The sequence below is a fragment of the Pseudorasbora parva genome, chromosome 20 (genome assembly GCF_024679245.1).
Source record: "Pseudorasbora parva isolate DD20220531a chromosome 20, ASM2467924v1, whole genome shotgun sequence".
NCBI lineage: Eukaryota > Metazoa > Chordata > Actinopteri > Cypriniformes > Gobionidae > Pseudorasbora > Pseudorasbora parva.
Genome location: NC_090191.1, coordinates 14998389 through 15070477, shown reverse-complemented (window position 1 = coordinate 15070477; position 72089 = coordinate 14998389). Strand labels below are relative to the sequence as shown.

Sequence of the window (72089 nt, the reverse complement as noted above, 5' to 3'; positions counted from 1 at the left end):
CTAAGTGCAAATAGCGATAGATGCTATTTACACTCATATTATCATGTTTCTCATAACTGCTATTTATCTTGTAACTATTATTATTATTATTATTATTATTATTATTAATAGTCATGCATGAATTCACGCCGTTTCATTTCAGCTTATTAGAGTAAGAAGATGTTGTATCATGTCAATAACTTCTGTACTGTTTTCAAATGATTATTAATTTGGGTATGGGTTGTAAGAATAAACTGAACAACTGTGTCTTCAATAATATTGCACTGCATTTGTTATTTATTTTTATGTTATATATAATAATAAATAATAATAATTTGTTACATTTATATAGCGCTTTTCTAGGCACTCAAAGCGCTTTACATAGAAGGGGGGAATCTCCTCAACCACCACCAATGTGCAGCATCTACCTGGATGATGCGACGGCAGCCATATTGTGCCAGAACGCTCACCGCACACCAGCTGATTGGTGGAGAGAAAACAGAGTGATTAAGCCAATCATTATTATTAGGAGGCCATGATGGACAGACAGGGGCCAATGGGCAAATTTGGCCAGGATGCCGGGGTTACACCCCTACTCTTTCTCGAACGACATCCATGGGATTTTTAACAACCACAGGGAGCCGGGACCTCGGTTTAATATCTCATCCGAAAGACAGTGCTCTTTGTCAGTACAGTGTCCCCATCACTATACTGGGGTGTTAGGACCCACACAGACCACAGAGCGAGTGCCCCAGTACAATGTCCCCATCACTATACTGGGGTGTTAGGACCCACACAGACCACAGAGCGAGTGCCCCAGTACAATGTCCCCATCACTATACTGGGGTGTTAGGACCCACACAGACCACAGAGCGAGTGCCCCAGTACAATGTCCCCATCACTATACTGGGGTGTTAGGACCCACACAGACCACAGAGCGAGTGCCCCAGTACAATGTCCCCATCACTATACTGGGGTGTTAGGACCCACACAGACCACAGAGCGAGTGCCCCAGTACAATGTCCCCATCACTATACTGGGGTGTTAGGACCCACACAGACCACAGAGCGAGTGCCCCAGTACAATGTCCCCATCACTATACTGGGGTGTTAGGACCCACACAGACCACAGAGCGAGTGCCCCAGTACAGTGTCCCCATCACTATACTGGGGTGTTAGGACCCACACAGACCACAGAGCGAGTGCCCCAGTACAGTGTCCCCATCACTATACTGGGGTGTTAGGACCCACACAGACCACAGAGCGAGTGCCCCAGTACAGTGTCCCCATCACTATACTGGGGTGTTAGGACCCACACAAAACATAGGGTGAGCGCCCCAGTACAGTGTCCCCATCACTATACTGGGGTGTTATGCTGCGTTCACACCACACGCGAATGACGCGATTCGCGCCAGTGATTTACATGTTAAGTCAATGCAGAGGCGCGAATAGGCATTCTGCGGCGCGATTCACGCAAATGGCGCGATTCCCGATAATGACGCGGCAATGATCATGCGAATTGAGAGTGTGATTCGCGCGAATCGCTCAAGTTGAAAAATCTGAACTTTGGCGGATATTCGCGCCGCGTTAACCAATGAGGAGCCTGCTTACTGCTGTCACGTGGTGAAGTGACGGATGGGAAACCCATAGGGGAAAGCCCGAGGCCAGAGTAATTAAAAAATACTACTGTATTGTGTCACAAAATGTAGTTTTAATAGTTTTTCAGGCAAGAATGTAGTTGTTTAAAGCTCAAATATGTGACTTATTTATTAAGAGAGCTCCTATTTGAAAATTTGATCTGGTGTTTTCGGAGGTGTGAGAACCAGGCGATCACTGGAGCTCAGCGCTCATCAACCCAGGTGAGAGCAGCCTTAACTTGGATAGTCCTTCTGCTGACTGCCGCTGCCTGGCAGAACCCGCTCCCATGACGCGAATTCGCGTCTGTTGTGTAGTGAATGTCACACGCGAATGAAGCGAATGGATTCAAATTGTTCACGCGTCCAACTTCGCACGATTTATTCACGTGCGGTGTGAACGCAGCATTAGGATCCACACAGACCACAGGTTGAGTGCCCCCTGCTGGCCTCACTAACACCTCTACCAGCAGCTACCTGGTTTTCCCAGTTGGTCTCCCATCCAGGTACTGACCAGGCTCAGCCCTGCTTAGCTTCAGTGGGAAACCAGTCTTGGGCTACAGGGTGATATGGCTGCTATATATAATGGGCATATCATTTTACTTAAGGATAGACTATATATTAGGGTAACTGTGTATAATAATTAACCATTTGAATATAGGCTATAGTCAAGATGTAGTATGAGATTCAGGATGAGCGAAAAACCGGGGAAAACCCAACTTCAATGTCGTGATTGACCAATGAGAATCAAGTATTTCAGAGCGCATGTAAATAAAAAATAAAATGTGGTCAAATAAAATACAAGAAAGCAAACATGAATGTGTAATTAGCCTAGGTTTATTACAAAACCAAAACTGCTCATTTTGTAGATATACTAGGTAAATCATTGTATTTATTTGATAGTTGTTTAAAGGACCCGTTCTTTGCGTTTTTTCGAAGCTTTGATTATGTTTACAGTGTTCAATATAACATGAGTTCATGTTTCCGTGTAAAAAAACAGTATTTTTCACACAATTTACTTATCTGTACAGCGCTGTTTTCTCTGTCCTAAAAACGGCCTGATGATTTCCTTGTTCTAGGACTTCATAGAACACGTAACGAGTTCTGATTGGGCCAGCGCTTCCCGTGTTGTGATTGGACAGCAGCTTAGCGCACTTTGCCCGGAAAGGTCCCGCCTCTTACCATAACGGGGAGATGCAAGCGCTGAATGCGCGCTCTTCTCCACGTGGGAGAGCAACAAGACCACGCCCCTTATTTTGCGTGTTCTTGTGGGTGGAGGGTTAGTCAACAAACGGTTCTAGTGACGTCATTCCTGCAGAAAGTGCAGGGATGTAGTCCAAACCGGCCGTTCGCTGTAGGCTTTGAAAGGGAACTTCTGTTAAATAAAATATCTCGCTTGGCATTGAACTTTGAGCTTTGTAATTTTACAGATATTATTTATGCTCTAACAGCAACATTTCACACTAACTAAAGTTTGAAAGATGGAATCGGGTACTGGTTTCTTTGGTACTGTGTGCAGGTGCCAAATCCTGTTGGAAAATAAAATCTGCATCTCTATAAAGTTGGTCAGCAGCAGGAAGCATGGAAACCGCGGAGGCACTCTTCACCCAAGTCTTCGGAAGCATTTGGCGTGCCTATGCTACGCTGTTTTTCGCGTGCATATGACACGCATTTTATGGCGTTTTATACATACAAACCCCCCACCCCACCACCCTAATCCTACCCAAGAGCGTGTCATATATACACCATAAAATGCGTATCATATGCATGCAAAAAAACAGCGTATCATATGCACGCCAAAATGAGTTTGGGCATATACATTTCACGACATTGCACACTAGTACTATTTATACGCATTTACATGTGATCGGGTTGCTAAAACTGCCTGGAATAGGACTGTGTTGACCTTGGACCTCAGAAAACACAGTGGACCAACACCAGCAGATGACATGGCACCCCAAACCATCACTGACTGTGGAAACTTTACACTGGACCTCAAGCAATGTTGTGTGCATCTCCTTCTCTTCCTCCAGACTCTGTGACCCTGATATCCAAAGGAAATGCAAATTTACTTTCATCAGAGAACATAACTTTGGAAGACCTTTTGTACTTTTTTTTTTTGTCTTTAGCCCAGGCGAGACGCTTCTGACGCTGTCTGTTGTTCCAGAGTGGCTTGACACAAGGAATGCGACAGCTGAAACCCATGTCTTGCATACGTCTGTGCGTAGTGGTTCTTGAAGCACTGTCTCCAGCTGCACTCCACTCTTTGTGAATCTCCCCCACATTTTTTTATGGGATTTGTTTCACAATTCTCTTCAGGGCACGGTTATCTCTGTTGTTTGTTTGTACACTTTTTTTCTACCACATCTTTTACTTCCCTTCGCCTCTCTATTAATTTTATTGGACACAGAGCTCTGTGAACAGCCAGCCTCTTTAGCAATGACCTTTTGTGTCTTGCCCTCCTTGTGCAGGGTGTCAACAGTCATATTTTGGACAACTGTCAAGTCAGCAGTCTTCCCCATGATTATGTAGCCTACAGAACTAGACTGAGAGATCATTTAAAGGCATTTGTGTTTTGAGTTAATCAGCTGATTGGAGTGTGGCACCAGGTGTCTTCAGTATTAAACCTTTTCACAATATTCCAATTTTCTAAGATACTGAATTTGGGATTTTCCTTAGTTGTCGGTTATAATCATCATAATTAAAATAAATACGCATTTGAAATATCAGTCTGTGTGTAATGAATAAATATAATAAGTTTCACTTTTTGAATGGAAATAGTGAAATAAATAAACTTTTTAATGATATTCTAATTATATGACCAGCACCTGTTCAATGCCTTATTCATTTGATCAAAAGTAATGTTCAGCATTTACCTTTTCATGTCAGACAAATGTTTTACCCTTGTGATTACAGATGCACAAATGTCATGCCTTGGGGAAATATCCTCTGCTTCTCCATGAGTGATGTGTCGGGGTGTTTTACAACTGATGCTATTTCAAACCATTCCTTTTCATCCCCACAGGAGAAGGTGTCCATAGACACAATCAAAAATATTTTTTCAAGTGTTCTGAAAGGTAACTGTACAGCTACAGATTTCCATGTTGCAGTTTTAACCATATCTTAGTGAAACCAATTTAATGGCAGTCAATGTAAAGAAGTGTTATTTTATTTAGGTTTGACATTTGGAGCAATGGTTCTTTTCTTACAGTGCATCCTTTCAGGTCATGTCAATATCAGGCTCATTTTAATGTAAACACTTGACCAGCTGTTTCCACCAGTATCTAAGGTCCTTGCTGCTTCTGGAATTGATTTGCACCTTGTGCACAAAACTGCATTCATCTCTTAGAGAGTTCATATGCATTACGATGGCTGTGTGATCCCATTTTTGTGATCCCTAAAGCATACCATTGTTTATAAAGATGAACATGGTAATTCTAGTGGTTTATTTTAAGTGGTTAAAACTTGCTTTAATGAATTAAACCTTATTGAATATAAACATCTGAAGTTTGATAACAGGGAAAGCAAATGTATCAAGGCAAATTACAGTTTAAAGTGCCTTAAATAGCAATATTAAATATGACTACTTATGATGGGGCTGTGGTGTGAAGCTTAGCCTTAAAGATATTGTCAGGATTCCGGTGTGATTTGCTCTAATTGTTTGTCTACCCCTTGTTTTCCACATGTACACTCTCTGTCTCCTCCCTCCTCGTTATCTCTGATTGCTTTCCACCGTTGTCTCGTGTTCATCTCTCTATTTAATGTCCTGATGTTTTGTTCTCATTGCGCGTTCGTTGTTTCCTCCTGTGTGATCGCTGCCGTGTGTCGTCCGGTTCGTGTTTATTTTTTGTTCGTTTCTTTTTGTTTTTGCATTCACCTTTTGTTTTGCCTCCAGGACTCAGCTGAGACTGTGTTTGCCCGGGCCGTTCTCCTTTCACCTGTTTGTTGGATCTCTGTGAGTCTCTCTCTCTCTCTCTCTCGTCCTCCCCTGTGGATTCCTCCTTGGATCTTTGGATTTCCGCTGTCTAGCGTATCTCACCACTAGACTGAGCTGCCTTCTTCGCTTCCCTTCGGTACTGTGTATCCTGTGAACTTTCGTTTGTCTTTCAACGTTGCTCATCGGTGTGTCTTGCCTTTAGACTGGATCCGGTTGAGCGTGTATTGAGTTCCAGGGAACGCCGCATTACTGAGTTTTCTCCAGCTGCTGAGACTCGAGGAGGACTGTTCAGTATCGATTGGGAGCATCACACTACCGAGTTTTCTACTGCTGCCCTGAGACCCGAGGAGGACTGTTCAGTATTCAGTGACACTTTAACCTGAGATCCGTTGTGGAGATTTCCTTCACTTTCTGCTCTCATCTTTCTAATAAACTTGTTAACTTGCATCAGATTCCAAAGTCTCGTCCCTCACAGAACGAACGCGCCACAGAATGGAGTCTGCAAGCGGAGAGTCTGTTCAGGCGGCCTTGGCCCAGCAGGGGGCGAGATTGGACCAGCATTCCTCCTTACTCACAGAGGCTTCCCATGATTTCCAACTACTATCTGGTCGAATAACTGAGATCCAGAACAGGTTGGAGCAGGTGGCACAGGTTGTTGGGAGAGGAGAGGGTTCTTCTTCTGCAGCTGAGAGTCAGAGCAGATCTGAACGTGAGCCTCAGGCAGTTAATCCTCCCAATTATGATGGCGACGCCAAGACCTGCAGAGCTTTTCTATCACAGTGCTCCCTAGTTTTCGCGCTCCAACCTCGGAGGTATGCTGCTGAGGTATCGAAGGTAGCATATCTCCTTACTCTTCTAACTGGCAGAGCGCGAGACTGGGGAATGGCAGTCTGGGAGGCACAGGACCCTTGTTGTTCATCATTTGAGTCTCTTCGTTCTGAGATGATCAAACTTTTCGACCGGACGGTACAAGGTGATTTAGCTGCGGCTGAATTGACCCATCTCACGCAGGATGGATCTTCTGTCACAGATTACGCTATTGAGTTTCGGACCTTTGCTGTGTCCAGCGGGTGGAACGATGCTGCCCAGAAAGCCCAATTTTTGAGAGGTCTCAACGAGAACATACAAGATGAGATCGCGTCTCATGATCTTCCCGTCTCTTTGGAAGCAGCTATCGATCTGGCTCTTCGAGTCGAGGCCCGTCACAGGCAGCGGAGGGTTCGTCGCTCATTTCAACATCTTCTCTTCGACCCTTCGTTGCGTGCAAGTGACAACACCTCTACATCATCTTCCTCCTCAGGAGAGCCTATGCAACTGGGCCGGCTCCGGCTTACTGCTGAGGAGAGACAACACCGACTCGTTAACAGCCTTTGTCTTTATTGTGGTAAACCGGGGCATAGGGCTCTAAACTGTCCGGTAAAAGGGACCGCTCGCCGTTAGCTCCGGGAGTATCGGTGGGCGTTTCTCAGATCAGCTCTTCTCTCGGATCCCATACCTTGCTGGCTGTCTCCATCTACTTTGATAATCATGTGTTTCACTCACAGGCCCTGCTGGACTCCGGTGCCGAGGCGAGTTTCATGGACGCGTCTTTAGCCGAGTCTTGGGGCATTCCTGCTGTGCCTCTTACGGATAAATTATCTGCTTTTACATTAAAGGGTCAACACATGGCAGAGATCAGTCACCGCACTCCCTCTGTAAGTCTTTTTGTCTCTGGCAATCATCGTGAGGATGTAAATTTTTTTTTGTTACATTCTTCCCAGTCACCCATTATTTTAGGGCACGACTGGTTGATTAGACATAACCCTCACGTTGATTGGCAGAATAGTGTTGTCTTGTCATGGTCACCGTCTTGTCATGTTTCTTGTCTTGGTCCTGCTCCTTCTGGTCCTATTTGTCCTGTTTTACAGGTTCCTGCGGTTGATATATCGGGGGTTCCGACGGAGTATTCCGATCTACATCGGGTGTTCAGTAAGGCCCGAGCTACGTCCCTGCCTCCTCACCGGTCGTATGATTGTGCTATCGATCTCCTCTCAGGTACTTCTCCGCCTAAGGGTCGCGTTTTTTCCCTTTCTGGTCCTGAAAGAGAGGCCATGGATAAATACATTAACGAAGCTCTAGTCGCCGGTCTCATTCGCCGCTCCACCTCCCCCGCTGGGGCAGGTTTTTTCTTTGTTAAAAAGAAGGACGGCTCCCTTCGTCCATGTATTGATTACAGAGGGTTAAACGACATTACTGTTAAAAATAAGTACCCCTTACCATTAATGTCGACTGCCTTTGAATTATTACAGGGAGCTCGTGTCTTCACCAAGTTAGATCTGCGCAACGCTTATCACTTGGTTCGCATAAGGGAGGGCGATGAGTGGAAGACAGCGTTTAATACCCCTTCGGGACACTGGGAATATTCCGTTTTACCGTTCGGCCTTGCGAACGCACCAGCTGTCTTCCAGACTATGGTAAATGAAGTGTTGGGAGACATGATTAACAAGTTTGTCTTTGTGTATCTAGATGACATTCTCATCTTCTCCCCTTCTATGCAGATACACACCCAGCATGTTCGCCTAGTCTTACAACGGTTATTGGAGAATCAGTTATTTGTCAAGGCGGAGAAGTGTGAATTCCACAAGGAGTCGGTTTCGTTCTTGGGTTTTGTTATCGCCGCTGGGGAGATTCGTCCCGATCCCGCTAAGATCAAGGCAGTCGCTGATTGGCCAGTACCCGACACACGTAAGGAGTTACAGCGTTTTCTGGGTTTCGCCAATTTTTACCGGCGTTTCATCAGAAATTTCGGTCAGATCGCTAGACCCCTTACTACTCTTACCTCTACTAAAGTAGGTTTCCGTTGGAATAACGAAGCTCAGAAGGCCTTTGATGAATTAAAGTCCCGTTTCATCTCTGCTCCTGTTCTTTCTTTTCCTGATCCGGCTTACCAATTTATAGTGGAGGTAGATGCCTCTGATGTCGGGGTAGGCGCTGTTTTGTCTCAGCGGTCACCTATTGACGGGAAAGTGCATCCGTGCGCTTTTTTTTCTCACCGGTTAAACCCAGCAGAGCGTAATTACGACATAGGTAACCGGGAGCTGCTGGCGGTTAGACTCGCCTTGGGTGAGTGGCGCCACTGGTTAGAAGGAGCTTCGGAGCCCTTTCTGGTCTGGACGGACCACAAGAATTTAGAATACATCCGTTCAGCCAGGAGGCTAACATCCAGACAGGCTCGCTGGGCACTTTTCTTTGATCGTTTTAACTTCACCCTCTCGTACCGGCCAGGCTCTAAGAACGTTAAACCTGACGCTCTCTCCCGTCTGTTCGGTGGCACAGAATCTGAGCGGTCCGAGACCATCATCCCGGAGGGGAGGGTGCTTGGGGCTCTCGTCTGGGGCATCGAACAGCGGGTGAGAGAGGCCGGTCGAGGGGTGGAGGTTCCTGAGGGGTGCCCGGTGGGTCGTCTGTGGGTTCCCGAGGCGGTGCGCTCCGATGTTGTCCGGTGGTGTCATGAGTCCAGGTTTGTCGGCCATCCTGGGGTTCGGAGAACGTTGGCTACCGTCCGTCAACGTTTTTGGTGGCCTTATATGGGCCCGGACGTCAGACAGTTTGTGTTAGCCTGTCAGGTTTGTGCTCGTAATAAAGCCTCTCATCTATCATCCGTTGGTCTGCTTAAACCTTTGCCCGTGCCCTCCCGCCCCTGGTCTCACATAGCCCTTGATTTTGTCACTGGCTTACCGGCGTCTGATGGTAACACTGTTATTTTGACTGTGGTGGATCGCTTTTCCAAAGCAGTTCATTTCATTCCCCTGCCCAAACTTCCTTCTGCAAAGGAGATGGCTCAGGTTCTGATTAACCATGTTTTTCGTTTACACGGTCTTCCGACTGACGTGGTTTCAGATAGGGGTCCTCAGTTCATCTCGCGTTTTTGGCAGGAGTTTTGTAGACAGATCGGTGCTACTGCCAGCTTGTCTTCTGGGTATCACCCGCAGACCAATGGACAATGTGAACGGGCTAATCAGGATCTAGGTCGTACGCTCCGCTGTCTGTCGTTCCGTTATCCGAATTCCTGGTGCCAACAGCTACCCTGGGTCGAGTATTCTCACAACTCGCTTCCCGTTTCCTCGACCAATTTGTCCCCGTTTGAGTCATCTATTGGTTTTCAACCGCCTCTGTTCCCATCACAAGAACCTGATGCAGCGGTACCGTCTGCTCTAGCTTTTGTCCGAAGGTGCAAACGCACCTGGAGAAGAGCTAGAACACTCTTATTACAAAGTTCCAGACGAACCAAAGCTGCGGCTGACCGCCACCGACGACCTCCTCCCCGTTACATTTGTGGACAAAAGGTTTGGCTTTCTTCCAAGGATCTGCCTCTCCGCGAGTCATCTCGTAAGCTGGCTCCGCGATTCATTGGGCCATTCAGTATTGTCAAGGTTGTCAGTCCAGTGGCAGTTAAGCTTAAGTTATCTCCTTCTCTTGGTCGGGTTCACCCTGTTTTTCATGTATCCAGGGTTAAACCAGTGATTTTTGCCCCCATTAATTCCCCCGTCTCTACCCCTAAGCCCCCTGCCCCGCTACTAGTGGATGGTGCTCCTGCCTATTCGGTCAGGAGGTTACTAGATGTTCGCCGTAGGGGTAGAGGTTATCAGTATCTCGTGGACTGGGAGGGATACGGTCCGGAGGAGAGGTGTTGGGTACCGGCTCGGGACATTCTGGACCCCGGGTTGATCGAGGATCTCCGTCGTCGCCAAGGTGAGCCCCTCCCGGGTCCGTCCAGTGCCGGACCTGGGGGGGGAGGTACTGTCAGGATTCCGGTGTGATTTGCTCTAATTGTTTGTCTACCCCTTGTTTTCCACATGTACACTCTCTGTCTCCTCCCTCCTCGTTATCTCTGATTGCTTTCCACCGTTGTCTCGTGTTCATCTCTCTATTTAATGTCCTGATGTTTTGTTCTCATTGCGCGTTCGTTGTTTCCTCCTGTGTGATCGCTGCCGTGTGTCGTCCGGTTCGTGTTTATTTTTTGTTCGTTTCTTTTTGTTTTTGCATTCACCTTTTGTTTTGCCTCCAGGACTCAGCTGAGACTGTGTTTGCCCGGGCCGTTCTCCTTTCACCTGTTTGTTGGATCTCTGTGAGTCTCTCTCTCTCTCTCTCGTCCTCCCCTGTGGATTCCTCCTTGGATCTTTGGATTTCCGCTGTCTAGCGTATCTCACCACTAGACTGAGCTGCCTTCTTCGCTTCCCTTCGGTACTGTGTATCCTGTGAACTTTCGTTTGTCTTTCAACGTTGCTCATCGGTGTGTCTTGCCTTTAGACTGGATCCGGTTGAGCGTGTATTGAGTTCCAGGGAACGCCGCATTACTGAGTTTTCTCCAGCTGCTGAGACTCGAGGAGGACTGTTCAGTATCGATTGGGAGCATCACACTACCGAGTTTTCTACTGCTGCCCTGAGACCCGAGGAGGACTGTTCAGTATTCAGTGACACTTTAACCTGAGATCCGTTGTGGAGATTTCCTTCACTTTCTGCTCTCATCTTTCTAATAAACTTGTTAACTTGCATCAGATTCCAAAGTCTCGTCCCTCACAGATATGAAATTGAAATTGTTATTTGCACTGCTAATTTTATAGTGAAATATTCTGCCCATGGCATCCAGCAGGGAAGATAATTGTGGCATCAACACTGAAGTAGACGCCACAATGGTTCCTGAAGTGGATGGTCCCAGTGACAGAACTGGCGGAGAGGATCTTATTATGTTGATCCTTACACCAGTGGATCTCCAGTCTCAACCCTCTAACACCCTCCAGCCACCAATAAAAAAGAGGATCCTTGAGATGTCTAAAAGTAATTATGTAAAACTATTTAGCTGATAAAAAACTGGTATTTTTTCTAACTATATATCAAGCATACAATTATTAAAGGGGGGGGGGCACTCAGTTTCAGTCAATCTCATTTCAATCTTGAGTACCTATAGAGTAGTATTGCATCCTTCATATCTCCCGAAAAGTCTTTAGTTTTATTATATTTATTAAAGAAATATGGGCTGTACCGAGTCTTTCCGAAAAAAAAAAAAAAAAAAAAGTTTTATTATTTAACCGGCGTATCGTGTGGGCGGAGCTAAAGAGTGACGAATGCGCAAAGCAGTGACGTCCTCAAGCGTGGAGAAACCCTTGCTATCGATCTCAGCTAATAGATATGATCCAGAATCTAATTCGGAGGCTGAAATAGAAACAGCAACATCAGGACATCCGTCTCTGTGGTATGTAGTGTATTAAGTGGCTTGTCAACATTTGTGTGCAGTTTATGAGGACATGATTCGGTTTATGGACTATTGTATGTGACCAAACCTTAGCAGTAGCAAGCAAAACGGTTTTGCACGTCAGACTAGTGTAACGTTATACATAGAACAGCAATGAAGTCCGTTAGCGCATTTGAATGACGAAGCACGCGATCGTGTCGTTTACTGATGTTTACTCACGCGAAGATAAGCAACAGCACAGACATTTGAAGCAGTTTTACACACCGGCTGCTTCCAAAGCAGGACCAAACCTTTATCGCTGGGACCGCTCCATTAAAATTACACTTCTTGGAGTGTGGAGATCCACTTTACGATGCGACTGAAGCGATGTTGTGAAGCTTCCCGTCAGTTCTGCATTCAAATCGGTTCAAATGCAGCGCTGCCTTCCCGGAATGCTGTGCTGAAGCGTTGAAGTCGCTTAATGTCAAAGTGGAGGAATGAAGTGGAGCGTGGCGCGGACTATAACCAACATAAGTGTTCACGGACGACTGGATCTGCAGCTTGAGAGCAGTGTTTATGGGCGTGCATTTCTTCTCTCGCTTTAGTCACGCGCACGCGCACCCTACCGGGAGAAGAGCCCGTACAGCCCATACAAGGACCTTCCGGTCTATTAACGTCAAGCTGAGCCATACTCGAAAAAAACTCTCCGAAACTTGTGAGAAACCGGAAGGAGAATTTTTTAACACAGAAATACTCCATCAAACGTTTTTGTCTAAACGTTTATGTCTTAAACTTTGTCTATGTTTAGGATGGGAATCCAAGTCTTTAACAGTGTAAAAAGCTCAGTATGCATGAAACAGCATTTCACCCCCCCCCCCCCCCCCCTTTAGGTACTACACTTTGTGCCTGCAATTCAGTCACATACACTCACTATGTAGGTCGAGAAGACTCCAGTGCTGCTATACAAGCCTCTGTTCCAGCAGCCAGTGTAGTTCAATGGTCTCTCCCTAAATCAATTCAAGGTAACACTGTACTGACTTACATTAACAACTGCATCTGTGTATTTATCTGTCTGTCTGTCTGTCTGTCTGTCTGATCTATCCACATACACTCACTCTGTAGGTCAAGAAGACTCCAGTGCTGCTGTACAAGCCTCTGCTCCAGCAGCCAGTGTAGTTCAACTGTCTGTCCCTAAATCAATTCAAGGTAACACTGTACTGACTTAGATTAACAACTGTATCGTTTTGTTTTTCTGTCTATCTGTCTAATCTATCCACATACACTCACTCTGTAGGTCCAGAAGACTCCAGTGCTGCTGTACAAGCCTCTGCTCCAGCAGCCAGTGTAGTTCAACTGTCTGTCCAAATGTGTACATAGATTCCTCATTCGACCGAGCCATGCATGCACTAATGAGGCATCTATATATATATATATATATATATATATATATATATATATATATATATATATATATATATATATATATATATATATATATATGATTTGTTTTAACAATGATTCGATTCGACTGAAATAACTGTCACACTGATTTAAATTTTTGCCTTTTTACAAGTTACTGAATCGTTTTCAAGTCACTGAATCGCTTCGGATCATATCGTTCTAAATGAACCTATATTGTTCTTAAATCGTATCGACAACATGTTCTGATGACATGGCCTTGGTAGGACTTCTCACAGAAAATAATGCAGAACACGAGGAAGCTTATTTTAGCCAAGTCACTTTTAAATTGGAAATCAACGTGACTAAAACTAAAGAACTTATAATACAAACAAAACTAAGAGGGGCCAGTAACATCAACCCTGTTGTACTTAATAGCCAGCCTGTGGAAGTAGTTGAAAATTTTAAGTACCTGGGTACAATCATTGATCGCACTTTAAGTTTTAATGTTAACTCAGAGAGTATTTTCAGGAGAGCTAATCAGCGATTGTTTTTAATTAGAAAACTGAGGAGTTTTAAGGTCAGTCAGCATATTCTTGAGATGGCATATAGGGGCCTTGTAGAAAGTATTTTACAGTTTAATATAATAGCTTGTTATGGTAACCTGAATGTGAAAGATAAAAACAAGCTTTCTAAAATTGTTAATATGGCAGGGAAGGTGATTGGCAAGTCACAGAAGCAGCTTGGGGATGTATTTGACAAGGCGGTGCTCAGGAAGGCCCGACAGATATCAACAGACATCCTACACCCACTACACTCAGAGTTTGAATTGCTTCCATCTGGCCGTAGATTCAGGGTCCTAAGGGCCGGAACATCTATAAGAAATCTTTTATTCCCCATGCCATACAGGAACTTAATCTAAACTGAAATTGTTTTAAAAATGTGTTTATTGTAGATTGACATCTATTATTTTAATCAGCTGCGCCGTTTTCCATTTTCTGTTTTTGTATGTTGATGGTGGTAATATTGTACTCCTAACTGTGTGTATTTTAATGTAAGTTTAAATGTGGTGTCATTGATGTATTTCTGTTCGGAGAAGTCAAAATTCAGAAGAAGACAAATTTCCACTAAGGTGGATAATAAAGTCGAATGAATGAATGAATGAATGAACCTCAAATCATGATACGAATCGAATCATTGTTAAAACGAATTGTTACACCCCTACTACTGTACCATCACTGGTTCTGACTGGCGGTCTTTCGAATCAGCTTTGACCGCGACGCTGGAAGACTTTTCTCTGAGAAAAGAACAAAGAACAACAGTGAAGTCATTCTTAAAAAAGTGAAGATGTGTTCGGAGTTATGCCGACCGGATAGGGCGAAAGTTTAATCTGTCAACTATCTCCGCTTTACCTTCGTTGCTCTGGTTGGTTGTAGCACTATCCAATTGAGTGCAGAGGACATTTGAAAGACAACCGTTTATTCCGCCCCTCAGATTGAGCCCTGTCAATGGTGAGTTTCCAGACCAAACATCTTGATGTGGGTCTGGCTTGTCAGGCTAACACAATATAACATCGCGGCTACAATGAAAAGAGGTTTTACTGTAAGATACAGATTTGTGAGCATTATTGGCAAATGTTCTGACCATGTTCCCAGTTTGGACATTCTTTTGGGAACTATTCCACCAATGTTCTTAGTAAGTTTTTATAAGTTTTTTATGTTTAGGCCAGCCATGGGCCAGAGGCCAGCCAGGACGAGGTCCCAGAGTGGAGTCGAAGGCGGGAGGAGCCATGGTGTGTAGAACACACTCTGGGGATGGAGAAGCAGCTACCAATGATGGAGACCCAGACGATGAGCCGTTGATAGACGATGAGCCATTGAGACCATGTGAAACCAGACTTAGTGACATTTAGCCATTTCATGGGATTTGCCATAAGAATATAGCATTTTACACCTTTTTAACAGTTATTGCCCCACCTATCGGTCCGACCTGACACAAAGACCGGCTTCAGACTGTCTTGAGAGGCCATATGTTGCTTTGGCTCCTTAGCACTAAATAGAGGCAAGACTGGAATCCTGTAGTTGAAGTGCTTGTGTTTCTTTTGGGAATGGGACTTCTTATAGGGTTATGTCTCGTGTGTTCTCCATTCCAAAGACCAGCGACTTTTGTATTATCCATTATTTTGTATTATTGCTTTCAAAGTGCATTCCCTTTTCTAAGCCTCAGGACTTGGACAATGTTGGAGAAGGATTTGCCAAACAGGGCTAGAGCCAATTATCCATTGATGGGTATCCAAACTGTAACGTTACTGTACTGCCAGTTGAGTTTGTGATTCAAAGTTAAGAAGCTATCATTGTAAAATCATTGCCATGACGGATGGTATAGATGTGTTAGCTGTCATTGAGCCATGAAGTGAAACAGCCAATCAGAGCAGAGCTCAGCATTAATATTCACAACCCTTCCAAATAAGGCAAAAACAGAGCATTACATCCTAGGGACAATTTCTAGAGTTGTAAATGTACCTGTAAAACCGTATCTGGACAATTTTTGACCTTAAATAAGCCACATACCCTCTATTTAGATATCAGAGAACAATTTAAAATATTTTTTCAAATCATTCTAGGGCACCTTTAAGTTAGTGGGTACGATGAAGCCTTCCCAAAACCATGTGGATATTTTGCCGACGTCTCTGTTCATGAAATCCATTACATCAATTAGTTCATGTTTGGTGTATACAGTCACTGAGCTTTAGGAAGCCTAGCATGGATCTGGTAACGTTTGTTTCTGACTTGCGCTGTAAGCGGTAGACTAATCACAACAGACTGAAACATCTGACCAATCAGAGCAGAGTAGCACGAGGAAAGTGGGATTTAGAGAGATTGATTCATCCATCGAGTCGTTTGAGAATCATTGAAAGTTGTTGTGAGATGCAATATCTATTATGAGAAAATAAAAGGATTTTTTGACCTGTTGTTGGAGACCTCTAAACAAAATCAGGAGCCTTTAAAACAGTATAACAGGGCCAGTTTAATACATAATGCATGAATCCATTGAGTCACCCAACAGACCCAATGCCTGTGGAGTGTTTAGTGCTTTTGTAGCTCTAGGAAGAGTAGAAGTCAGAAAATGTAGTCTCAGAATTAATATAATACTAATAGAAAGTTTAAACAACATTTTAATATAAGCATCAAAATACACATTTGCAGTTCTGCTTTACATGACATATATAAAAAAGAAGAAGGAAAAAACAAACAAACAGCAAATTGACATCATTCAGCTGCTCACTCTTTTTAAAAAGTCTGATCGATTAGACAAATCTGCCAAGGGTTAGAGAGCGATCTATTTTTATCTCTCTCTAAAATGTTGCTGCAAGGAATCAAGTATGCTTGAGGAATGTAAAACTATCCTACACTGTAAAAAAATGCTGTAAAAAAACGGCCACATTTTGACAGTAAAATGCTGTTTTCCATTAAAACAGTAATATACTGTAGAAAACAATGCATTTTGGGAAATATTTGTCATTTTCGAGAAAATAGCCAACAGTAATATACTGTGAATTAACACGCTTAAAGTCGACACTCAGAGGCTGTGTTCAAAATCACTCCCTATCCCCTTATTCACTATTCCCTACACTAGTTCACTGATATAGACCACTCGACAGAGAGAGACGAAAGAAGAGAGTAAATTCAGACACTGATGAACACCTGCTGTTATCACTGAAGGAAAGAGAAACATGATTTCATCAACTGAAGATAAAAGAAGACATTAAATCTCTGAAGATCTCAGCAGAGGATTGAACAACTCCACAAACAGCATTACCAGCGTCACACATTACTAACCAGACTGACTTTATTTCTGTCAGACGTCTACAGAAGCTCTTATTGAGAATTAACAGATGATGTTTTATTGTTTCTTCTGACGTTACCATTATGGTGATCAGTGTTTGCTTTAGTTGGGCTCTTGAACATTGACACAATAACATTAGTTTTTCTCTCGCTGCTGTAATAGTGTGTTTTCAATACATGTGTTATAGCAAGCAAAGCTGAGAAAAAAACATGAGTTGGTTATGTTGACTATTTAATAATAGTTTAATTCACTAATAATTTACTAGTCTTATCTATAAACATGTAGTTGACGCTTAATTTTTTGCAAAACTTGAACCCTACAATTTTATAACATCAGTATTGCAACAACCAGATAATTTGAAAAGCATGGGAACGCTTGTGGTCAAAACATCTGAATTAATCGGACTCACATAGACATCAAGAATCGACGTATGAATCTCAGCCGTGGTGACACTCAAAACTCCCAGCATGCATTGCGGCACGAATAAATTATGCTGCTGAATAGCCTGGTTATTTTCTTTAATTCTTATTATTTGCGTTTATTTTTGCTGCTGTTGTTGTGTTGACTTTGAGTAGTGTTTTGTGATGTTCAGAGTTGATCTGTTCGTTTTTTTTATTGATTGTCACCATTGATGAGATTCATACGTTGATTCTTCATGTCTATGTGAGTCTAAATGACAGCAGAGAGCAAACTAATTTTTGAACTCATGACTTTATAAATTATAACTAATTCCTAATCAGTGGTTGATAATTTCAGAAGGGTCCCAGTTTAATAATATAAAATAAGAGTAAATGTATGTGTTTTTAAAAGAATGGGCTTGTTTGGGGAAGAAACACTGGACAAGATTAACAAGCTAAACATCCTATTACAATTACAGCAAAACATAGTCAATAACTTCTGACCATATTTTTTTTCTTGGCTTTTTGGCTACAATAAATGTGTTTAAGAAACACACAGTTATAGCAGACTGACTATCATTACAAAGTCAAGGGCCAAGATCCCAACTGAAGCAAACACTGATCACGATAATGGTGACCAAATATTTTCAGTTAAACATCAACACCCAAAGATCTGATAATTCCCAATAAGAGCTTCTGTCGACGTCTGACAGGAATAAAGTCAGTCTGGTTAGTAATGTGTGACGCTGGTAATGCTGTTTGTGGAGTTGTTTAATCCTCTGCTGAGATCTTCAGAGATTTAATGTCTTCTTTTATCTTCAGTTGATTTCATCTAAAGCTGTGGCTGAAGTCAGTTGTAGTTCTTGTGTTTCTCTGTCCTTCAGTGATTCTTGTTAACAGGTGTTCTCAGTTATCACTTAATTCATCTCTTAATTATCTCAGGAAATTCATCAATGCTTCAATTACTCTAACACTCTGTAGTGTGTACACTTTTCAGTGTTCATTTAAAACTGAAGATTTTGCTGTGGGGTTAAAAGGGTTAAAGGGGTTAGATGAAAAAACACACAGAGGGAACCGTAAATTAACAGTAAGAAACTGTAAATTAATTTACAGAAAAGTTCTGTAAAAAAACGGCACTTTACTGGCAACCAGAGCTGCCAGTAGATTACCGTTAAATCAAGGATAAACAGTAATATACTGTAAAACGTAACAGTCTAATTTACCAGATGATTTAAGATATTTGCACTGAAATATTAGTGCAAGTTAAAAAAAAATTGTGCAAAGTCATTAACTGATAAGGAGAGTAAATATTAAAATGACCTGTGTTTATGTGTTGTTGCACAAGATGATATATAGAAGAGATCTTTTAGTTGAATTCATTAGTTTTGTGGGTTACCGTTGTGCTGAAGAGTAGAGCCTGTGCTTCAGTCCAGGATGAGCAGAGAAACATTGATGATATGCTGCCTGATGCTTTATTTAACGGCAGTGACTGTGTTTGCTGATGCAGTTATGAGCTGTTTGTTGAGTAATTTATCACATATGTGTGTGCTATTGCTCACAATGAACCGCAAAAAGTGAAGTTAAAGTCATGTTTCTAAATTATTTCACTACTACACCTTACAAGTGTGAAAGGACTCAAATGAAGTTTTACGATACAAACACCTATAAATACTAGTTTTAAAATGAGAACTGTTTGAAGCAATCAGTTTTCCAAATGAAAAGTTACACTGTAAAAAATTGTGTCGTAAAATAACGGTAATCTACTGGCAGCTGTGGTTCCAGCAATGTACTGTTAATTTACAGCCCTCTACTGTTTATATACAGCTCTCATTTTTTTACAGTATTTTACCGTAATACCATGAAGGGTAACTTTTAATTTGGAAAACTGATCGCTTCAAACAGTTCTCATTTTAAAACTAGTATTTATAGGTGTTTGTATCGTAAAACTTCATTTGAGTCATTTCACATGTGTAAGGTGTAGTAGTAAAATAATTTAGAAACATGACTTTAACTTCAATCTTTGCGGTTCGTTGTGAGCAATAGCACACACATATGTGATAAATTACTCAACAAACGGCTCATAACTGCATCAGCAAACACAGTCACTGCCGTTAAATAAAGCATCAGGCAGCATATCATCAATGTTTCTCTGCTCATCCTGGACTGAAGCACAGGCTCTACTCTTCACAGCAATGGTAACCCACAAAACTAATGAATTCAACTAAAAAATCTCTTCTATATCATCTTGTGCAACAACACATAAACACAGGTCATTTTAATATTTACTCTCCTTATCAGTTACCTACTTTGCACAACTTTTTTCTATTAACTTTCACTAATATTTCAGTGAAAATATCTTGATTCATCTGGTAAATCTGACTGTTACGTTTTACAGTATATTACTGTTTTTCCTTGATTTAACGGTAATCTACTGGCAGCTCTGGTTCCAGTAAAGTACCGTTTTTTTACAGTACTTTTCCGTAAATGAATTTACAGTTTCTTACTGTTAATTTACGGTTCCCGCTGTGGGATTTTTCATCTAACCCCTTTAACCCTTTTAACCCCACAGCAAAATCTTCAGTTTTAAATGAACACTGAAGAGTGTACACACTACAGAGTGTTAGAGTAATTGAAGCATTGATGAAGTTAATGAGATAATTAAGAGATTAATTAAGTGATAATTGAGAACACCTTTTAACAAGAATCACTGAAGGACAGAGAAACACAAGAACTACAACTGACTTCAGCCACAGCTTTAGATGAAATCAACTGAAGATAAAAGAAGACATTAAATCTCTGAAGATCTCATCAGAGGATTAAACAACTCCACAAACAGCATTACCAGCTTCACACATTACTAACCAGACTGACTTTATTTCTGTCAGACGTCTACAGAAGCTCTTATTGAGAATTATCAGATCTTTAGGTGTTGATGTTTAATAGAAAATATTTGGTCACCCTTATCGTGATCAGTGTTGGCTTCAGTTGGGCTCTTGGCCCTTGACTTTGTAATAATAGTCTTTCTTTGTCTGCTATAACTGTGTGTTTCTTAAACACATTTATTGTAGCAAAAAAGCCAAGAAAAAAAAATGGTCAAAAATGATTGATTATGTTTTGCTATAATTGTAATAGGACGTTTAGTTTGTTAATCTTGTCCAGTGTTTTTCCCTAAACAAACCCATTCTTTTAAAAACACATATCGACTCTTATTTTACGTTATTAAACTGGGACCCTTCTGAATTTATCAACCACTGATTAGGAATTAGTTATGAATGATTTATAAAGTCATGATTTTAACAAATTGTTTGCTCTCTGCTGTCATTTAGACTCGCATAGACTTGAAGAATCAGCGTATGAATCTCAACAATGGTGACAATCAATAAAAAAAATGAACAGATCAACTCTGAACATCACAAAACACTACTTAAAGTCAACACAACAGCAGCAGCAAAATAAAGGCAAATAATAAGAATTAAAGACAATAACCAGGCTATTCAGCAGCATAATTTATTCATGCCGCAATGCATGCTGGGAGTTTTGAGTGTCACCACGGCTGAGATTCATAATCCGATTCTTGATGTCTATGTGAGTCAGATTGATTCAGATGTTTTGACCACAAGCTGTTTCCATGCTCTTCAAATTATCTGGTTGTTGCAATACTGATGTTCTAAAATTATAGGGTTCAAGTTTTACAAAAAATTAAGCATCAGCTATATGTTTATAGATAAGACTAGTAAATTATTAGTGAATTAAACCATTATTAAATAGTCAACATAAGCAACTCATGTTTTTTTCTCAGCTTTGCTTGCTAAATCAAATGTATTGAAAACACACCGTTACAGCAGCGAGAGGAAAAACTAATGTTATTGTGTCAATGTTCAAGAGCCCAACTAAAGCAAACACTGATCACCATAATGGTAACGTCAGAAGAAACAATAAAACATCATCTGATAATTCTCAATAAGAGCTTCTGTAGTCATCTGACAGAAATAAAGTCAGTCTGGTTAGTAATGTGTGAAGCTGGTAATGCTGTTTGTGGAGTTGTTTAATCCTCTGATGAGATCTTCACAGATTTAATGTCTTCTCTTTATCTTCAGTTGATGAAATCAACTTTCTTCTGTTGATGTTTCTCTTTCCTTCAGTGATAACAGCAGGTGTTCATCAGTGTCTGAATTCACTCTCTTCTTTCCTCTCTCTCTGTCGAGTGGTTTATATCAGTGAACTAGTGTAGGGAATAGTGAATAAGGGGATAGGGAGTGATTTTGAGCACAGCCTCTGAGTGTCGACTTTAAGCGTGTTAATTCACAGTATATTACTGTTGGCTATTTTCTCGAAAATGACAAATATTGGCCAGAATGCATTGTTTTCTACAGTATATTACTGTTTTAATGGAAAACAGCATTTTACTGTCAAAATGTGGCCGTTTTTTTACAGCATTTTTTTACAGTGTACCTTTCATGGTATTATTACGGTAAAATACTGTAAAAAATGAGAGCTGTATATAAACAGTAGAGGGCTGTAAATTAACAGTACATTGCTGGCAACCACAGCTGCCAGTAGATTACCGTTATTTTACGACAATTTTTTACAGTGTAGCTGCTGTATGTGCAAAGAGAAAAATAGTGTATGAATGTAAGATTATAGACTTCTCTATATTCATGTCAGCAGTCATGAAATTAAAGACCTGTTCACACCAAGGAAATTAGCTATAAACATAAGAATAAAGATAATCACATGATTACGAGAATATTAGCATCCACACCAACATATAATGCTATGTTTATTTTAAGCGGCAGCTGCAGTTTAAACGTCCAAGCTCTTAATTTTTTTTAAATCATTCTTCAGCTGAAAAAGTTATTTTGAAAGTGATTCTAACGATAAAGTTCCTCTTTTGTTACTGTTGTGGTGTACTTCCCTATTCTTTTAAAATTAGAAGAATTATTAAAACCAGTTAATATTATAGATGCTGGAAGTTAGCTAACCTTCAGCCAAAAAACCCCATAAAGCACTGGTTTGACACAACAGTTTAAGTAGCCCAATGTGGAAGTAATTGTTAAAGCTATACTCAATGTGGTGCTTTCACAGGACATTTGGTTACTGAGATTAATGATATGGTTGTTTTTTATGGTGTCAATGATGAGGGCGATGTTGTAGGGTGTCCAAAAGATTGAGAAGGACAGTAAGAGGGCTACAATTACACGGAATGGCTTCTTCTTTTGCATCCCCTGGCAGCCACGTCGCAGCCGCAAAAGGATACAAGAGTAACAGAACAGCATTATTAGGGCTGGAAGAGCAAAGGCCAAAATATGGTAGAGCAGACGACAGTACCAATGCCAATTTAGAAGCCAATAATTAGAGGGGTAAAACAAAACACATTCTGTTTTATCCTGACGTCTGCTGTTTTTCATGGTCACAAGGTATATCCATTCAGGAATTGAGAGCAGAATGCAGAAGACCCAGACCATCAGGCAGCAACAGTGAATGACCATGGGCTTTTTACGAGAATACATCTCCACTGCGCGGACGATGGACAGGTAGTGGTCAAGACTGATGCAGAAAAGCATGGAAATACCACAGAAGAAGTTGATCTGATGGAGAAATGAGAGATTGAAAAATTGCACACCTGAAGTTGGTTATTAATGCAATATTCCTGGTTCAGTACAAGATCATCTCAGGTCCTATTTATACATGGTATTAAGATGTGTTTTGGTCCAATGGATCACAAGTAGAAGTAGGGAGACGTATACACGTTTACACCTGGTGTTTTAAAGGGATAGTGCACCCTAAAATGAAAATTATGTCATTAATTACTCGCCCTCATGTTGTTCCAAACCCGTAAGACCTTTGTTCATCTTTGGAACACAAATTAAGATGAAATTTTGATGAAATCTGAAAGCTGTCTGACCCTACCATAGACAGCTATTAATTGAACACTGTCAAGGTCCAGAAAGGTGGTAAAGACATTGTTAAAATTGTCCATGTACCTCCAGTGGTTCAAACCTAATGTTATGAAATAGGGATGGCAACAGTGACAATTGATCATGAAAACGATGATCACCCTGATTTAAAAAAATATATTTGTCTATTTTTCGGATTGGTTATTGCAGCATTTTGGCGGTAACTGAGGTCTGATTGGTTAGCGTTAGACAGCACGCCTTCCAGACTGCGGAATAAAGTGAAACTGAAGCATGCAGAGATAGCTGGAAGGACTGTGAATGATCATGAAATACAGTATTATACAGCATTATAATGAGAAAAGGATTGAAATAGAATGTTGTATTCTCTGTGCTTTAGTTACCTGTGTATCGGCGCACTGTTAAAGGAAATCCACAACGAGAGTTACATCAGAGTGCGGTCAAGTTCATGTGCGCATACGCGTCCTCATGTTTGTGTCAACATACATTTTCAAAACAGTGTCATATCTTCATGGCGGAGACGTCCCGCCCCGCCCACAGTTAATCGAGTACTCGTTTATGGCTTTTAAGTTCTACGGCAGCAGATTCTGTTCACATGGGCACCACGAGACATGCTTGTGATTATTGACGCGTGAACTGCACTGTATTCACAGCGTAAACATGTAGAAGGCTAACCCTTCTGAAGGGCATCAATGGGTTTGTGGAAGAAAAATATTCAAATTTAAAACTAAGTAAAATATTAAGCTTGAATACACCTTCCGTATTCAACTTACGAAAAAAGTATAATGCCTCTTGAAGATCCACGCTTATGCTATGTCTGACGTCATTGTCACACTAGTTATATTGTTCAGTAAGTTAAATATGGTCTGCAAAAAGGTAGATATTTTACTTTATAATGTGTCAAATGTGGATATTTTTCTTACAAAAACCCATCGATTCGCCTCAACAGCCTTGTGGAGTTTATGATGTATGGATACACTTTTTTTGGGCTTCAAATTTTTAGCTGCCATTCATTGTCATTATAATATATGTAAGAGCCAGGACACTTTATAATATAACTCACATTGTATTTGTTTAGCTGTTCCAAAGATCCACCCCTTCACTGCCTCCACAGCCCAGAAGGGCAGCGTCAGCAAAACCAGAGTGTCTGCTATACTCAGATGAAGGATGAAGATGTCTGTAACATTCAAACTCAGCCTTTTCTTCCACAGTACCATCAGAACCAGCCCATTTCCCACCAACCCCACTACCACCGCCAGAGAGTAAAAGACCGGTATAAAAATGGAATCAAAGTGCAGGGTAAACTCCATATCACAAATAAGACCTCCACAACAGTCGTCTTCATAACTGTAGCTTTCATTGTAATCGGCATTGAAGCTTATGTCTTTCATACTGATGATATTTGTATCATTCATCTTCTGCAACGAAACATACATTAGAATTCATAACAATTTTTTTATAATTCCTTTCAATTCAATATTTATTTATTTAAACTATTTATCATGCTATTTTGTGTGTCTGGCATCATTTTATGTGAATGTGTGGTTTAAAGTCTGAGGATAAAGTTTCAATCTAACCATACATTTATAGCTTGCATATAAACTCAGGAAGCCCTGAACAGCAATGGATCTTCTTTTTTTTCCCGTCTTATCTCGTGATCACAACTTAAATTTATTGTGATCGAGATAACAAAAGTTGTTCCCTTTTGAATGCGGTCACTTCAACACTGTGCAAAATCTCTTTTCTCATAATTTCTTAATCTTATAGGCTAACGGCAGTTAGAAAAACTGGCCAAATGCCGAGCGATATGCAAATGACATGCTAATACTGTAGGGTTAATCTAGCAGTATAAAAAGCAAGGGGAACGGCAATTACCTCAGAATCCCCTTTTCACACTTATAGTCGAAGTTAAACCTTAGGTTTTGTGTTCTTTTTTGCATTCGAAGGCTGTCTGCAGCATCTACGCGGGCCCTGTTGACCCGCCAGATACCCTTCCGTCTAGGTTTGAGGGCCTGTAGGGACATAAAAGGCATAAGCATATACCGCGTTGTGGGGACGGGTAGTTTTTTGCCTTTTACCCCGATTTCGCGCTTCATGTAAACACATTAACCTGCTTTCTGTCGGCATATTGAAGTGCGCATGTGTAATAGGTGACAAAAACGCAAACTTAGAGCAGCTTTAAATGCATCCAGACAGAGCGAGCTAGCATTTTGCATGAAATAAGGACATTATATCACACTCTTTTAAGACCCAGGAAACTGTAAAGATTGTGTTCTCATCTCATGCAGCAGAAGTAGAAGAGGTTCAGTCAAAACGTTGCATCTGTAACTGCATGAGGGGTAAAATGAGCTGTAAATCTCTTGACACGGTGCACGCTTTATTTAACATCACAACTGACATTTGAAAAACTCTAAGAGGAGATAATGAGGGTGAGCTCTTAAGACCCCGAAAATCACAGGCATCTAGTATGGTTTTCCGGCCTTGACCCTTACACACAAATTGTTCCAGATTCTCTGAATGATATTATGCACTGTAGAAATGATGACTATTTTTGGCCGCAGCATTGGGGAATTGGTGATCATGCCCATCTTGAGTTCTGAGAGACACTGCCACTCTGAGAGGCTCTTTTTATACTTGAAAGAATCTAAAATATTCAAAGATATTTGATATTTTTCTTTGAACAAAGACATTTGTTTTACTGTGTTTCACCCCCCTCTCTCTTACCAGTGGGGCCGTTTGGGATTCCTAAAGACAAAGAGATGTTGAGGGCCTGTAGGCCAAATGGTGCCACACCTGTAGTACAGTGGGGGAAGTCTGGTCTGACTGGTCAGTTTGAATGTCTCAGGGTTTCAGTCACATGGTCAAGGGATGTATAAAAGAAGATTGCAACTGTTGCTCGAGGTCTTTCTTTTCTCTGGGTCTTCTTCCTATGAAGGTCTTCTCTTTTTCTCTGGGGGTCTCTTTCCTCTGACGCTGTCTTTTTCTCTGGCTGTCTCTTCTAGGGCCTTCTCTGGCTCTTCTCTTTGCTCTCTCTTTTTATCTCTTTTTCTCTCTTTCTATCACTCTCTATCTCTCAGGTAACATTCTACACATGCTGGGTACGATTAATGGTATAAGTTTTCTCATCTCATTCATCTATTTTGTAACTATTTTAAGTGTAACCATAACCGGATTTTGTCATTAAATTCTTTCAATTATAAATGATTTGCTAACTAGTTTTGGTTTGGTATTGACTTTGAAGTGCTCCCTATTGCAATACAATATAGTCACATTAAAGCAACGCTCTCCCACATATTTTGCTATTGTAACTGCGCTTATTTCCGTCGTTGGTATAAGTTGCAGTGGGTGGTTATAGACAAGAAATGAACAGTTTTCTACCATCACGCTGATAACGTTTCTTTAGTCGTTCGGCAACCCTGCAGTCAGAACCACCGTAGGCGATCCACCCTTACAGATGGTGCCGAAACCCGGGATCCCTTGCAGTGAATTTTCTGAAATTCATCAGAATGAGGACATTTTTCCACAATTGATCTTGTGTTTGGATTAAAGCTGGCCTTCTGACTAAGGATTGGGTAAGTCTGTTTTCATTGTTTATGAATTGCATGAAACAGAACTTCATCCAAGAAGAAGGTTTTAAACAGCTTCAATAGTCCCATTACTGTACAATCCGAGAATATTCAGAATATCACCTCGGGATGGAAGGGAACATTTTTGATAAAAGTGAGATATTGTTTGCTTTATGGAGCGAAAAAGTTGAGCCTATCTTGTCCAAACTTAAGAAAGAGGATATTGGAATCAACAGTTCAGATGATAAAATGCTTAATTGGTGGGACATAATTGGCAAACACCAAAAGAAATCAAAACATGGTGAAATAATTGAGGCTTTAAACTTCATAAGTTGTAAAAGGCTACATAATGTTGTGACACCATTTCTATTATCAAGTCTAGAGGCTAAATGTAAAGCAATTGATTCTAAAAATGCTGAAGCAGAAAAGTCTGAGGCAAAGATTCAATATCTTCAAGCACAGCTAGATAAATTACTAGCTGATCAGTTAGCCCTGACTGAGAAGTGTAAAAATCACAAGGAGACCATTGCAGATCTCAAGGCTAAGCTAATAGCTAAAAAGTCCATCTCCAAAACGCTTAACAGCGATGGGACTAAAACGCATGTTCAATCTAATGAATCTGAAACGTTTAGTTCAGAAAATGCATGTGCAACTCAAGGAAGTGTGACTATTTCAGTTCTTAAGGTGATGCAGCACCGCAATAGCGCAGTCATGTACCAGTACGCTTCGTGTTCAAGCATTAGAGAGTCATAAAAATCCTCAAACTCCAGGAGAACATAGCAGACAAACCTATGGCAAAGAGAACAGGTTTTGCAGTTCCTGTCAGAAAATAGGCCATTCAGAGGTAAAATGCTGGTCACTGGGCCGAGGTCGACCTCCGCCTTACTTTCAGAAAGATAGGAAATTCCTTTCTAAGGGCAAAGATTATCGCTCATTTGCAGGTAAAACTCTCAGTGAGTTAACTGCATTGTTCATGCAAGGCCTTCAACTATTAACCTCACTGGCTAGTGGGCTAGCAGCCTAATAGCAGTGAGTTTAATAGTTAAACATCCAAATTGCAATGATCCTGTTTGTATTTTCAAATTTGTAATTGTATTAACGCATTGTGCGCATTGAACACATATTATAGTTGTTTGTGTTAATAAATACACATAGACTGGTTAAGTTTATTCTTTAAAACACATGATTGCTTTACTGTAAGTGTTGTATGAAACACTTAGGATAAAGGTTGTAGATGCTATGCATTCTAGACCATGTATCTTGTGAAAATTGGAATAACGTTAATACTTGAATTGTAAAGCAATTTTAAGTTTCATGTGTTTCTATGTTGAATTTGTTTGTCTCCTAAGTGGAAAACTCTGCTATTTTCCATATAGCTGAAGTAAAACCATGTACAGGAGCATAGAATTGCCATTTTGGCTACAGTGTAATTTACAATTGCATTAACCATGAAAATGTTTTCATCACAGCAGGATTCAGTCACTCTGACTTTATCATGCCCTCTAACACAAACATTGGTGGGGGGAGATGTTCAGCCAACCACACCTCACTCACATTCTCAGCTGGCTGCCTGTTCAACAAGACCAAATTTACATCACAATTGTAAACCCTCCTCACCATGTTTGGGGCATGATTCACACATAGCCACAGCTAAATGCATTCACATAGATTTGATCTTCACACACAAAGTCAAATCTATATCTGCCTCATAAAAAATTCTTTACATCTAGACTGTATTATAACTGTGAATTTCTTCCAGTTATTGTTTGTTTTGTTTTTCTTTGATTTACTAATTCAGTTAGTTATTATTTGTCTCACCAAGTTAAATATCAAAATTTACGTTAGTATTTCTCATTCTTACCTAAGTGCAAACATTTATTTTATCATTGTATTGTAACAATGAATTTGATTTGAAACATTTCTGAAACTTATTTGATCATTTGAATTTTGTCCATTTGACTTGCAACAATGTTTTTGATTTTGAACTTATCTGATTATTTGAATTTTGTCCTTTTGATTTGGAACAATGTTTTAGGACATCCATTCAACTGAATCTCTGTATTTGGTTACACTGAATACTTTGTTGATACTCTTCATGAAAAAAGGGTTTAAAACCAGCAATGATTGTTGTTTTTTTATAATGCAATTTATTTTTAATGTTTCCAGAAACAATGTAAGAGCTTGTGAGATCTTCTTTTATTCTCAACCTTGACCACTTTATTAAGTATATCGATTTAATGGCTTATTGCCAGAGACCATTTGAATCTGACCATATCAAACTTCTCACCAATGACAAATGCCATGTATGCTTTTGCTCTTTGTGGTGCTATATGTTCTTTTAATCACAGGATACCTGCTGGACAAGATCACATCCTGTGTCCTCAGAAAGAGGGACAAGCGTTTGCTCTAACCGTCAGTGACTGTTCTCTCGAGGTGTGAGGTATTCAATGGACGTTTTGCATATCAAAGAAGGATGCAACACCATTTGATGGAGCCTTCCCTTTGCAGGACTGCAATGAGAACAAAGACCGAACTGGCAAACTGCTTTTGGAACATTTCTGGACGACAAGTCTGAAGATGACATCTACACACAACTGGAAGAATGTCTTTGTGTTCTGTGTCACCTCTGGACACTTTATGAGCGTGGCCAAAGGTGCCATGGGAGGACTGAAAGAATCTAAAATATTCAAAGATATTTGATATTTTTCTTTGAACAAAGACATTTGTTTTACTGTGTTTCACCCCCCTCTCTCTTACCAGTGGGGCCGTTTGGGATTCCTAAAGACAAAGAGATGTTGAGGGCCTGTAGGCCAAATGGTGCCACACCTGTAGTACAGTGGGGGAAGTCTGGTCTGACTGGTCAGTTTGAATGTCTCAGGGTTTCAGTCACATGGTCAAGGGATGTATAAAAGAAGATTGCAAGTGTTGCTCGAGGTCTTTCTTTTCTCTGGGTCTTCTTCCTCTGAAGGTCTTCTCTTTTTCTCTGGGGGTCTCTTTCCTCTGACGCTGTCTTTTTCTCTGGCTGTCTCTTCTAGGGCCTTCTCTGGCTCTTCTCTTTGCTCTCTCTTTTTATCTCTTTTTCTCTCTTTCTATCACTCTCTATCTCTCAGGTAACATTCTACACATGCTGGGTACGATTAATGGTATAAGTTTTCTCATCTCATTCATCTATTTTGTAACTATTTTAAGTGTAACCATAACCGGATTTTGTCATTAAATTCTTTCAATTATAAATGATTTGCTAACTAGTTTTGGTTTGGTATTGACTTTGAAGTGCTCCCTATTGCAATACAATATAGTCACATTAAAGCAACGCTCTCCCACATATTTTGCTATTGTAACTGCGCTTATTTCCGTCGTTGGTATAAGTTGCAGTGGGTGGTTATAGACAAGAAATGAACAGTTTTCTACCATCACGCTGATAACGTTTCTTTAGTCGTTCGGCAACCCTGCAGTCAGAACCACCGTAGGCGATCCACCCTTACATACTCAATCATGTTGCCAACTGACCTAATAAGTTGCAAATTGGTCCTCCAGCTGTTCCTTATATGTACATTTAACTTTTCTGGCCTCTTATTACTACCTGTCCCAACTTTTTTTGGAATATGTAGTAGGGGTGTAACGATTCGTTTTAACAAAGATTCGATTCGACTGAAATAAATCTGTCACACTGATTAAAATTTTTGGCAAAAAAGTTACTGAATCGATTTCAAGTCACTGAATCGTTTCGGATCATATCGTTCTAAATGAACCAGTATTGTCCTTAAATCGCATCGACAACCTTTAATCGCGATAAGAATTGAATCGTTGTTAAAACGAATCGTTACATCCCTAAGAGGCGGTTTCTTGTGGTCATGACTTTATATTTTCTCGTGATCTATAGATAACAGGGGTGTCCCCGACTAAGGATTTAGACATTCAAATCAGAATTGTCGAATCTCTCTATGGACGGCCGATAGTCGAATCATCTGTGTGTGTGTGTGAATGGGTCGGGAGGGGCACAACACTAGTCAGCGGGAGGGTAAAACTATTTTTATTTTCCTTTACACACTGCACACAGCAACAACTTTTAATAAAGCGACCAAAACTGCCTGCCAATTGACAGACGAACTAACAATGGCTTTCTTATTTAGGTTTAAATAAAGGTAATATGGTAGATAAACATTCGTAAACCGTTTTCTCATGACATTTTAAAGCCGCAATCGAAATACAGAACATCACAAATATATAAAAGAACATAAATAAACCTAAAAAAATACCTACCTAGAGAGGAAAAGAAAACTTTGAGTGCGTTCCCTTTCGAGAGAGGTTCCTCGTATTACGTATGGGAAAAACTCCTTTTCTCGAGAATGTGAAGCAAAACTTTTAATAAAGGTATCTATGTAAAGCGCAGTGAGCTGCACGGCCATAGCCCAGCGCGAGGAGCGCTCTGATTGGCCGGGCCGCGGCAACTGCAGGAACCTATGGTGAGGCGGCTGAGAGGAACGAACCAATGGGGGGCGTTCCAGAAGCCCGCCGAAAAAGGTGCTTATATTTGCATACAGGAGGCTATATAAGACCCTAATTCGCCATAGGTGTCAGATTTTATCTCCTTCAGCGATACCTTCGCTGGTCTCCGGAAGAAGCACCGCCGTTGAAAAGGCACCAGCGGAACCTGCAGCTGAGGACGACGGACTCCCTCTCCGCCTTCTCTGCCGTTCCAGCTACGCCATCCAGCGTTATATATCCTTTAAACTGTGTCTATGTTGAGTGTTATATGTGTTTGTGTGTGTGTTGCCGCTGCAACGCCACTTCTAGAGCTTACAGGCTTGTTCTACTCGAGGACTCTCTCGTTCCGCCGCGTCGTTAAGCGCCGCGGAAAGACGGAGCTCTTCTCACTCTCCCTCTGCTCTCGTCCCGTCGCGCTGAATAGCGCCGCGGAAAGAGAGAATGTTAGAGGACATGAGCACACTCAAGCCGAAGCTCTCTTCACTCTGCCGCCGCCGCGGCTCTTCTTCCGCCGCTGCCACAGAGTTGTTCTCACTCTTCTCTCATTCCGTCGCGCTACAGCCGCGGACAGAGAATACTAGAGTGAATAGGCGAACTCGAGCCTAAGCTCTCGTCACTATACCGTCGCGCTGAGGAGGCGCCGCGGACAGACGGAGTTTTTCCTCACTCTTCCTCTTCTCTAGTTCAGTCGCGATATCGCCGCGGACAGAGAATACTAGAGTGAATAAACTAACTCGAGCCGAAGCTCTCGCCGTGCTGAAGAAGCGCCGCGGACAGACGGAGTTTTTCCTCGCTCTTCCTCTTCTCTAGTTCAGTCGCGATATCGCCGCGGACAGAGAATACTAGAGTGAATAAACTAACTCGAGCCGAAGCTCTCGCCGTGCTAGAAGCGCCGCGGACAGACGGAGTTTTTCCTCGCTCTTCCTCTTCTCTAGTTCAGTCGCGATATCGCCGCGGACAGAGAATACTAGAGTGAATAAACTAACTCGAGCCGAAGCTCTCGCCGTGCTAGAAGCGCCGCGGACAGAGTTTTTCCTCACGCTTCCAATTCTCGTTCTGTCGCTCTATCGCCGCGGACAGAGAATACTAGAGTGAATAAACAAACTCGAGCCGAAGCTCTCGCCGTGCTAGAAGCGCCGCGGACAGAGTTTTAACTCACGCTTCCAATTCTCGTTCTGTCGCTCTATCGCCGCGGACAGAGAATACTAGAGTGAATAAACTAACTCGAGCCGAAGCTCTCGCCGTGCTAGAAGCGCCGCGGACAAAGTTTTTCCTCACGCTTCCAATTCTCGTTCTGTCGCTCTATCGCCGCGGACAGAGAATACTAGAGTGAATAAACAAACTCGAGCCGAAGCTCTCGCCGTGCTAGAAGCGCCGCGGACAGAGTTTTAACTCACGCTTCCAATTCTCTCGTTCTGTCGCTCTATCGCCGCGGACAGAGAATACTAGAGTGAAAAAACAAACTCGAGCCGAAGCTCTCGCCGTGCTCATTCTACCGCCGCCGTGCTGAAGCGCTGCGGACAGAGAATACTAGAGTAAGTTAGACGAGCAAGCTCGGGCTGTTGGGTATGTCAAGAACAATGTTGCTGCAGCGCGCGCTTACTGCCAAGGAAGTTGTAATGGCTGCCTTGTCATGATAGCGCGCGCCCCTTCCACAGCGCGTTGCTGACTAGAGCGCGGCTTACGTCATAGCACGTGCTCACTGTCAGAGCATAAGGGCGTCGGAAAATGGCTGCCAAGCTAAGCCCTTTTTTCACTCTATCACTTCCAGTCCCCTTTATTCAGGCGGCTGGAAAGGTTTTTACACTGTAGACAAAGTGTCCACTACACAGTGTGCACCCCTACATAAGCACTGTTAATTCAGCCTCACAAAATCACAAATAAATCCCGCCGCGGCCGGATTACACCATATAAAGTCAACTAGCCTTATTGCAGTCAACTAGCCTGTGGTCAAACACGCTTGTCTGCAAGTGTGCTTTCAGTCTAGACTGGCTCACATACCACCCGCACTTCCTTACATTCTCCCAGTTCCCTTAAGTTAAGTGACTGGAGATGAAATATTGCAGTCAACTAGCCTGTGTTAAACACGCTCGTCTGCACACTAATGCTGTGTGCGTTTACCCCTGTGGATTTGCTCACTGGTTTGCACCGTGGGTATTCTACGTAGGTTGTGCGCCACTGCACATTGTTTACACTACACACAAAAGAGCTTTCTATGTAGGAAATGTGCCCACTTTACAGTCTGCACTCCTGCACCCAAGCACTTTTCACAAAGTTCACTCTCGCACACACAATATAAATGTGAGGCGCGCGCCCACTGCAAAGCCTGCACCGCCAAAACTAACACTATCCCCACAGTGTTACAAGCAGTGTTACAGCACAAGCAACCCGGCTAACAGGCCCCTATTACTAAGCGGCCAGCCCCCGAATCTAATTCAACCCCTGGCTTTACGAGCCCAGGCCTGGCAGGCCATTCCTGGTATATAATATTGGGTGTTGAACATATAAAACGAGGTTCTCGCTACAGTTTTGCTCGCAGACCCCGCGATTCAAGCCGTGGTCGAGCCCTCTGTAAGAAGCAGTGTCAGTCACGTGCTTCTCGCTGAGGCATTGAGACTGTTAAAGGAGAGAGCGGCGGAAACAGTACACCCGACGCTAGCGAGTCAGGTTTTTACTGTCGCTAATTCCTCATGCCGAAAATGGGTGGCGGTCTCAGGCCCATTTTCCAGGCATCTGAACAAAGCACTTATGACACGCTCGTTTCAAGGTGCTGACGGTGAAACAAATCCTCGCGCACATTCGCCCCGGGGATTGGGTTTTCTCAATAGATCTGAAAAACGCATACTTCACGTTACGATAACCCCCCACCCCCACTACAGGCCATTCTTGAGATTTGCCTTCGAGGGGCAGGCTTATCAGTACAGTCATTGTCATAGACTCAAGACTCAACGAGCGTCTTACGGCATAAGAACCACCACGTCTTGATAATGTACATAAAATCGCTAGGGCAGCCGAGATCAGACTCTCTTCACTGCATGGCTAAGCATCTCCTTTTATGGGCAGAGCACAATCTGAGCTCCCTAAGGGCGGCTTACGTGCCAGGTATTCTGAATCAGGGTCCGGACATGTTATCCAGAGGACCCATGTCCCCAGGGGGATGGTCCCTTTACCCGCAAACGAGTCAGCTCGCACAGCACACGCTGCCCAATATTTTTTCTGCAAACGCAGGGATGCCCTGGCCCATGTTGGCCCAGACTCCCTCTATATGTTCCCTCCGATCGCGATCCAGCTGCAAGCCTGTGCTTTTTAATAGCCCCACTTTGGAAGAACCGCACATGGTTCTCCAAACTGTTTCAGCTGTCAGACACAGCCCCATGGCCTATTCTGCCAATGAAAGGGAAGGTCTGGCATCCCAATCCCGAGCTGTGGGCCCTCCACGTATGGCCCATCAACGGTATCCGGGAACCTCTCTGACAAGTTATGAACACTATTTCGGAAGCTAGAGCCCCTGCTATCTGGCAGCTCTGCTTTGAAGTGGTCAGTGGTTTTCTAACCAATGTGCTACGCGAAACATCGACGCACACTCATGCGAACTGGCGGAACTGCTCGCTTTCTCCAAGAGCTAATGGATGCGGGTCGTCCCCCCTCCATACTCGGGGTGTGTGTCTCCGCCATAGCAGCTAGCCACGCTCCGATCGCGGCACATTCACTAGGGAAAAGTGATCTTATTGTGTGTTTTCTTAAAGGGGCCAGGAGATTCAGCCCGCCTTGCCCCTACCTCGGTCCCTATTTGGGACCTCGCCATGGTTTTGGAGGCCGTGAAGGGTTCCCCCTCCTAACCACTTCAGACCACGAGCTTGAAGCACATATCACTCAAAACCGTTTTTCTGCTGGCTCTGGCCTCGGTTAAGCGAGTGGGTGGCTTACCTGCACTCTCCGTGAGCCCTTCCTGTCTTGAGTTTGGGTCCAGCAACTTCAAGGTTGTGCTCAAACCGAGGCATGGTTTTATGCTGAAAGTGCTATCAACCCCTTCAGTATGCAGGTCTTTTCACTGCTTAACCCGCGTCTCAGAGAGAATAAGACGCAAACCTATTCTGCCCAGTCAGAGCATTGAGATTGTATCTAGAGCGCTCCGCCCCCTTCAGGCAGTCGGATCAGCTCTTCATTGCTTCGGTGGCCGCACTAAAGTTTGTGCTGTCATGAAACAGTCTCTCACACTTGATAGTGGATGCAGTCCCACTAGCATATAGGTCTAGGACCTAACCTGTCCTACAGGCATTTAAGCCCACTCCTCTAGAGGCATGGCCTCATCTTGGGCTTGGTCGTGTGACATTTCTTTGGAAGATATCTGTGCGGCGGCAGGCTGGGCCTCTCCGTCCACTTTTATCAGATTCTACAAGTTGGAGGTTCCAGTATTCTACAAGCAGGGCTTCTCTCCATCTAGGCTCTATCTTGACCCTGGCAAACAGATTGCCTTACGTTTTGGCCTGTACACATTAGTCCTTAAGCACTATTCATTCATCATAAGATCCGACTATGTCCGATCAGCTGTTCAAACGAACCGACTCTTCCGGTTCTTCATTCCCATTATAAGCCGCCTCTGTCGGTCTATCGGGGGTTTATTAACATGTGCTTTGGGTATACTGGGTCAGTCAGCACACACAGCGCTTTACATTGTGTTCCCATACGTAATACGAGGAACCTCTCTCGAAAGGGAACGTACTCGGTTACTTTCGTAACCTCGGTTCCCTAAGAGAGAGGAACGAGTATTACGTTCCGTGCCGTGTTTATGCTTCTCAGGTATCGCTTCAGTCGATCTTAAAACCTGACACCTATGGCGAATTAGGGTCTTATATAGCCTCCTGTATGCAAATATAAGCACCTTTTTCGGCGGGCTTCTGGAACGCCCCCCATTGGTTCGTTCCTCTCAGCCGCCTCACCATAGGTTCCTGCAGTTGCCGCGGCCCGGCCAATCAGAGCGCTCCTCGCGCTGGGCTATGGCCGTGCAGCTCACTGCGCTTTACATAGATACCTTTATTAAAAGTTTTGCTTCACATTCTCGAGAAAAGGAGTTTTTCCCATACGTAATACTCGTTCCTCTCTCTCAGGGAACCGAGGTTACGAAAGTAACCGAGTACGTTTACATGCACGTTCTTAAGCCGGTTGTGCCTAAGGGGGTGAAGGACACGAAGGACACTGGACGCGAAGCTCAGCACTGCGCCTCAGGTATCTCACACCGCCATCTGACGCGCAAGTTCAATTTTGAATTGACTGGCAGAAGAGCTGCACGATGAGTGTATCTTGTAGCATAGGGTGAAATCAGTACATTGATGATTTGAGGGAAATATAATATAGATTTTATATAAAACCTTGAAATGGAGCGGTGTGGCATGGCAGGATTTTAAACAACTCCCTCAGTGTGGCCGCGGACAGGCACTGAATGCCACCACCGGTGTGTGTACACTTATTGAATTTGTTCCAATTTTAAAGGCACGGCGCTGTGCTGCGCTTGGCGGTGTGAAGCTCAGCGCGCTTAAAGGGGTCGCACACCGGAAGCGAAGCTCAGAGTCTTTAAAATATTGAGCACCCCCATATTGCCAAAATGGTATGATCCTAATTTCATAACACCCGCGAAGATTCGACTGAGAGATCGGTGGTCGAATCGGGCTCCGCATATCGATGCATCAAATCTTCAACTATTCGGGGTCACCCCTAATAGATAACAAATGGTATTTTTATCGTGATCACAACTTAATTTTCTCATGATTGTTTAATTCCAAAATACTGCACTGCACCCGGAGTCTACTGTTGCTATAGCAATAAACACAACTTTCATGGGCATCTGATTGACGGATAAACCAACTGTGCACTCTTATATTTTGTGGATCTTTCAGCAAAATCGGTGCATCGCTTGATAAATATTTTATTTGTATAGTTACCATGTTTAAATGATCAAAAGCGCAGGTGGAGTGCCATCAGAATGATGGCAGATTATTCTGTAACTATTCTAAAAAGCGTTTAGAGTTGTTTGGATTCAACCCACTTTATTTTCCTCATTCGTTTGAAATAAAATTATCCTACTATCCTGTAGGATAGGCTGTGACTGGTATCATGTGCATTCAATTAAAAAGAGGTGCAATACTCCAGATTTCTAAAAAAAAAACTAAAATTTTGGGATGCTGTTTGAGAAGAGAGTTTATGTATATGTGTGTGGTTTGCTAAAAAGAAACTTATGTCGTGATCACGAGATAAGACAGAAAAAAATTATATTATCTACAGCCAGTCAGGGCTTCCATATATGTGGGATAGTCTGTAAATATTTACATTTAACTTTTCACATTTAAAAAAATGAAATCACAATTTGAAGTGAAACTCTTTGCATATCAACACAAGGGGAGCAAAATGCACTAAACATTATAGCAAGAAATAAGTTCAATAATATATAAAATATGATGATCACTGATCATTTTGAAATACAAAAATGTATACAAATATTCATGTGAGCTATGATACAATGTTATCATTATGTATATGTACAGATATATGACAGATGAAGAAAACATACCTGTGTTTTATAATTGTTGTTTTTTCCAGAGTAGTAGCACAAAAAAGTAATGTGTGCTGGTAGATGATGATTGAGAGCAATAGAATAGCTTGAAAATCACATTCTAGTCTTACAGAGCTGGGTCACATGTGTAAGGTAACCACAACAACAACATGTGGTCTGTGTACTTTTACATTTGTTCCTTTTCCCCTAATGTCAGTTTCGTCAAACTCTTCAGTAAAGATTCAGACGCACTTTCCTGTAAAAACCACATCACAAAACAAAAAACATAATTGGGATGTGGTTTTTACAGGAAAATGCATCTTGAATCTTTACTGAAGGGTTTGATGAAACTGACATTTGATATGACATATGATCACAATAAGATATGTGATCATTATATACAGTGAGGAAAATAAGTATTTGAACACTCTGCTATTTTGCAAGTTCCCCCACTTGGAAATCATGGAGGGGTCTGAAATTGTCATATTAGGTGCATGCCCACTGCGAGAGACATAATCTAAAAATGTATTTAAAAATTCAGAAATCACAATATGTTTTTTTTTAAAATATTTATTTGTATGATACAGCTTCAAATAAGTATTTGAACACCTGTCTATCAGCTTGAATTCTGACCCTCAAAGACCTGTCTGCCTTTAAAATGTCCACCTCCACTCCATTTATTATTCTAAATTAGATGCACCTGCTTGAGGTTGTTAGCTACATAAAGACACCCGTCCACCCCATACAATCAGTAAGAATCCAACTACTAACATGGCCAAGACCAAAGAGCTGTCCAAAAACACTAGAGACAAAATTGTACACCTCCACAAGGCTGGAAAGGGCTATGGGGAAATTGCCAAACAGCTTGGTGAAAAAAGGTCCACTGGTGGAGCAATCATTAGAAAATAGAAGAAGCTAAACATGACTGTCAGTCTCCCTCGGACTGGGACTCCATGCAAGATCTCACCTTGTGGGGTCTCAATGATCCTAAGAAAGGTGAGAAATCAGCCCAGAACTGCACGGGAGTAGCTGGTCAATGACCTGAAAAAAAGCTAGGACCGTCATGGTTTGAAATCATGCATGGCACGGAAGTTTCCCCTGCTTAAACCAGCACATGTCCTAGCCCGTCTTAAGTTTGCCAATGACCATTTGGATGATGCAGAGGAATTATGGGAGAAAGTCATGTGGTCAGATGAGACCAAAAATAGAACTTTTTGGTCATAATTCCACTAAACATGTTTGGAGGAAGAAGAATGATGAGTGCCATCCCAAGAACACCATCCCAACTGTGAAGCATAGCGGTGGTAGCATAATGCTTTAGGGGTGTTTTTCTGCACATGGGACAGGGCGACTGCACCATGCATTGCGAGATTTTTGGGGACAACCTACTTCCCTCAGCATTGAAGATGGGTCGAGGCTGGGTCTTCAAACATGACAATGACCTGAAAACACACAGCCAGGATAACCAAGGAGTGGCTCTATAAAAAGCATATCAAGGTTCTGGCGTGGCCTAGTCAGTCTCCAGACCTAAACCCAATTGAGAATCTTTGGAGGGAGCTCAAACTCTTTTTCTCAGTGACAGGCCAGAAACCTGACTGATCTAGAGAAGATCTGTGTGGAGGAGTGGGCCAAAATCCCTCCTGCAGTGTGTGCACGCCTGGTGAAAATCTACAGGAAACGTTTGACCTCTGTAATTACAAACAAAGGCTACTGTACCAAATATTAACGTTGATTTTCTCAGGTGTTCAAATACTTATTTGAAGCTGTATTATACAAATCAATAGTTAAAAAATCATATATTGTGATTTCTGGATTTTTTTCTCTCACAGTGGACATGCACCTACGATGACAATTTCAGACCCCTCCATGATTTCCAAGTGGGAGAACTTGCAAAATAGCAGGGTGTTCAAATACTTATTTTCCTCACTGTAAAGGTCCTTTCACACCGGACATGTAACGAAAAAGCGTAACGATAAGCAAATATTTTGCATGCGAATATTTTGTGTCAAAACCATTCACATCAGCCGCGACACGAATTTGCGATGTTTCAGAGCTCCAACATTCCAAAAAATTTGCAGCGAGAGCTGAGAAAACACGGACACTTCATCATTCAGTGAAGAAGAGCTTTTCATTTTATTTAAAGGACCGAGAGGAAGGTTTTGGGTGCAGCCAGTCTTAAAGAACAGAGAGTCTGAAGGGGAGGATGCTAATCTTGAACAGGAGCTAAAACTTTATCATGGCCGGTTCAGCACTTACTTTCTAAAGTCTGTGGGACAATTTGAGGATCTCCTCCAGAGACGGCAGCGCATTTGACGAGACAAACCGCGCACTTCAGGGAATCAATCGATCCGAGCAGGTGTTTCCAGTCGAGTCACATGTAAACATTTCAGTGCCACAGACGTAGCCTACTGATGGCAACACGTTAACTTTCCATAATCGCGGACACAATGTTTAGAAAAAAATCAACTATTTATAAAAGGTAATAACTTATAAGTTCTAACTTACTATTCTAACTTATAAGTTAAGTTATTGCTGTCTGTATCATACAGTGGGCAAACACAGCTGCAGCTGTACAGCGTACAGTTGTAATCTCATGAGAAATGCCATGCCTGGCAAAGGTTAAAGTTGATTGAATAGCTTGTGACATCAACTAGACATTTCGTCACCTTTGTTTCCTTTTATGTGATTGGTTGAAGACATTTTTGTCGCCACTAGAGTAAAAAAAAAAAAATAGACATCGAAACGAAAAAAAAAAAATGTTGTTTTTCCGCCTCAGCACAGTCGCGTTCGGTGTGGAAGCGCTCATTACACAAACAGCTGATCGGAAAAAAAAAACATTGTGCGAATTATTTGCACGTCAAAATCGCGTCCAGTGTGAAAGGGCCTTAAGTGGTGTAAGTGTGGACTCATATTCAACATTTACATTTAGATGTTCTATATTTCTCTCTCTTCATGTTTAGGCCCTTTTAATTTTTATTAAAATAATTAAAAAAAATTGTATGACAGTATAACAGACTGATTTTTAGAACAGAAGATTTTTAACTCCAACCGTTGCAGTGTGCCAGTCGTATAATGCATGTCAATGTTCACAGTTGCATTTTTTTAGTCAAAAAAACAGCATATATATATATATATATATATATATATATATATATATATATATATATATATATATATATATATATATATATATGCTGTTTATCTTAAGCCGTTTTATTTGCAGTTGATTTGTTCTGCACGTTGCTCCTTTTTTTTAAACCAAAGCCAATTAAAGTCGTTAACTTGTTTACAGTAAATGCATCGTCTGCTGGTTTATTTAGCTACTTTTTAGTATGCCACATTAGTATGCCACTTTGTACTGTAAGATTTTGAATACTAAAGTGCACATTAACACCTGACCACTGTGGGTTTTCTATTGTTACAAGTAAAAACTGTAGAAATGTAAATGCATGCCAGGAAGACACTGGTATGGTGTAAGCAACACAGCTACAACTAATACAATTGATATTGGGTGTGCTAGATTTATAAAACTATAACAGCTTATAACAGCAAGTGATTTTCTCCTCTTTTTTTGCCATCCTAATTCACTGTCATCCACTGTCTTACCTGACCTTAACATTATTAACTTTGTTACAAAGTCATGAAAAGGAGAGCAAACACACAATATTACTTAAACAAGGATATCATACTGCAACTTTTTTTGATACATCTCTTTTGAAAATGAATAATAATAAAAAAATTATATATATTTTTTATTTTATTTATTTCTTTATTATTTTTATTAATTAATTAATTAATTAATTAATTTATTTATTTATTTACTTTACAAAAGCTAATCTCAACCCATGCACCCAAACATGACGTTTTATTTTAGACTGAATTGACTTTGAGGATGTTAATAGAAAGTAGGTCACAGGAATTAAAACTCTGATAACCTCTGACATTTTTTATAAGTTGAATGTGCTTTCGGTATATTAAATCTCAGCGCTTTCTTTTGTCATTTGAAAAAAATGACTTTTATTTTGGTCTGGCGTAGTGACGTCAGGAGGCAGCGCCGCGGTCCTCCGTCTGTCATACAGCTGAAGACAGGTTTGTTTTTTAATCCTTAAATCGTCCTTGAATTAAACAACTTTATAGTTTTTATAAGCGATGCAAAATTAATATGTTACTATTGATTGTAACATTATAATGATACCATTTGTTAGCGTTTAAAGCACATCCACACATGTGTAACAGAAAAGGTTTGTCTCATTCCGCCCCTTATATTATGAATCAGTGTATCATAATCACGAATTCGGCCATTAGCGAGTAGTGATGGGAAAGAGTAAATTAAAGCAAATATTTCGCATGATAATTCACTGTTTATAAGCACTCAAATAAGTGCGCACTGACGACACCTGCTGGTCAAAACGTGCAAATGCAACGACAACATACGTGTGTAATGTTGGTTACTTTACAAACCAAAAGCAAATATTTTCATTAAAATTTAATCTTTTAAATTACAAATAAAAAATAAAATACAATAAATCATAAGTAAGTTTGAAGGTCATTTAAAGCCATTACCTACCACTGCAATGCACTGATACTGAATAAGGGAGCTGATTGAGACACACCCAGAGATTTAATTTGGATTTATTTTTCCTTCTCATCTTAAACATGACAGAGTGTCAAAACACTGAAAAACTCCTGGTGAAGCAGCTGAGATCCATGTGACACTATTATAAAGATGGCATTTATTAAAGAGGAGAGTGAAGAAATGAAGATTGAAGAAATATTAATAGTGAAGCATGAAGATACTGAGGAACAAACAGGTTAGTTTCATTCTCAAAGCTGAATGTAGTCATTTGATCCTTAATATGTCAACCTCTACAGAAATGAATACATTCATATTATTATAGATATTTTTATTTTAAGTTCTAAAACTGTCAGATATGACCTTTTCCATTAAGTAGCAATACTTGGCCACTGGATTTACAGGAATATTTAAAAAGGGTAAATCATGGTGTAATACATATTTATATCAAATTCAATTACAATAATGTAGGGCTGTACCTTTTGTAAAAAAAATCCTGATTTTTGAGACACAAGTGTTCATTGAATCGATTCTAAAATTGATTTTAAATAACGTTTTCATGGGAAGGAAGTAAAGAGGGCGCTTGAGATGCACAAGTCAGCAATATTTCTGATGATTTATTGCCGTGAAGTTCCATGCACAATGACAAACAGGAGTAGCCTGACAAGCCAGACCTACATCAAGATGTTTGGTGTGGAAACTCACCATTGACAGGGCTGGGCGGGATAAACGGTTGTCTTTCAAGCTCCCTCTGCACACGATAGGATAGCGCTACACCAACCAGAGCAACGAAGGTGAAGCAGAGCTTGTTGATAGATTAAACATTCACCGTATCCGTTCGGCAAAACTCCTCGAACACATCTTCCCTTTTTAAGAATGACTTCAGTGCCATTCTTTGCAGTAGCGTGGGAAGGGGGGTGCTGCGGGGGCCGTGGACTAAAATTATATTATATTTAAAACATGAAATTAAATAAAATAAATTAAAATAGACTGACATAACATACTGTGTTCTAATGGGATTAAAATAATGGGCCGTGGATAAGATATAAACGAATTAATAATTATTTTAATAATTCCTCAGGAAGTGCTTTCGTCACCATCATGTCACCTCGCTCACTCTCGTTTGGTCATGGTTTGCAATACACAGCAGAAACGTTTGTAGACTTTTTTTGAGTAACGTTACTACTAATACGGTTAAGAAAAGTAAAATTGGGAAATCTTCTCAAAAAAAGTATGTAAACAACAAAGACGCTGACCTTGACACCGACACAAACTCTGTTCAGACATCCACGAGGTTTGTGAGCTGGACGTTAACATGTAAGTTAAGCCGGGCATACACTGTGCGATTTTCGTCCGATTTCGAGCCGAATTCTGACTCGTGCGACTCTTTTTTTTGGGTCGGGCCGATTTTCAGGTTTATCGTGCGTCGTTTGTCGCGAGGTGTTCGTGCAGTGTACCGGGGGAAACGAGGGGCGACAAACCTCTCACGATCGGGAATCAGATGGTCGGATGAATTTCTGGCGTGTCAGAAATTCTGCTCGCCCCTCGTGAGGTTATCGCACAGTTGAAGCAAAGCCAAGAACTGATTGCCCTATTTCCCCTCACTGCGCCTGCGCCAAAGCAGAAGTTCAACCATTTAATTTTTAAAAGCATTAAGGTAGAAAACGAAAAGAGGGAGATCTTTAATTATGTATGCAGCTATCAAATAGCAGAAATTAAGTAAACTCTTGTGCCTCCAGTTTGTGTTGTATATATCCAGTGCATCTTATTCATTTAGCTAGTTGATCATTAATTTACTTGTTTTACTTTCACATTTTATTTTTATTTTTTTAATATATATTAAAATTTAACCTTGTCCATCTTGACACAATGTCATGTTGCAATGTGTTCTTTTTCTTCATGAACGCGATATCACGCAATGCGCAGTTTAAACGCAGTCTCAAACCCAGTCAATTATTCACTACAGAAAGTGAAAGTAAAATCTGACAAGCTTTCGGCGCATATTCTCAGACAACGAGAGATAAATGTAATTCAACATACTGATAACGTAGCCTATTGCCTTATTTTCTTTCTTATTTATTTTCTTAATATTTCTATTTTGGTTCATATTGTGAGAAAAAAAATAGAAGAGTAGTAGGCCCATTTTGTGTTAAACAAGTTGTTTTTAGATAATTCTGCTCTTTCTTTTCATTGAGACAGACATTATTATTGCAGTGTTCTGACATTATAATCATATAATTAGACCTATAATTCCTTGTTTAATCGGGCTAAATGTTTTTAAATAGTGAGGAGCAATCTATCTATTATTTTATTATGCAGTGTGTCGATTATGCATTATTGTTGGGGGGAGGGGGCAAATTTATGTAATATCAATTTAATAATAAAACTAGGCCTACTCTAATAATAATAATAATAATTTTATACATAAATTCTAAATACTCTTGATATCAATAGCTGATGCATTTTACCTCTCTATAACACACCATGGTCTATCGTCGCCACGGGGGTTTTATTGCGCATTTTTCACCTGTACAGTGTGAGCAGTCAAGTCGCGCTCGACGATCGGACCGCACAGGGTGACCACATCAATCGTGAGCTTTGGCTTTACATCGCATGCGATCTACTCGTACAGTGTGAGAAGGTAACCTTGCTGAAAACCCATAGAAATCGCACAGTGTATGCCCAGCTTTAGCCTACTCTCACCAGTCTGCTGAGGTCGGGACACATGATATTTTACAAACGTGATTATGAATCATTATTTCTCCAAATATGCGCACATGATGGACTAAAAGCCCTGGCAGATGCTGGATATTGTATGTAGCCTATGAACACAAATAAAAAGAATGCTTTATGAGTGATGATTAACGCGTGTATGGGCGTCGGAACCTGTGTGTCGTGAGGACAAGACTCACCCACTTTTAAAGACCAATGATATTGGACCAACTCACTTTTATCGTCACTAATTCAACACGTCTGTTTACCTACCCCTAACCGAGAAAAACGTATTAGGTGTTTGACTCTTTTTTTTCCACTTTTCTAATATTTTCTCAATTTTTATCGAAAATAAATGCCTTTCTGATCTGTGATGTGAAAAGGGAGTAGAGCGAGTTCGGCAAAAGGCAGGGCAAATAACTCATAATAACTAATTTCCGTAATTTTGTCTGGCGCAATCAATCGTTTAGTAAACTGCAGTATATTTGTATCTAACGTTACTCCAGCAAAAACAAATTCTGAGACCACCCACAGTTTTGCTTCCGACACCCATGGTATGATCGCGTTTTAACAAGTAATTAATTTTAAACAACAATAATCTGGGGCGGTGGGTCCGTCTGTGCTCTTTGACGGTAAAGGGGGGTTCAACACCTGTCTGGTCGCCACCGACAACATAATGATGTCACACATTTTCCGACCCAACTTTCAGCCCCCCCGGAATTAAACGGCTTCCAGCGCGCCTGGTTCTTTGTTCTTTTCTCAGAGAAAAGATTAACTCCAGTCTTCCAGAGTCGCGGTCAAAGCTGATTCGAAAGACCGCCGTTCACAGTTTCTATGTTTACTAGAAGCACGTAAACGCAACTCGGCCGTCGTCATTATGGCCCCGCCGACCGACTCTATACACGATGTGATTGGCCCGGCAAGAGTTAGGGGAATACAGCTCAGAAGGGTATTGAGAGTTGCTAGACGACACTCGCGGGCAGATTAAATTTGCTGCCGCTAGGGTGCGTCTAGATTTCTAGTCTAAAACAGGAGTGCAACATTCTGGAAAAAAAATAACATCAAAGAATAACATTACCTACAGGCTGTGTTTATGATTATAAATGACCTGTGGCCTGTTGCATAAAGGTGGTTTCAGTTAACCAGGTAAGTTTGAGATTAGTTTGAGCAAATTCTGGTTTTTCGGGCTCAAGAAGATGGATTGGTTTTTAGCAGTGTTTATCACCATGGTAACTTATACTGCACGGCTAACCTTCTCTGGAGCTGGTTTTATTCTGGATTAGAGATCACAAACCCAAACTGGACCAATCAGCTGCAAGTAAAGACACAATAAAGCCACACACCCTGTATCTCTCGTTCCAAATTAAAGCAGTTTATACTGAAAAAACTTTAGAAATAAAATTGTGGTGCTAATTCTTTAAATTCTCTAAAATCTTTTGGTTCTAATTATTTATTATATTTATATTATATGAATTATAAAAAATTTAATAAATATAATATGTTCATATAAATACATTGATTGACAAGTAGCCAAGTAGTAAATATAATACATGCATTCATAATTCTTTTAAACAACGTGTATTCATTTGAGCTCTTTGTGAACCTATAATTATTAGGCATATTTCTTTCATTCACATCATGCATTGATATAGTCAGATATTCTTTAAGCTGCCTTCTCAAACTCTCACCGCAACAGCATCAGTGTTTATTCCTGCTTTGTAAACACATTTAATTTCATGATAATTTTCAAAACGATCTCTCAATCTTCAGAAGAGAAGTGAATCAAACGGACACTGTGATTGGCTGTTTGCCGCACGTGTCACACTTTCAGATGCACGCTCTTCAGAGTTAATTGCTAACTCTGGATTAAACCTGAGTTGACGGAGAAAGTTTATACAAAGCTTTGAGAAACGGCTGAACTCGAAAAACCAGGTTGGATTTATCTGGATTTGTCATCTCTAAACCTACTCTGAAACTCAGAGTTTGTTCAACTAGCTTTATGCAACAGGCCTATGTAAGGTTGCCAGAATAATAATCAGTATATTTAAATAAAACTATTGAATAATTAGTATATTTAAATAAAACTATTGCGAAATGATGGTGTTTCCATTAACCGATGTTATGCGACTATGACTTATCACAAGAAGAAAAATACGTTTTTCCAAATATTATGCCACATATGTTGGTAGGTTTATGTATATCCCAGTTACCACACTAGCCATTATTTTTAATGGAAGGTAAAATTAAAAATTAAGTAAATGTTTAAATTGGCATGGTAGTAACTCAATAGTTTTTTTTTTTAACCATTTCATTATTTTGGCTCGGAATTTTGTTTGTTAGTTATATGAACTGAATTTAGAAATGCTTTTGAAATCAAAAACTTAGCAAAAACAGATTATTTTCCATGCACGTTCTTAATTAAAAAAATTAATTTTGTCTATTAAACACTACCTTTTTAATTCCAAATCCTGAATTCAGTTCATATTTTCAACAAACGAAATGTAAAGCTAAAATAACAAAAGGGTAAAAAACAAAAAAACACCTTACCTAGATAAGTTGCGGTAGCTTTTGCAAATTTGCACTTTGCTAATTTGACGGTAGGCTGCACTTCTACAAGTTGAGCAAAGAGAGCATTGCAAACAAAGCTGCTCATCCCACGTCTGACTGTACACCACTATGTCATATAAAAACACGGCACACACTTCCAGCTCCAGGATAACCCTGGCGGTATAATAAAACCAGACACTTCTCGGTTTCTTCAAGCGTCTTGGAGACGTTGCCACGGTCCTTATGGAATTTGCGTCTCTGTTTTTTCCTGTTCCATTATCTATTCCCAGATGAACTCGATGGTGATATAAGACTTCAGTGTGGAGCTTGTTGTCAGACTCTGAGAAATCTCACTGGATTATTACAATTAATTGCAAAAGGAATGTTTGTAAATGTTAACTGATATTTTCCTACTGACTCGCTACAACAAAAGATAAAAACAGGCTTGAAACCATTTTTGAGGTTGAAAATACAAACGTGTATAAGACTTTTGCACAGTTCTGTATAGTTTACTACATATATTATAAATAAACATCATAATTATTATATTAGTACCATTTAAATAGTATCAAATGCAGTGAATGTTTATTTTGATGTTTACTGGCTAAATTTGTTAGTTATCTAAGAACAAAATATTCTACTTTAACAAATATTGTGGTTTCCTGTAGTGCAACCAGTTTCTTTTGTTTTGTTGGTTAGTGTAAACAGCCTTTCCCAACAAGTTGGGCTAAACTCGACTGTTGTCACATTGCATTGCTCCGGAATTCCAGTTGTCCTTTTGTCAGAAGTAGTGCAGGTGCGTGGGCTATGTCAGAAATTTAATTGGTTTACTGTCTAGGATTTGTTGTCACAGTTTTCTTAGGTTCTGAGGAAATATAATTCTGAGTATCATTGTCATATCAATGAAATCAAATGATAATGTGCCTCAGGGGAAGTGTATTCAAGCAGAAAAGCAGAAGACCTAATACGGAGCCCTATGGCACCCCATAGTTGTATTGATGAAATGTCTTAATTTTTTTGAAAATGATTTCATGTTGTTGGAAAATCTAATAGCACTAGAAAATGCTTTGAGGCTTCATGTTGGTTTTGATGTATGTATTTGTGACAATAAACTAGTTATCTTGTATTTGTCGTTGTTTTTTATGGCTTCAGGCCCTGTGGCACTGAAAGAGGAGTGTCAAGAACTGGATGAAATGGAAGAGACAAATCAGTATGAAAAACATAATGAGTTTATGACTGGAGAAAAATCCACACAGACTGAAAAGAGTTCTCCACAAAAAGGTGCTCAGAAGACAGAATCTAGCAGTTTTTTCACCTGCCGTCACTGCAAAAAGATTTTCAATCAAAAACAAAACCTTGAAGTCCACATGAGAATTCATACTGGAGAGAAGCCTTTCAGCTGCCAACAGTGTGGAAAGAGCTTCACTCAAAATCAAAACCTTAAGGTCCACATGAGAGTTCACACTGGAGAGAAGCCTTACACATGCCAACAGTGTGGACAGAGTTTCACACATAAAGGAAACCTTAATACCCACATGAGAAGTCACACTGGAGAGAGCTCGTTTACCTGCCAGCTGTGTGGAAAGAGCTTCTCAAGAAAAGAAAGTCTTCAGACTCACATGAGAATTCACACAGGAGAGAAGCCGTTCATATGTGGTCAGTGTGGAAAGAGTTTCAGATGTAAAGTAAACCTTAATTGCCACATGAGGATTCACTCAAGAGAGAAACATTTTATATGTCATCAGTGTGGAATGAGTTTCACAGACAGCAGTCACCTTAAGAATCACGTAATAACTCATATCGGAGAGAAGCCTTTCATGTGCCATCACTGTGGAAAGACTTGTTCAAACAAGGCAATCCTTGAGGTTCACATACGAGTTCACACTGGAGAAAGACCTTTTATCTGCCCTCAATGTGGAAAGAGCTTCACACTTAAAGGAAACCTTAACATTCACATGAGGCTTCACACTGGAGAGAGGCCTTTCACTTGTCTTCAGTGTCAAACAAGTTTCACATTTCACACAGACCTGAAACGCCATTTGCAAACTCATTCTGAAAATAAATTGTAGTGTTTCTCAGTGTGATGAGGTTTACAAAATAGAGCATTCACTGTGGAAGAATGCCATTTCATTTTTCATCTCAATTATAGATAGACCTGGAATGGCATGACGATGTGAGACCTTATTTGTGTTCTTTGTGTGTAAAGTGTGAAGGGGTGGCAGTGGTTCATATAGGTTGTCTACAAACCAGAAGGTTGGTGGTTCAATCCCCGGTTTTACCTGACTGAGTGTCGAGGTGTCCATGAGCAAGACACCTAACCCTACCTGCTTCTGACTAGCTGGATGGCGCCTTGCATGGCTGAATGAGTGAATGTGAGGCAATATGTAAAGCGTTTTGGTGGCCATTTCAATAAATGACCTTCCATATTGCTGTGAAATACCGCAATGTAAATGAATATTATAAATATATGATGTAAAACATAACACGATATATATATTGCATATGAACATGTTATTTTGCAGCCTTCTGCTATGGTGCTAGAATATTATCAGAATTAATGTATTTACAAAATATAAATAAATGTATAAGCTAATTATTTTTCATCAAAAATATTTGCATATTTGCAAACAGCAATTGACACATTATGAACCTACACTGTGTCTACACTGGAAACAAGCATCAAGACTCGACAAAAGACAATAGAACCCATTATTGTGTGATGCTGTTTACACTGCATGTGGCATGTTATGCGACCCAACAAATCTTGGCTGTAAACTGATGCTTTCTGAATGTTTCTGCGTACAGACTGATTGTCGAATCTGCATTTGCAAGTTGTCATGTATATGAATCTCCTTGTATTTGTAAATTTTTATACTTTTTTGATAGGGCTCAGTTTGTATGTGGGTCTGTCCAGGGCTGCATTTCCCAAAAGCAAATAAAACAGTTGCCACCAATGGTCCCTACAATCAACTAAAGGTGCAGATCCACTTGTGTCACGCCCCCGCTCCACTTTATTCCTATGGGTGACGTCAAGTGACTTTAAAGCGCCCACATGGCATTCCAGGAAGGCAGCGCTGCATTTAAAAAAATGCTGTGCATCAAAAAAGCTCCCATCGCGACTATCCAATAAAAGTAGAGCACATGGAGACTGGGGGAAGTCTCTCACGGGTTGTTTGTTTTTCATTCCCCGCTGGCTCAAAAGCACGCCCATCAACGCACAAATGAGGGGAAGCGTCACATCACACTTCAATCGTGTCGCAAAAGTGGATCTTCACAGTTAGACTTCTGATGCTTTTGGAAAACACAGTCCACAGCTGTTAAAAAAAGTTCAGAACTCAATAGTTCAAAACAAAGCCATACTGTCCACCTGTTTAAATGGATTTAAGCGTGACAGACAGCAGCAGCGATTTTCAGTCAAAATTAAAAGGAAAATTCGCCCAAAAACTCGAAAATTGTCATAAAATACATTAATGCTAAACCCATAAGAATATTATTCATCTTTAAAATGCAAATAAAGACATTTTAAATTAAATCTGAGAGACTTCTGTCCCTCCATTAAGTCCACGCAATTACAACTTTGTCGCTTCAAAAACTTATTAAAGAGATCATAAAACTAATCTATATAAATTGAGTGGTTTGTCTTTTTTTTTTTAAAGAGACTTCATATGATGACCAGATTTATTTTAGGCTTTTATTCACATATAAACATTAATCAGTGAACATAACCAGAAGCTCAAACGTACTTGCTTGTCGGACAAGAACAAACTAGGGACCTGTGATATAGACTTAAAAATATATCACAATATTTTCTGGTATTTACCTTGAATGATATCAATGACAATATATATTTAGTACATTGTCTAGTAAATATAAGTGAGAGCTGCTGACTGAGCTGCGACTGTACTGAAAAACATCACACAATACAAACAACAACAATTCAAATCAATTAAAAGTTTTCATTACACCAGCCAATGAGATTGTAGTTTGGGCATAAGTTTCTGCATGTTCATAAAGGCTAAATAATTCCAAATGAATGCTGTTATTTTACAGGAAATAAAACAAAGAATATTGAAAGAATAACCTTTAGTTCACAATGTGCACTGATTCCATTTTAATACATTTATAGTATTTTTAATTTTTTTCTTGACAAAGAGAGTATTTATCAGTTTTGTGTTTAATTTTGAAAGACCACCGTACAACCAGGTTTTGGCTCAAAACAAAAGCAACAGTTTGCATTAATCTGTTTATGTTATGAATGAAATTGTTCAACCAACAAATTACACAGAGTTAGAGGAACTTAAGGCCCCCCCTGGTGTAGTGAACCAGACTAGTCCTTTGCCCGATTGCCAGCTATGTATCCCAATCTTCAAGGAGGAGGAACCGGAGGAGCAGGCACAAATTCTTGTTTTGAGCAGAACAAGCTTAGCAGTTTTCAAGTCTTGGAGCGCTGCAGGTAACTCAAAAAAATTTAACAGGCTAGTTGTAGCATTTATTGTAGAAGACATGCTTCCCCTGTCGACCACTGAATCGCACAGGCTTAGAAAAATACTAGATAAAATACCTGTGACACGCAAGCCAACGTCAGACAGGAAAACATTTTCCCATTACCTGGACAAGTCTTATTCCGACATGGGGCCATTCCATTAGGCATAGGAGAGCAAGCTACGGGTAAAATAATGTTATTGGGATGACGTGAATTTTGTTTATTTAAAGCTGCAGTAGGGAGTTTTTAGAAAATGTTGACTTAAGCCCTATTTGCACGGGACTAGTATTATCTAGGGACCTCTGGTGATTTGTAATAATTGCAGAGAATGTCTGTGATCTTAATCCCGTGCGAATCGGCCATGTCTGTAATTTGTAAAGTAAAAATTCCTCCGCAAATTACCTACCATATTTCGCCGAACACATATTTTAGAATGTTGTTGGCAGTAACACACTCATCATAAAGCATATCCATGGAGATGTTTTGCCTGCTAAGCAGGTGAAGCTGCTCAATGATCTTCTCCATGCCATCATAAGAGATCCTCCCAGATGTCAGAGAGAGGGCCTGTAGATGGAAATGCCACTTGTCTTCTGAAATGTTTTACCATTTTTGTATGTACGTATTTTTGGCAGTGTTTAAGAAGGATGTAAACTCCTGTCTGGCAACATCAGCATCAGATGGAGAAAGACGCTGAAGCCTTTGTTTAGTTAGGTAGCCATAGAATCCATAATCTCTTCTCTGAGATAGTTTGGTCACAAAAGAGTGCATGATGGCATAGAGGTCAGCTGATGTGGTGTCATTCAAAAAAAATCTCCAGGTTTTTTTTTTTTGAGATTTGAGATTCCTCTTCTTCAAAGAGGGTCAGGATGTTGTTACTAAAGAGGAGATACACCTCCACAAGATCAGGCTTGTCGTCCTCAACACCAGCAGTATTGCTTGTTAATGTCAGCAATGTTTGCAGGTGCCTTGGACAGTCAACACCCATGCTAATGAAACAGGACTTGAGAGCAGTCCAGTTCTGGAGCAGGCGACTGATTGCAGGGTTGAGTGACAGCCATCTGGTCACCACATGGCGCATGACTTCATAGAACTCGACATCACAAAAGGCACAAAACTATTTCAGGGACTCTCCTTTTTGCAGAGATGGAAAAGAAACTGTAGCCCTTCAGAAATACATTTTCTAAGTCGACTGAGAGCTGATCCAGGGCATACTTTATGGTGTTATGGACAATTATGTGCATGGCAGTTGCCTCTGAGGAGATCACTGTTGGAACTTTTTAATTTTGGGAAATACTTAATTGTGGATTCCAATTGACATTTGTATTGTCTGCACTAATAATAATTAATAATAATAATTCATTACATTTATATAGCGCTTTTCTAGACACCCAAAGCACTTTACATAGAAGGGGGAAATGCTGCCACTGAATGCAGACACATGATCCAAAGTCAGTATATAGGAAATCAATAATGAAAACATAAGCATGTCAAATGTTTGTATGTATGTTGTTTAAATAAATTGGCATATATAAATTTAACATATATTGGTGACATATAGTCATAACAATATTACAATATTATATAAACTTTATTTTGTTTCAAAGCAGCTTCACAGTCTTAAATATGAAAATAATGCAACAAAATGTAATGGAGAAAACAGTGATGTCAGTTAAATTATCATATAGGGACAATACGGACAGATCAGTAATATAGTTGAATATTTAGTGAGAGAGAACAGAGATACAACCATGATCGGATGATAAGATCAGATAATTTGTAACTCTAATGAGCGCAGAATCAGTACTCTGATACAGTCTAAATCCTGACTGGAAATCTTACTTTCAAAAAAAGGAACAGTTGTGAGGACATTACCTTTTCTAGTATTTTTGACAGAAAGGTATTCATTGGCCTGTAATTGACTAATTCTCTTGGATCAAGTTTTGTTTTATTAATAATAGCCAGCTTGAAAGTTTTAGGTATGTATCCTAATTACAATTATGATTTAATTTATCAAATTAAGAATAGGATCTATTACCCCTTGAAGCATCTCTTTCAGTAGCTTAGTCGGCATAGGGTCTTACATACATGATGTTGATTTAGATGATTAAATGAGTCTAGACAATTCTTCCTCTTCTATAGGAAAAAATGAACAGATTTTTTTCTCAGTGACACTACAATGCACTGCCTGGTGCAATACTGTAGTTGACAGTCCAATGGTTATGATTTTCTCTCATATATTATCGAACTTGTGAATACAGAAGTTAATAAAGTCATTACTGCTGTGCTGTTTGGAAATGTCAGAAGTTGAAGATTTTATTCTTGTTAATTTAGCCACTGTATCAAATAAATACAGGGTTGTTTTTTTCTAAGAGAGTCAATCTAGCAGTTTTTAACCTGTGCCCCTATTTTTGAGAATTTTCTTAAAATGACATACCCAGATACAAATGACTGTAGCTCTTATACCCTATGGTCTCTACATTCACAACTCTGGCCTTTTTTTAAACTAGACACTTGAAGTTTGTTACCCAAGTGTCTTAACTCAAAGTAGTATAGGAACAGATTAAAACCAGGTAAAATATACATGAAAGTGTAGATTGATGAAATTGTAGATAAAGTGACGATTTCTTTGAATAAGATTCAACTTAGGAGAAATGGATGAGACTTTGATGTTATACCATAAATATACAGTTGAATGTCTGACCATGTTTGGATTCAAATTTGAGGATGATCCTCGATGTAGTTTCTGTAAGCTTTTATTCAAGAAAAGTCCAGGCGTCCTTTCCAAATGGACACCTGGTAACCAACTTGCATAAGAAGTAAGCACTACCTACTACAAATATGTATATTAATTCAGAACTGCTTGGCCCATCAAACCACATAAGAAAAAAAAATATTTCAGCACAACATTTAAACTAAATCTTTATTTTGAACAATTCTAATAGCTGTGAAGTGGAAAAAAACAACAACTCTCTCACTGCGTGTATAGACATTCCAAAATAATGAACACAAAAAATGTTTTTTTATTTTATTATTTTAGAACATTTGTAATTGTAACAGGTTTTCATTCAAATAAATTACAATAAACTGCTAATTATAATGAATATGCAATTACTGAAAAACTAGAGCAACTTTATAGTATTTAAAGATTGTAGGAAGACATGTTGATCAAGACAGTCACTAAGAAGGTTTGTTCTCTAACCAACTGGAAACCGAATCCACTGAAAGACAGGAGAGAAAATGTGTAAGCAGAAAAAATTACATTTGCAACCATATGTATGCATGCGTGTATGTATGTGTGAGCACTTACCGGGTCTTGCCTCACGCCAGCATGTCACATTTGTCCAACTGCGCGACTCAGAAGACAGTCTCTGCAAAAGGGAGAGAGAGAAAGAGAACAAATAAGCAGAACAAACACAAAGTCCAAAGAGAATAAATCTAACCTAAGGGTTTCAAGTCTAGGAAAGATGTGTGCATATGATGGAAAACGACAACTTACTATAACAGGAAGAAACAGAAAATGTATTGGTCATGTAAAGCGATGGCTTCTCTTCCTTTATCTCCCTCCTCAGAACTGCAAATCCACTTAAACTTGGAAACATTTCTGGAACAACTATTAGAATCGAATGCTTTGAACAATTTAAAATTAATAACATAACATAAACATAATAAACATAATGACTAATATTTTCCACACTGCTCTTGCCAGTCATTGTAGCAGTCCTGTTTAGGCAGAAAGCCCAGTGGCACATCACATGTTGCACATATGACTGGTGTCTTCTGATGGCAGAGCCTGCAATTTCACCGCCCAGCAGTGCTGTGTTCAGTAACGTGCTTTGGGTTGTGGCGAGCAACATTTGAAGCCTGAGGAGTAGCTGTTCTGGATTCCAAGCCTGCAAGTTCCAGAACAAGCATTTACCTGAATGGTTTGTGAGTCAGGGGTTTTTCCCTCCTTGCTCCGGCCAGATGCTGATGCAAAATGAAGGCATTGACAAAGTGGTAAAAGAAGGTTGTGCCATTTTTGTGTCTTGTGGAGCACATTGTAGTATCCAATGAGGGCATTGGACAGGTCCACTCCCTGCATGATTCTGTTGTAGTCCAGTACAGCACAAGGAATAGGCACATGCACTTGAGACCATTGCCCATCATTGTCCTTCACCCACCTTCATATGCTTTGTGGAATATGGGGGACAACAGCACTTCCCGGGTGTCTTTACATTCCACAAACAGCAGATCATCCTCTCTGAACCATCGCATGGACCCTCATGGAGCATTCCACGGTAGTCTGTTGGTGACTAACTTTAGGAAACCTATGCTGTTCGGGTGCCACATGCCCAAATCTTCTCTTAGAGGAGGTTCCTGAAAAGCTTGTCTACAAATACCATGACAGACTTCTAGCTCAGCCCATTCTGAGATGGCATGGACTTGCCCTCATACACAAAGAACTCACAGGTCTAGCCACACAGGGAGTCGGCCAAGACAAACAACTTGTAGCCCCATTTAGTGAGTTTGTTCTTCATGTTCTGCTTGAGTACAGACCTCGCCTTGGATGCCACCATACTCTCAACTATGAAGAAGTATGTTGTCATAGAGAGGCTTGATCTTCCGCAAGCGGTCGTAGACTGCTGTTCCCTTCTTTTCGTTTTGTTCATCATTCTAAGGATCGCTAAGATGAAGAGTGTTTGTGATGGTAAGAAAGTTCCTACAGGACATTCTTTACCTCCTCCAATAATCAATCAAAACAGATAACGTTATGAGACCCATGTGTACAAGCGCCAGGTAAGACTTAAAATCTTCCACAGAGATGTAATTCCATGGCTTGTGTCCTTCCTGATGAACGATGGTCATTAAAGAACAGCTGAAACAATAGCAGTGTGGTGTATGACACAGTTGTCACCAACTGTGGCCCAGGTGTACAGGCAGGCCTAAACACAGGCTGTGGAGGTCCAATATCATCATCCACATTGTGCAATCATTCCTATGAGGTGCTAGGGGACAAAGTAGGCACTGACTGGCTCCCCATCAGCCTCTTATAGCTGAGGTAGATTCAGATGAAGATGCAGATGTTGACTATGTCTGCTGTGGATTCCAGTCCTCATCTGTCAGTTGAAGACTTTTTGAAGATTGAAGATTTTACAGCAGAGGAAAACACACACACAAACAAAAAAGCAAAATAGGATTTCAGTTTGAGTAAAATATTAGAGACATCAATATTTCTTCATATTACAAATGCATGTTTGTGTATGATGAATTTATATATAATATATAACGCTATCACCTAGTCATGTAGACTCATGTCTTGCTATATCTCCATTGTCATTTTATAATCAAAAACAGCTAACATGAAATAAAACCCACAAATTCATGAAAAACATGTAAAAAACATTCAAGACAATGTGTTGAAAGTTACCGATCTAATGAATCTCCATGAACAAACATCTCCGATTGGGAGCTCAACACTGTGCTATCCCCGTATGAGAAGCATCTCTCCATCTTGTCGCTGCTCCTCATCACTACTTCCAAAACACTCTCAACACCACAAAAACTATTTTGTAGTTCATGATCCATGATGGAGATATTCAGATATAAGATTGGGAGAAAATCAGCTAGTTGATAAGAACTCTGTGCAGCGAAGCAAGGCTAATCAGAGCGTTCAGTGCGTAAAATGTCACGTTTCCATTAGAAGTTAGGCGAGAGGTATAGTCTAGTAATTCTTCTTCTTTTTCTTTCGGCTTTTCCCTTCAGGGGTCGCCACAGCGAATCATCTGCCTCCATCTAGTCCTATCCTCTTCTCTCAGACCATCTACCATATCATGCCCTCCTTCACTACATCCATAAACCTCCTCTTAGTTCTTCCTCTTGACCTCCTGCCTGGCAGTTTTAACCTCAGCATCCTTTTACCAATATATTCATTCTCCCTCCTCTGAACATGTCCAAACCATCTCACCCTGTCCAAAAGTTTCTAACTTTGTCTCCAAAACATCTCACATGTACTGTCCCTCTGATGTACTCATTTACTCATTCCTGATCCTATCCATCCTCGTCACTCCCAAAGAGAACCTCAACATCTCCAGCTCTGCTACCTCTAGCTCTTCCTCTACGTCTTTTCGTCAGTGTCACTGTCTCCAAACCATACAACATTGCTGGTCTCACTACTGTCCTTTGCACCTTTCCTTTCATTCTTGCTGGTAATCTTTTATCACACAACAGACCTGACACTTTTCTCCACCCATTCCAACCTGCCTTCACACGCTTCTTCACCTCTTTTCCACACTCCCCATTGCTCTGGACTGTTGACCCTAAGTACTTAAAATGCTGTACCTTCATTACCTCTTCTCCCTCTCTGTTCCACTTGGTTCCCTCTCATTCACACACATGTATTCTGTCTTTCTGCAACTAACCTTCATTCCTCTTCTCTCCAGAGCAAACCCCCACCTCTCTAGACTTTCCTCCACCTGCTCTCTGCTCTCACTACAGATCACAATATCATCTGCAAACATCATAGTCCATGGAGATTCCTGTCTGACCTCATCTGTCAGCCTGTCCATCACCACCGCAAACAAGAAGGGGCTCAGAGCCGATACTTGATGCAGTCCCACCTTCACCGTGACGTCCTCTCTCTCATCTATGGCACACCTTACCACTGTCCTACTGCTCTCATACATATCCTGGACCACTCCTAACATACTTCTCTGCCACTCCAGACCTCCTCATACAATACCACAGCTCCTCTCTTGGCACTCTGTCATATGCTTTCTCTAAATCTACAAAGACACAATGCAGCTCTTTCTGACCCTCTCTATACTTCTCCATTAACATTCTCAAAGCAAATAATGCATCTGTAGTGCACTTTCTTGGCATGAAACCATAGTGCTGCTCACAAATGTCCACTTCTCCCCTTAGCCTTACTCCTAGTCTAGTAATTATGTAATAAATGTTATTAATAAATGTAATAAATTATGTTAGACAGATTGTATTAGAAACACAGTTCTCAAAGTAGAAACAAACATAAAATACACCTGCAGCAAGTACAAAAGGTGTATACATGGAGATGACATTCATAAATAGATATAGATAGACCAAAATGCTGGCTTACATGATAACTACCAGTCTCCAGAAGTTGTTGTTACACAATTCATACTGTTACCTATGTATATGTAATATATGTAACAGAGGCCAGCTAGTAGTAGTTGCTGTCCGAGTAAACCTCACTCCTCTGACCACAAGAGACACTCTAGCGACTGACGCTAGAGTATGCAGCCTTTGGCCTCCTTGTTAGAGTGTCCGACTCTCATGCCGGCGGACCCGGGTACGAGTACCGGTCCGAACAGTAGGGGTTATTATATATATACATCCCTTTGGCCAAATCCTCACTTGTCTGACTCTCAAGGGGGCGTGTCTGAAGAACGTGGCTGTTCAGTTCTCATTCATCGGTAATGTAATGTGCCGTTACAGTCAGGTAGCTTTGTGTAGCCCTTGACATCCAGCCGTCTGTTGTCAGAGCAACCGCTGTTGCTTTGGCCAATTGGTTCTCTGTTTGTGCTTTTGTTTTTTGGGACAAAGCAGGAATTACTGGCTGAAATGGGCTTGTGAAGGAACATTGTAACGGGGCTCAATTACTTTAAGAATGTTCTTAAAACTCCGTCTGCAGTGCGTTTTGCGCTGCGTATGCGGTGCAGCAGCCGCACACCCTGTTGTGCTTTCAAATATGCTGCGTTTGTAGTCCGCAACCGTTAACAACGGAAAGACTACGCACTGCAGACGGAGTTAGTGTAAAAATGGGCGTACGGTCTCATATCCGCGGCTATAAATGGGCCACTAGCCATTGCCTGTTATGTCGTTTTGGTTATTGTTGAACGCATGTTATTATATTTCACAGACTTTTTTATTTTTCCAAGTCTAATTAATTAGTCCGAGAACCGTTCGGTACATAATGCGTACCGAACCGAAAGCATCGTACCGAACGGTTCAATACTAATACGCGTATCGTTACACCCCTAATATATATATATATATATATATATATATATTTTTTTTTTTTTTTACTTCTATTTAATTTAATCTATTTAATTCACACTATTTAACAGTTGTTAGGGTTATGTTAACCCTAATTTGATGAACCAATGTCATTTCTTCAATATATAATCAATGTTTTCATTTGATGAACAACTTTGTAGTGTTCCTCTTATTCAATAACCCCCCCCCCCCACACACACACACACACACACACACACACATATACTGTGCATGCAGTCCTTCTGCTCTAAAATGAAAATTTTTAGTAACACTTTTTTCAGACAAAATTTTTACTCAAGACAGTCATAGACCTTTCAGGGCCTGCACTTCAGCAACATCCAGCTGTCTTTTTTGGGGGCTCCCTTTCCCTGTCAGGGTGGACTCCAGAACAGAACCAGAACAGCCAGCTCCTGGGCAAAAATGGTCATACGAGATCTGTACAGCCACTGGAAGGCCCTCTTCGGAACATTCACTGCACTCCCTGCCAAAGGGTGCTGAACCTTTGTTCAGTTTGGTCCGGACCGAGACGACCTCTTTTCGTCGGACCAAATTTCGTCTGTTTGGTCTGATCGTTCGTACCAAACTGAAAAGTCCAAAAATCCGGGCCAAACAAGGTAGGTAAGACTATCTTCTCTGAGTGAGGGCGAGGTTAAAAAGGTTTTGAAACTGGTTTTATGAAACTGACTGGAGATGTACACACTGGTATGACTGCAGTCCACTTCTCCATGCCAACTCCATATTAACTTGGCACTCACCTAATTCACAAGAAACATGATGTTGTTCCCCCCATATTTTAATTTGAACATGGAGTGGAGTAGAAGCCCCATGAATACTTTTGTGGACTGCATACAGTCCATTATGGGGATCTATGCATTCACTTTTGAGAGGATGAAATGTCCATCATTTTCACTGTTTTCTGTCAAATGTCAAATGACATTTGGGGCATTTCTGCAATAATTTTGGACCCACACGGATGCCAGTTTTTGTGACTGGCCTGACATTGGCAGAGGTGGTTGGTTCGGAGGTGGCAGCAGTGGGTGGCATAATGCTGGTTGGCACAGAGGTGGCAGCGATGGCAGAGGTGGTTGGTTCCAAGGTGGCAGCAGAAGGTGGGACAGTGTCAGTGAAGAGGTGGCAGTGTTGGGTGTGGTAGATGGCACAGCAGTGGGCTGCATAGAGATGGAAGTCACAGAGATGGCAGCAAAGGGCGGCATAACAGTAGGTGGCACAGTGATACCCTGGAAAACAACAGCATACCATTGTACTGTCACACAGTCTTAGGATCTTTCAAAAAGCAAAAAAGAAATTAAAAAAAGAAATGATTTGCAAATGTTACCTTCCTGTTGCACTGCTCTTTTGAAATGTCCCTTAAGATGTTTTTGAACCTTGGACATCTTTGTGGGTTTGAAATATATGGGGGCAAAGAATGGGCAGTGAAATTCACTGCAGCATTTATAACATTTATTTCTTTCTGGAAGTGAATTCCCCCTTTTGAATTGTTATATCCATCTTTAAAAAAAGAGAGAGTCAAACTCAAATTCAAATTTTAAAACTACCCTACAGAGCCAACACAGTCAAATTTAAGTCAATACAAATTATCATTTCATGCCTGAGGAAGATCGAAAGATCGAAACGTTGCAATGAAACAATAAATCTTTTTAATTGCGAGTTGATAGTGTGCGGGACTTCTCCTTTTCATTTGATGATAATAGGACTTTTTTGTCCTGCTCTCCTACGCACCTATCACACACAGGTGTGCGACATTTATGTGATTGATAGTCAATACAAATTAAAACACGAAACCCAATCTAAAGGCCAAAAAAGGCCAAATTTTAGCTCACATGTTAATACTATAGACTGGTTAATACATAGTGAAGGCATGGTAAATTTGATTTAACCAACTGTATGAGTTGTAAATGGCTGGCTACAACTTCATATCACAGTTAAATTCATTTCGATACATTTTTATACTTAAGTTTTATAAGAACTAATTTAAGTAGTCTACAAACATTATATAAGGTAAAAAAATTACTCCATCTGGCATTAATTAATTCAATTTATAGTTTTAGGAGAAAAGGTCTGGTAATTAAAAAAGGTCAAACTGTAAATCTGATTAAATAATTTGTGATGACATTATTTGATATTAACACACTTGCTAAATAAAATTGACAATAACTTTACTCACGTTTTGCCTTAAGTTCTTCACACATTTATCTGATCTACTGTCTCGAGGGGTCAGAGAACGCGGGACTCTAAGTGCGGGTGTTAAATGATCTTCCGAACAGCAGGAGGCCCTGTCTCGAAAAACGAGAATGCGGGACTCTGGGTGTGGGACTGTAGGTGCAGGCTCCGAGTCTGCAGCTTCATACTACTCACATGTTGAATTCATTGTTGCAAAACTTGTTCTGTATATACCGTATTTTCCGGACTATAAGTCGCACTTTTTTTCATAGTTTGGCTGGTCCTGCGACTTATAGTCAGGTGCGACTTATATATCAAATTTAATTCATACTGACTGACAAGAATAAACATATAGCCGCGAGAATGCGCTCTATGCTGCTCCTAGCCTAATATTTACTTATACACAACAACTTAGAAAGACTGAACACAAACAAAATGCCCCCATAAAGAAAATCTTATTCTGCAAAATACAAACAGCATGTAGAAAAACATGCAGCGGAGGACGATTCTCACAGGGTTCGTCTCGCGCGGCAGAGCCTCTCCCGGCAGAGAGTTCAAGCCTCTGTGGACTCGCTCCTTCAGCTCTGGCCATCTTGCTTACAGTCCGCAAGTAGATTTCTTTTTCTTCTTCATCACAATTAAAGTAACCTCTGCTTTTCGCCAGTCCCTTACAAGTTTCTCACTCACTTCAAACTTTCTTTCTTCTGCTCGGGTTATGCAGTGAAGCGGGCACGAGCGAGTGCACGCGAGCAGGTGCTCGCATGCGCGCGCGGGTGCTCGCGTGCTCGCATGCGCGCGGATCCAGCTCTGCCCTAATGCGACTTATAGTCCAGTGCGACTTATATATGTTTTTTTCCGCGTCATGACGCATTTTTTGACTGATGCGACTTATACTCCGGAGCGACTTATAGTCCGGAAAATACAGTGATCAAAACCATTGATCTGAAGTTCAGTGCTGATGCTGTCATGCAAATATCTTTCTAATCAGCACTAAATATAATTTCTGAGCAACACACATCAACTGCATGAATAAAAATAGATTACTGGTTAAAGCCCCACCCACTTCCTCGTTAGGCCCCACCCAATCCAAGTACAGGTACAGGGGCCCGTTCTTCGTACCTCGCTTAATACATCCGAGATGATTTGACAGATCCCAGATCTTTTAATCCTGATAACTGATCTCTGGCTAATTTTGGTTCTTCAAACGAATTAACGGATTAGATTAAAATATCTGGATTAAGTTATCTGAGATCACTGCTCGTGCCTGTGTTCCCTGAAGAGGGCAGATGCATCGATACTCGAAACCATGATCAGCAATGCAGCAATTGGCTGGCGTCAAGACAACATAATGACATCATATAATTAAAAAAAACAATTTTAATCCAATCCGCAAATTCGTTTGAAGAACCAAATTAGCCAGAGATCAGTTATCACGATTAAAAGATCTGGGATCTGTCAAATCATCTCGGATGTATTAAGCCAGGTACGAAGAACAGGCCCCTGATGAATGCAAAAACACAACAGAAACAGACTAGACATGTGACACCTATACAACAAAAAACTTTTGCAATGGATAAAAAAAGTGGAATACTCACACTTGTCTGTGTGGTGTGGCGTCATGTGTTTCCTTAAGAAATTCATATTTTTAAACAGCCAGATCTGCTTTGCTGTGGCAGTGACATCTCCGCTGCCACTTGGCTTGGGTTTAAGTAGTTGGCTGTACTGGGTACGCAATTAAGTAATTTGTTTCTTCACCTCTGAAACTGAAATGTAATTGATATGAAATGTAAATTATAATTTTCATATCACAATGTTAAATTATAATTGCATAATTAATGTTATAAAATTGTTTTTAAGATACATTTTACATTTAGAAATATTAAGTGTTAGACAAAATGCAATACATTTAAAACAAAGACTGCCAGTAGGTGGTGCACACTGTCTTAAATGAGTGATCATTGAAACATTCAAAGCAAGTGTGAATGTCTTTATGAATAAATAGGTAATTAAATCATTAATTTATTTAAAACAATACGTTTTTCATTAAAGAAACACTTGCTCGAAGAAGCACATATGCTATGGTGTGGCTTTGTTTGAAAATACTTTTGACAATAATTATTATGTAAGTTACTTAATACAATAGTTTTTGAGTCTCATACAGACAAGATGCGCGAGCATTGAGTAGCGCGCCCTTGTTTACGTTATTAAATAATCTGTTAACATTTGAATGAATGAATGAGGCATTTATATAGCGCTTTCAAATGTACTACTGCACACCCAAAGCGCTTCACACTCATGTCAGGGGTCTCTCTTCAACCACCCCCAGTGTGCAGCATCCACTTGGATGATGCGACGGCAGCCACAGTACAACGGCGCCAGTGCGCTCACCACACACCAGCGAAAGGTGGAGAGGAGAGAGGGTGATAGAGCCAATTCAGTGGATGGGGATTATTAGGAGGCCATGATTGGTAAGGGCCAATCAAGGGAATTTTGCCAGGACACCAGGGTTACACCCCTACTCTTTTACGAGAAGTGCCATGGGATTTTTAATGGCCACAGAGAGTCAGGACCTCGGTTTAACGTCTCATCCGAAGGACGGTGCTCTTTTACAGTATAGTGTCCCCATCACTATACTGGGGCCAGTGTTGCCAACTTAGCGCCTTTGTCGCTATATTTAGCGAGTATTCAGACCCCTCTAGCGACACATTTTCAAAAAAGCGACTAGCGACAAATCTAATGACTTTTTCTGGAGTTATTGGAGACTTTTGGAGACTCTCTGAAGTGAATGCATATCGTTCTTACTCTTCTCAAGGAGCAGCGGGTGCTGCCGCGGGCCCCACCCCCATCCCAAAACACTCACAGGCGGCCTAATCCTCGCGCAGCAGCCGCTCCCAGCTGCAGTCAGAGCAGGAGTTGTTTACCCTTTCACGTCCAGACTGCAAATGAAACGCGCATGCGCGTCAACATGTCAAGCTGCGGCTGGTGGATCCCGCCCTGGCTTACATTCAGCACACGAAAATGTTTAAATGTAATTAAATCACTGCACAAAAACAAATCACTGCATTTTATTTGACTCACACAACCTCAGTCACTCACAACTCTGGTCCACTGTGTGTACACCTCTCTCTGAATAAAGCTAAGCTTGCTAGCATATCATGTCGCAATCTAAACTGTATAGTCAGAAATACAGAAAGGAGTGGGAATCAAACCCTGAATTCCGAGGTTGGTTAAAGCCGTTTATCGGTGATAATACAAGGGCATATTGTCTGTATTGTAAGGCTGATTTCTATGCCAAAATTAGTGATATTAAAAAACACAAGGCAACTCAAAAACACACTCAAAAGGCAAAGCCTTATAGTTCCACCCAAAAAACTGCCATGTATGATACAAAAAATTGACTCTACTAAAAAGGCTGAGGCCACCATGGCATTAGCTATTGCTGAACACTGCTCCATGCTGGCATGTGATCATATTGGAGAAGCATGTAGAGCTGCTTTCTCAGACTCCCCTGCTGCTGCCCATTTCAAAATGCACAGGACAAAGTGCACAGAAATGATTAATGGTGTTCTAGCACCATATTTTCTCCAAAAGTTGGTCACAGATGTGGGTGATCAGCGTTTTAGCCTCCTCCTCGATGAGTCCACAGATGTAAGTGTTTCTAAATACCTGGGAGTTGTGATAAGGTACTTTAGTGTCACCAAGCAGACAATTGTCTCAACATTTCTGGGGCTTGTTGAATTGGAGGGGGGAGATGCCAGATCCATAGCCTGTGCAAGAGAAACTCCTGGGGATAGGGACTGACAATGCCTCCGTTATGACAGGGATTAACAATGGGGTCCATAAAGTCCTGAAGGAAGAGTATGGCCTCAAAGATCTGGTTCTTATTCGCTGTGTGTGCCACTCGCTGCAGCTTGCTGTAAGTCATGCTTCCAATGACACCATCCCCCGTAGTGTGGAGTACTTAGTAAGAGAGACGTATAACTGGTTTTCAGTGTCTCCAAAGCGCAGGGAGGCCTACAAGGCCATATATGAGACCATCAACTGTGCACAGCAAAAACTCCAGTGTTAAATTAACTCTCCTGAGAGTACATGTGAGACCACACTCAAGAGTGTTAAAGTGTTAAAATAAGAGTGTTAAAGTAACACTGAAGCAGTGTTAAAATTAATAAGATAATTAACTGATTATTGGCAATTATTGAAGATACCTGATGATAACAAGCAGAATCACCAAATGAGAACATCACAATTCACAAGTGGACATATTTTCCATTTGTAATTGCAAAGCAACTCACAGACAAAGTGTGTTTATCCAAAAATCATAAAAACAAAATTAACAGATAATTAGATATTGATGATTTATGGTTTATTTGAAGTCACCATTGTGGAGGGAAGCGTTTGCTTTAGTTGGGCTCTTGGTCCCCGTACGTGTGTTAACGTTTCTGAGGCTGCTGTAACTGTGTGTGTGTGAAACACAAGAGTTGTGGCTGAGAAAGCAAAGCTAAAGTGACATCAGGTGTTGTCAGCTCCTTGTTGATGATAACTAAATCATCAGAAAGTGTGCATCTGATATTATGTTTTTATTTGGTACAATAGTAATTTGTTTATAGCCTCTGCAGTACTGGCACCAATAGCCTTATCCTGAAGGATGATAAAGTACATACACCCAATGTTTTAAGAAAATATTTCCCATGATCACACACAGACATCAAGGTTTGGCCTATGTTTCACAACAACGGTGACAAAAAAACGCTTCCTTCTGCAATGCATGATGGGTGGCTTCGTAGTACAAAACTGATGCTTGATTGTCACCATTGCTGTGAATCATAGGCCAAATCTTGATATCTGTGTGTGACCATGGGAAATATTTCCTCAAAACATTGGGTACACATACTTTTTTTCTCATCCGTCAGGGTAGGTGGTCCTTTTATTGCTATTGGTGCCAATAATGCAGATTCACAAGATTATAGAGGCTATAAACAAATAACTATTGTGCCAAACAAGAACACAAAAAACAACATCAGATGCTCACTTTCTGATGATTAAGTTATCATCAACAAGGAGCTGACAACATCTGATGTCACATTAGCTTTGCTTTCTCAGCCACAACCCTTGTGTTTCACACACACAGTTACAGCAGCCTAAGAAACGCTAACACACGTACGGGGACCAAGAGCCCAACTAAAGCAAACGCTTCCCTCCACAATGGTGACTTCAAATGAACCATAAATCCTCAACATCTAAGCCTCTGTTAATTCTCAGTAAGAGCTTCTGTAGACGTCTGACTCTGACAGAAATAGTCAAAGTGTGTCTTATATCTGTGATTAAGGGCAGCACAGTGTCTCAGTGGGAAACACTGGCTCCTCACAACAAGAAGATCCTGGATTGAATCCTAAGCCAGAGAGTCTTTCCTTCAGGTCTGGTTTCTCTCATGATCCAAAAATGTGTGAATTACAGATGATAAGTTGTCTAAAGTGTCTAAAGGTGTGAGTGAAATTTCTTTTATTTTTATGATTTTCGGACAAACACATACTGTCTGAGTTGCTTTGCAATTACAAATGGAAAATATGTCCACTTGTGAATTGTGATGTTCTCATTTGGTGATTCTGCTTGTTATCATCAGGTATCTTCAATAATTGCCAATAATCAGTTAATTATCTTATTAACTTTAACACTGCTTCAGTGTTCCTTTAACACTCTTATTTTAACACTTTAACACTCTTGAGTGTGGTCTCACATGTACTCTCAGGAGAGTTAATTTAACACTGGAGTTTTTGCTGTGTGGGGAAAAACCTTTGCAGATAACCAAGGTGTGTGCCACACGTTGGCTCTCTATTGAACCTGCGGTTTCGCGCATTTAGGACCAGTGGGAGGAGCTTAGGCTGCATTTCTCAGTCACGAAGTCCAGTGAACACTGCTACATGGCTGAGGTTTTATATTCAATGTACAGTGATCCTCAAAACATTTTGTATATGACTTTTTTGAAGTCAGTGCTGGGTGAGGTACAGTTGGCCATCAAGGCTTTTGAGGGAGAGCAAGTGGATCCTCTTAAGCTACTTGACAGCTTGGTAAGCCTGATCAAGTCCGTGAGCAGCAGGGTGATGAATCCACTGGCAAATGTTGATGTGCTCAAAGGGCCAATAGATGGATACATCAGTCCCAAGCCATACCTTGGTTACCTTTTTGAGTCAAAGGCAGCTGAGCTCCATGTCGCGCCTGATGATTTAAGCAATGTCCGTAAGCGGTGTGTAGCCTTCGCCATCTCTCTCACTAATGAGTTGAGGGTGAGACTGCCGGACAACATCGAAGCATTGCAGTACATGTCAGTTTTTAATGTGGAGGAAACTTTAAAGCACAATAAGAGACCTGGAGAAATAGAAAAAATAGCCAAGCTCCTCGGCTACTCCCCTGAAGAGATAGACAAGATTGTCCAGCAATGGCGTGCCGTCCATCTTAGTAAATGGAATGAGACAAAAAACACACTGGGTTTCTGGAATGAGATTTGGAAGTTCAGAGATGCAGCTAATATCAACCCATTTCAAGAACTTGCCATGGCTGCTGTGTCTGTGTTGTCCTTACCACACTCGAATGCTGAAGTCGAGAGAGTATTCAGCCAGATGACTGTGGTCAAAAGCAAGCTTAGAAATCGGATGTCCTTGCAGACCCTTAACTCCATCTTGTACATTCGATATGGACTGAAGCTGTCTGGTGAGGCTTGCTATGAACACCAGCTGCCTGATAATGTTTTGCAGCTTTTTGGCACATCTGCTGCTTACTCATTTAAGTCAGCTCCCTCACTTGCTGAACCTGCTATAGGGAGCCTGACCAAAATGAAGATGACCCACTCTTTCTGTGAGCCAGCACAGCCTGTGTGTATTTGAAGGGGGATCTAAAAATAAAATAGAAAATACAATTAACCTGAATCAGGGCCAGCTACCATTTTCTCAGATTGCCATTGACAGGTTTTTTCTATGATCACTTTTTGGTCCATTTAGATTGTTAATCTAGATTAATTTAAATTTAAGAGAGAGAAGGAAAAAAAATAATAATAATTATATATATAATTATATATATATATATATATATATATATATATATATATATATATATATATATATATATATATATATATATATATATAAAATACACCAAAAAAAAAAAAATGTATGGTTAAAAATGTTCATGTTTTTCTGTGACTTGTTGTAGGCTTCTAAGTGGACCATAAGGTTAAAAATTAAACTTAAGAAAAAAATAAAATAAAAAGTAAGGTTAAAAATGTTCATGTTTTTCATTCACTTGTTGTAGGCTCCTAAGTGGACCGTAAGAAAATAGAAAAAGTTATGGTTAAAAATGTTAATGCTTTAATGTGACATGTTATAGGCTCCTAAGTGAGCCATAAGTTTAAAAAACAAAAAACAAACAAACAAAAAAATGTATATAAAAAAAATAAAAATAAATAAAATAAAAGTAACTTCGCCAGTGTCTCTTTTAGGTCACTTTTGCCGGTCCCAAGCCCGGATAAAGGAAGAGGGTTGGAATTGTGAAGTAAAAAACAAGAGTCGACAGAAGAAAGGTCATTTGTTGTTCTTATTTAGGGTGTGTTTTTACTCACCTTTTGTCTCTCCAACGATTTTATTACTTTCTCTCCTACAGCGTTCATCACAATCACATGCACAATGCACATGGTCAATATGCAAGTGAAGCGATGGTGTCATTTAGCGACACATTATTGGACAGCCAATAACTACTTTCCTTACTGAAGAGTTGATTTGGCAACAGAGACGTGAATCAATCAATGAGCAAGCTTCAAACGAGCACAGTGTTGCCACGGACCAAACGGTTATCTGCTTCTCTTTCATTTTAAATTTAAAGAATTTAGTTTGACCGTTTTTATTTCCATTCTTCTTGTGTGCTTATCACTAAATTGAGATAAGAAATGAGAAGAGCTTTATTGGGACAGTCGGCTATATCATATAAAAATACAGTAGAAGGGACTATGTGAGCACGAATTTGTCAAGAAAGCACATTAGGCAGGCAGAATGCAAGAAAGTATGCAATTTAGTGTGATGACGTCATGAATATGCTAATTTACGCACGACGTCATCTAGTGACATTCAGCGACTTTTTGGCCAGGCTTTAGCTACTTTCCTTTGAAAATAGTTGGCAACACTGACTGGGGCATTAGGACCCACACAGACCACAGGGTGAGCACCACCTGCTGGCCTCACTAATTTATGTAATACAATTAATAATTTGCAGCTATTGACTCTTTAATCAGGTTTAAACGTGTTTCCTGGAAAAAAATATTTATGTAAAACCCGTAATGGTAAGTATTACCATAATTAATGAATTAAGACAAATGTTTACCTCAGAATTTGGCTTTTATGTCAAGACAAAGCTAACAGCAAATCAGTAACGTTACTTACGTGGTTGGTTTAGCTCTGTTCGCCATCCAGCTTTTTTCTTTGTTGTGGTAACAGTTGTTGTCAAAATTATAGACACTTGTGCTCCTGCCACAGCTGAATGTTCCATTTTGTGATATTGTATGTCTCCATTTCTTCTTCTTTGATTTTGCTAAATTGAAAATCAGCTCAAAATATCAAACATGTTTGATATCCTCCGAATGGATGGAATCAAAATCTAAAGCCAAAAAATTGGAGTCTATGACCATGATATACTACGCGATTTTCCATGGACTCTGTTGGCTCAAATCTGCAGACTGGCTCTGACTTTTGTCAACTAGGGTTAAAGGGGTGATGAATTGAGAAATCAACTTTCCCTTGAGCTTTTGATATATAAAAGGTCATGGTACTATAAGAATATCCTCTAAGTTTCAGAGCTGAAAACTTCCTTGTTAGTCAAAGAAAAGCTTTTATAGACATATATCGTCCGATTTTGCGGGCTATGTGTAATATAAAAATGATAGTTCAATCAATCGTGAGTTGATGAGAAATAAATCATTGTGTTTGTTTTGATAAAGACATTTACGAGCCCTGTTGTCGAGAGAATCATTCTGGTTGCTGCTTCTCCCTCAATCTCTCCTCTCCCCCGTGAACTGACAGGGGAGCTTAAGCTCATTAAATATACAAATCTTATCCAATCCTAGCCGTGGGCGTTTACTTCCAAGTCTCCAGTGCGTCACGCCCATCAAAACCCAGCGTTTTGGAGAGAGCCTCAAAACCAGTGTAGAAAATAACCTATTACTTATTAGTTATGATGTTTTTGAATGTAAAAAACACACAAACATCATTAGTTGACCTCAGACAACAGTATACATTTTTTTTTAAAGCCAGTTCATGACACCTTTAACTTGTTCAGACTGTAAATCGGGGCAAAAGTCATGTAGTGTACTCCAGGCTTAACACATCTTTTACAGGTGGTTGTGAAGGCATCAACAGGTAAATGTAGACTAGCTCATTTTTAATAAATGGTCAAATATATTAGGAAACTTTTAGGGCCCCACTTTATAAGTGGCCTTGGCTGATAATACTTACATCAACAATTACAAACCCGATTCCAAAAAAGTTACTACAACTACAAATTGTGAATAAAAACAGAATGCAATGATGTGGAAGTTTCACATTTCAATATTTTATTCAGAATACAACATAAATGACATCAAATGTTTAAACTGATCAAATGTATAATTTTAAGGGGAAAATAAG

General features: G+C 40.5%; 2 protein-coding genes across 2 annotated transcripts; one reads left to right on the top strand and one right to left on the bottom strand.

The window, feature by feature from the left end:
* Positions 1 to 22000: 22000 nt before the first annotated feature.
* On the bottom strand, positions 22001 to 37994 carry LOC137049087 (C-X-C chemokine receptor type 3-like). The gene is made up of 4 exons (XM_067427473.1): positions 37937 to 37994; positions 24381 to 24735; positions 23701 to 23715; positions 22001 to 23025 (listed from the first exon to the last, which is right to left on the bottom strand). Exons 2-4 carry the CDS (start codon positions 24730 to 24732, stop codon positions 22376 to 22378), a joined length of 1017 nt encoding a protein of 338 aa, XP_067283574.1. The 5' UTR covers positions 24733 to 24735; positions 37937 to 37994; the 3' UTR covers positions 22001 to 22375.
* Positions 37995 to 41953: 3959 nt separating this feature from the next.
* On the top strand, positions 41954 to 51377 carry LOC137049489 (gastrula zinc finger protein XlCGF28.1-like). Its single transcript, XM_067428012.1, has 3 exons — positions 41954 to 42007; positions 42582 to 42729; positions 48903 to 51377. The coding sequence occupies exons 2-3, from the start codon at positions 42645 to 42647 to the stop codon at positions 49817 to 49819; spliced, it is 1002 nt and encodes a 333-aa protein (XP_067284113.1). The 5' UTR covers positions 41954 to 42007; positions 42582 to 42644; the 3' UTR covers positions 49820 to 51377.
* The last annotated feature ends 20712 nt before the right edge of the window (positions 51378 to 72089 follow it).

Excerpts from the sequence above, each read along its gene's own strand:
- LOC137049087 (XM_067427473.1), bottom strand. The coding sequence starts at position 24,732 with ATGAATGATACAAATATCATCAGTATGAAAGACATAAGCTTCAATGCC.
- LOC137049489 (XM_067428012.1), top strand. The coding sequence starts at position 42,645 with ATGGCATTTATTAAAGAGGAGAGTGAAGAAATGAAGATTGAAGAAATA. Across the intron at positions 42,730-48,902 it reads AGATACTGAGGAACAAACAG|GCCCTGTGGCACTGAAAGAG; the intron begins GTTAGTTTCATT and ends TTATGGCTTCAG.